This window comes from Rutilus rutilus (genome assembly GCF_951802725.1).
Source record: "Rutilus rutilus genome assembly, chromosome: 20".
NCBI lineage: Eukaryota > Metazoa > Chordata > Actinopteri > Cypriniformes > Leuciscidae > Rutilus > Rutilus rutilus.
This window is the reverse complement of record NC_140225.1, coordinates 30202891-30272598: the sequence shown is the minus strand read 5'-3', so window position 1 is coordinate 30272598 and position 69708 is coordinate 30202891. Positions and strand designations below refer to the sequence as shown.

At 40.3% G+C, this 69708-nt stretch overlaps 3 protein-coding genes across 6 annotated transcripts in view; all 3 read right to left on the bottom strand.

Annotated features, from left to right (window-relative positions):
- The window catches only part of LOC311279731 (protein YIPF3-like), a 4148-nt gene extending 1166 nt beyond the window's left edge, over window positions 1-2982 (bottom strand). Inside the window, exon 1 of the mRNA XM_084391427.1 lies at window positions 2600-2982. Within this exon, the coding sequence (XP_084247553.1) occupies window positions 2600-2752 (153 nt within the window). The 5' untranslated portion in view covers window positions 2753-2982. The remainder of the gene's footprint in view (window positions 1-2599) is intronic.
- A 5992-nt stretch (window positions 2983-8974) lies between these two features.
- On the bottom strand, window positions 8975-20619 carry LOC311279728 (uncharacterized protein). The gene is made up of 4 exons (XM_084391421.1): window positions 20393-20619; window positions 11656-12006; window positions 10659-10990; window positions 8975-9501 (listed from the first exon to the last, which is right to left on the bottom strand). Exons 1-4 carry the CDS (start codon window positions 20448-20450, stop codon window positions 9439-9441), a joined length of 804 nt encoding a protein of 267 aa, XP_084247547.1. The 5' UTR covers window positions 20451-20619; the 3' UTR covers window positions 8975-9438.
- Window positions 20620-69036: 48417 nt separating this feature from the next.
- LOC311279727 (serine/threonine-protein kinase pim-2-like) overlaps window positions 69037-69708 on the bottom strand; it is a 6088-nt gene continuing 5416 nt past the window's right edge. For all 4 annotated transcript variants that reach the window (XM_084391417.1, XM_084391418.1, XM_084391419.1 and 1 more), the window contains one exon: window positions 69037-69674. The gene's annotated coding sequence lies outside the window, so the exon portion shown is untranslated. The remainder of the gene's footprint in view (window positions 69675-69708) is intronic.

Genomic DNA, 69708 nt, shown 5'->3' with positions numbered 1-69708 from the left:
CATGAAAACCAAAAATGACATTTCTATATGTAAATTCAAAGTTAGGATTCACATAACATTTGATAAAATCACACAAATGTCACTGGACTCACCTCAGCTTACCCTGATCATCGCAATCACAATGAAACCGCAACCAGGCACAGAAAGAGTGTACATTTAAAAATTAAAATGATTTTTGTGTGTGTGTGTGTGTGTGTGTGTGTGTGGAAGATTTAAGTTCTGAGTGACAGTGGTTTGTGTTGTTCCCCTCTGCTACTGACCTTAAAAACATTTTCCATCCTGCACACCAATGGCATTGTAGTGTCAACAACATTTTGCTGCTGCATTTTCAGACATTTCATAACTTCAGTCAATGGAAATGGTATCAGTGAGTAAAAACAAGTGTTTAACATCCAAAGCTACTCCAGAAGTCTTGAATTTATCGCACATATGGCCATATGGACTACTTATGTTACTGTTATGCCATTTTTGGCCTTTTTGGAGCTTTCATGATGACTATGAAAAGACATTGTATGGAAAACAGCTGCATAAAGATTCTTCAAAATTGTCCTTTTGTGTTCCACTGTAAAAATAGCAGTTTATATGACTTTGTTTGGACCGAAATGAGGGTGAGTAATAGAATCTGTTTTAGTTAACTATTTCTAAGTATCTATACGTTTTAAGATTGACCTAAATCTTTCTAATAATACAAGAATAGCTTCTTTCACCTAAATATCCATGAATAGGGGTGTCATGCACCTAATTTTATTATTATTATTATTATTATTGTCCATATGCTGGCTCTAGTCTAGTCAACCATGTAGATAGAGATTTTAAACAGTTTATTTCAGGAAGCACAATAGTAGTGTCACCGTCATGTTCAGTTTTGGTTTTCACTCGTCACATGTGTTCCTTAGTTCTCTTTTAGTTAATTATCTTTGTGTATTTAAGTTCGTGCTTGAGTTCAGTTCTTGCTCCTGTATTGTTATGTATGGCAAGTTGGCTATTATCCTTGAAATATTTATCTAATAAACCTTGTATACCTTCATCCTCGTCTTCCTTGAACTTTACAAGTAGGCCCTTGCATTTTCACTTCTAAGTTTTGTCATAGATCAGGAATGTTTAAAAGCATTTATTCATTTCTATTCTTTGAAAGCATTTATTTAAAGGGGTCACATCATATTTTTTTAAATACCCCAATAGCCAACATGAGGGTGAGTAAATGATGATAGAATTTTTTAGATTATTGAATTTGTTTTTGGGTATCTTTCCCCGCCATTGACTGGCTCTACCGTCTCTCATAGAAAGACATGATAGAAAATGTGTTCGTATTTGGTGTAGGAAGGAGCATGTCATTTAAAAAAACTGTTTAACAGACGAAAAGTGTTTCTGAATGACTAACGTTACTAAGGGCGGTCCTCTCTCTACGCTACTCTGACCTTTTCACGTTTGTTTTGTTTTAAAGGGATAGTTCACTTTAAAATGAAAATTCTGTCATCCTTTACTCACCCTCAAGTTGTTTCAAACCTGTATGAATTTCTTTCTACTGCTGAACACATAGGAAGATATTTTGAAGAATGTCAGTAACCAAACAGTTAACTGGAACCATTGACTTCCATAGTATTTTTTTTTCTACTATGGAAGCCAATGGTTCCAGTTAACTGTTTGGTTACTGACATTCTTCAAAATATCTTCCTTTGTGTTCAGCAGAAGAAAGAAATTCATACAGGTTTGAAACAACTTGAGGGTGAGTAAAGGATGACAGAATTTTCATTTTAAAGTGAACTATCCCTTTAAAAGAGCCTGAAGAAACAGCTGCGATCAGTGATATGTATTGTGAAATGATTAAGCGATATATTGTGGGAGTGGTAGAGACAGACAATAATGTAGTATTCCGAAAAACACATTAAAAAGTCAGTAATTTGGTAGTTCAAAAAATAAAGCGTCGTACAGCTATCAAAATTGCATGGCTTTTAAAAACTCAATAAAAACTAAGAATAAAGTAATCATTCATCGACTGCCAATAATATATCCATTAAAATCTACATAGAGAAGAAGCTAGTCTAAGTTTCTAGGAAACATCAAGCATGTCTACTGGCTATTTTAAAAGTCACATTTCTACATCACCAATAATGTAATAAACCGAACCTCCAGCTGTCGGAAAATAGATTTGGCCCTCTCATTTTCTTTGTAGAGGTTTGCCATGCAGCTGACCGTGGCGTCACGCTACTTTCAAAAGGGGATCTGCTCTATTTTGATCACTACTGTAGACTGAACTATAAACTTTTATCCCAGTACTTCTGTGATAATCTGAATGATTGTAAATCAGAAATAACGATACTATGTAGTTGAAAAGACTGTTTGTGAAGCTGTTTTATACCTATACATCACAATTTCTCTCTCTGGGTCAGTGGCAACGCAGATTTGAATGTTCAAGTACCGGTATGATTTAGTCAAAGGTTCAATAGACATAACCAAATGGTTGTCATTTAGGAATAAGATTGTGTGGGTGTTTGAATCGAGATCGCAATCTTTAAACGATTAATCGTGCAGCTCGTGTCCAAACTTTGAACCGGTAGTGTACACAGCATAAAGTCAAGCTCAAAATTAGAGCACACACCTCTCTATGCACATGAGTAATGGCAGTGGCAAGCTCAAGTCCATCCAGCAGATTGTTGCCATCATAGTCGTGCATCTTGAAATAGTGAAGCTGCAGCTCTTGAGGTGTCATGTCCGACTCCGGCTTTTCAATCACCCCTTCTAAATGCTCCATGATGTGGCTACAACAGAACAGAAGAAAGGTTAGATTACAGACGGAATAATATTAGCCAGAGGTGGATTGGTATTTGGCCAATTTAAGATGATCAGAATCAGTCGATAACTGTCTGCAAACTTTGGTTGATCAAAGTCACGATAAAACTAAAGTTGCAACACATATTTTCTTTCGTATTGTGTTGTATATCCAAGTGAAATTGATTATCAAAAAAAAAACAAAAAAAAAAACCTTGGTTCTGTGCATTAGTTGTTGATTGGATTTTGAGATGTGGCTGTTACACTCAAAAGTGGAGGTTTGCAGGGCGGGTTTGATTTGACTAAATTATTGGAGAAGTTCTGCTGTCACTAGAGAAAAGTCTGTCATTTAATGAATGGTCCAGCTATGACAAGGTCAAAATCTTTTTTAAGAATATAACATAAGCGCGGATGAATTATTCACAATACGATCTATATGATGCATTAAGAAAAGTAGATAGGGTAAACTTTCATTCTATTGATACTGACATCCTTTATATACTGTTATATACCCAAGTAGGGCCAAAAAGTCTAATGGCCTATTTCTATTTTACCATAATATTTCTTTATTTCTAATGCTCACCAAGGCTGCATTTATTTGCATTTATAAAAAAAAATAATAATAAAAAAAAAGTTATATTGTGCAATATTATTACAATTTAAAATAATTTAAATTGTTTTCAGTTTTTATTTTTATTTTAAAGGGGTCATGAAGTGCAATTTCGTAAAATTTTATAATCTTCTTTGAGGTCCACTTACAATGTCAGCAATATTTTTACATTAAAAAAATGATAAAAAAAACAACATCTTAATTTAAAAGTAATAAGCCATTTTCTATCCTGTTTTTGACCCTCTTTCCAACACTTCATTTTGATCGGCATGTCACATTCAACACTTGGAAGTAAACGGCCACTGCTATGAGTTTTGTATATTAAAACAATTTTCAACGTCCCACCATTACACGTGCGGAATTGTTTTGAAAACTTCCGATGTTGAAATGGCAACCGGTGAAATTCAACCATACGAAGTTTGAGAAGTTTGTTGTTTCAATGAGAAGTTTCCAGGAGGGAGATGCAGTGATCACAAGGAATTTCAGTCATGGACCTAAGTGGATCCCTGGGTTCATTACCAAAATGACAGGTCCTGTCTCCTACAAGGTCATGCTAGGAGATGGCAACATTGTGCGCAGACACGTTGACCAGATTTTGGCAAGTTCGGAGGACAAGGACTTGGGGGAACCAAAGATCTTGGAATCCCTGGGGCTGTCGGAATCTCCAGCGGCAGTTTTTGCAGAGTCAGTGGGTTCAATTCCTGAGGAAAACTGCTGTGTTCCCGAAGCAGACACTCAGGGTGTGGCTAGGCCTGTTTCAGAAAAAGCCAAACCATCAGTGATAGACATTCAACCTCCAGGTACCCCAATGCAGTCACAATCTTTGACTGCCCCGGCACGGCACGTTGAGACCTGTGTCAAAGCCAAGTTATTTGAAGGACTATGAGTGTTAAAAAAAAAAAAAAAAGTTGTGGTTTTTTTTTTGTGATTGTTATACTGTGTCAGACGTAAATAGGAAGTACAGACACCTGGTTTTTTAATTTGGGTGCATGGAGATGTTTTTTATTTATTTTTATTTTTTCAAGCAGTGTATTTTGTGAGGCTAATATGTTTCAAGAAGAAAGCAATAGCTTTAGGGGGAGAGAATGTTGTATATGGGGAAAGTTATCTCTGTCATATTAGAATTGTTCCCTAGGTGGCAGTATTAGTTCACTTAAAACAGAATGTGGTAAATAGCAGAGCAAGAGTCTGAGCTAGCTGTGTCGAGTGACGGTCATGTTATGGATTGCATCCAAGTGTTCAGTAAAGCTTCAGATAAACCCCGCTGTGCGTGTCCTTCTTACTAGTATTTAGAATACTACAATTGTGATTGTCAAAACATTTGAGCAACTAAACTGAATTTTATTAGGTTTAACGTTAGTGACAACATGTTACAATGTTTACATGGTACAATTTTTGGTAAGCTACGCTTTTTTATTATTTCAATTCAATTATTGTGATTTGATTTAATATTGACTAAATAAATATTATGATCTAATATTAAATAATATTGATAAATATTAGGTCGGCTTCACAAGATAGGCATACATTTTTCTCAAGAAAAAAACAACTCACCTAATGCTGTAAACAGAGAGAGATATAATGCGTTTTTTTATTATAATAACTTTATTTAATGATATAAGTAAACATATAATAAATATATAATATAGTACACATATTTAGTAAAACAGTGTTCATTCGTGTTTATTTACTATTAGCTAGATGATCGGTTCACGTTCCGCTAGGGATCTGTCGCGTCACATTTACAACAAGCGCCAAAACGGTATTTATTGTTTGAATTTCGTAATAAAAGTGACAGAACCTGATAGCTGAGATTTTTTATATCATAAGTAACCTGCTCTGTAGTCTGTCTATCTCCGTGCCCTCTTTGCTTCGTGAGAAAATGAATGCGTGAGAGTTGGCAGCTCTGTAAAATTGTAATAAATATCCGGATAAGTTAGCTGGCAATAAGGACGAATCTTTACTTAAGGCTATTGGGTCTATTTGATATGGGTCTCCACACCAGTCAAGCTTATCTTCTCTTGATACAGACGAGATGAAGCCATTAAGCTACTGCTCCCCTCAACTCAAACCTGCGTGCGGCTAGGGGCAGGACAGATGTCATGTCAACAATATGGCCGCGGTTAGCTACTTCCGGTGTTTGCGAATAAGGCCTATATATTTACCGATATTTTTTGCATTTCTAATCCAAACAATGTCAAACTTGGCACTGCACTTACTCATGCCTGTAGCGAGACACCTGTCAAGTTTAAAATCCATAGGAATAATGGTTCTATTATATATAAAGGCCCAGGATGTGACTCAGGAGGGTTAAATACAACGAAGATGATCCGTAATGTTGTTTACTGCAACATCTGTTGTTTAGTACAAATGCACATATTGCCTGACCATATTAAAATGTTTAATATTTTTATATTACACTGTAAAAAAAAATTACATCCCCAAGTCAAGAATTTCTAGTGACTGGTCACATCTAAATTTTTCAATTAGTCTGACGTATTATTTATCATTGAGCCAATGTTAACAGACTATTGCAACAAGAATTGCACTTGGGCCAATTTAAAAATTTAGATGTGACCAGTCACTATACATTTTTGACTTGGAGAGGTTAGAATTTTTTTACACGAAAAGAGGCAGGTTTGTGTTTTATATTTCGTTTTGTTATTTGTTATATATACGTTTTATGCAGTGAATATAATCAATACGCGTTGCCTGAACCACATTTGTGTGGCTATAATGTTTCAAGATTTCTTTAAATGAAAACGAAAAGAGTTAGTGCATGGTGTTTTATAACATATTTATTTTTATTGTTGCCTAAATATTACAGAGATAACCGGAGTAGCAGAGCGAGCAGAGTGACGTGCGCTGTTCCATTTGCAGAATAACCGGACTCGTGTCCTTTACCCATATTTGGATTGGCCAGAACAGAAGGTGGGCGGGGTTAAGATTTCCCAAGAGGCTTGTTCGACTTCATGCAGCTCTGCGCAGACCGATCGGCGGCTGACTTGAAGCAGTGCATGCCGGTTAGAAATTTTGTCCGACTTGATCCAGCGCAGACGCCACGTGACTGTGACGTATGCCACCGAAGTACCGCGAAGGCGATTCGAGAGTAGCCGGAGAACTCAGCCAGCGCAGCCAGCTTCTCAAGAGCGGCTGCACAAGGGCTGATGACGACACAGCTGTTCTACGATTGGCCAGATCCATTGCATGACAATAGGCTTGTTTGAGATGCGCCAGAGAATGTCTAATATGGCGAGAAGTTTCACTCTCACTACACTTCCGGCTTCTGAACTGGTTGCAGTTCCACTCTGATTCCATATGAGGGCGCTCACAGGACGAGTGCAGAATGAATTGAGGTCAATGGCGGTATACCCCTCAAAATCCACTTTTCTCAGGATATAATTTTTTGTCTAGTAATTTGAATGTTGTATTCGAAAGGAGATGCAAAGAAATTACACATTGCTGGGTGTTAGATTTTTTAGAGTCACTTATTTGCTTTAAAAAAGTCTTTCAAAATGTCAATGACGTCAGAATGCTGACGTCATTAGCAGAATGCTAGCGTGTTATGGGCAACAACAACTCAACCTGTAAGAAATCAAAACGACATAAGTACTCGTTCATTCAACTTTCGACCTAAAACCCATGTTGAACTTGCAAAATCTACAATCACATCTGAGATTTCTCAACGGCAATCGGGTGAAAGAGACTAATTTAGCCGTCTAGCCCCATTGACTCCCATTCATTTTGCACTCATGGCGAGCGCCCCCAGTGGAACTCTGGTGGTACTACAACCAAAATTCGGTACAATAGGGCTTAATAGGGAGTGGACAGGCTCTCCGTAGACGGGCTCTGGATGCGCCTTGCCTCGCCTGAAATGTAGTCGAGAGTAGGCGGCTGCAGTGAGAGGAGGAGTGAAAAAAGCGCAGGCAAGCCGGACAGATCTCTCTTCTCGCAGTGGATCTGACACCTGCGAGATCAAAGATGGATATCGCGGGATTCACGGGATTCACGCTCGTGCACAGTGTTGCTAATAAACTGGATGTAATTCAAGTTCTGTTGCTTTTATATGAAAATAAATTAAATGAACAAGACACCCAAAGTAGCCTACTTGTTATTTAATTCCATTCCAAATACATGTTTATCAATATTTTTTTCTTTAATACAGATGTGTTTTTATTTATTTATTTATTTTTTTTATAAAAATTAAATTGCATAACCCAAAGAGATCGCACTGTCAGATAGTTTGGGAATATTCACACATAACATTTTACAAAACGTTACATAAAGTTTTACAATCAAACATTTTAAAAGAGAACAATACATCACGGTTGTTTAAACCAATGAGCATTAAGCTGTGTCGTCAGCAAGTCGTTTCCCATCATGCTTTTGATCAGCGCAGTCGGTGGAGAGCAACTGCTCTCGACTGCAGAATCCGACACGTGCGGCTTGCGCTCGCGAGAGATTTTTGACATACGTCAGCATGACCCCCACCTGCTGTTAGCATCCCATTGACTCCCATTCATTTTGGCGTCACTTTGACAGCGAATAATTTCACATCTGAGGCGTTTAAAGACTCCATTTGTCCATTATTTTTTTCTAAAGAAACACGAAAATGTATAAAAGGCTTCATTACCTTGTAGCTTCCGTTATGGCCCCGTAGAAGCAGTTTTTGTAAAAATAGGCTAAAGATTGCGTCATAACCACGCGATCTCTGTCGCACAGTAGGAAATTACCGTATGGACAGGAGGAGAAGCTCGCGGGCAATCAGGAGGACGTGGAGCCAAAATGACAAAGTAATTAATCAGAATACCTACTAAAAGTTACTCCTGCTCCTAGCTCATGGACAGCTCATACTCACACTCTCCGTCTCTGCAAGTTTCGGAAGGGAATGATTCAGATTTATCTTGGCACAGCTACTAAAAGACAGACGGTTTGCTCACGTCACATCTACGTCGTCAAGCTCAGTTTGAAGGCTTGTTCGACTTGAACCGGCGCTGCACAGACCGATCGGTTTATGACATCAAAGTACCGCGAGAGCAATTCAAAAGCATAAGGAGCCGTCAACTTTCTATTCGCTCTCGCGGTACTTTGATGTCATTCACCGATCGGTCTGTGCCGCGCCGGTTCAAGTCGAACAAGCCTTGAGTCTGCACAGTATGCTCAACCCCCAGGAAGTGAAAGCTTCTAATTGGCTTCACTTGTCTCCGTTGAATCCAGTGGGGTTGCTGTGTCCAGTTTATATACTGTCTATGCCATAAACGGCCTCAAAACCGTTCTTCAGAAAGTCTATGGGTGACGTCACAGACGCTTTGTCCATATTTTTTACAGTCTATGGTTACTACAAATGATGGCCGTGAATAAAATATAATATTCAGAAGTAAACAGTGTAGCTGACAGAGTGTTTATTTTTAAACCACAACCTTCTAAGTGCTTCTTTTACTGGTATTTTTAACGATATCTTTTGCATTTCTCATCCAAACAATGTCAAACTTGGCACTGCACTTACTCGTGCCCGTAGCAAGACACCTGTCGAGTTTGAAATCCATCGGACTAACAGTTCGAGAGATATGCGAATAACAGACACACACACAGACAGACAGATAGACGTTCCTGTAGTTTATAGATAGATATCACAAAGCATTTGTTCTATGGATGTATCAAGATAATAAGTATGTTATTACTGAATTGAATAATAATGAAGTAACTACAGTGAATAAGCGCCGCCGAGTGTTTCCATTATAATGAGTCTCTATCAGAATCTTCACTTCAGAAACACTGAACTCCTTCTCAACCTTCAACAAACACCTAATCCATCGTCTGAAACAAGGCACTTATTATAATAAGCATGATAAATGATAAATGTTAATCTATTCCAGGTTTATAAGCTGAAACTGTCAGATAATGTAAGTAAAGTTCATCTAAATGTCCTAAATTATATGTGCTTCCAGTAGGTTAATATTTCCATAACATGTAAATAGTGTTTTATGATGAATATGTAAAGTATTTCAGGTTAAAGGTTAACAGCTGAAGTGTGTTTTTGCTGATTCTCCTCAATGGGACTAATGTTGCAGATTCACAATGATCCTGTTGGGATTCTCTCGGATCACGTGATCTTTGTCCGTCTGGAAACAATAAATTGCAGGATATTAAAGAGAGAGAAATGAACAGCAGTAACTGTCAGAAACTCATGAAATCAACAAATCAGCCACCAATCAGTGAATAATATTCAGTCTGGAATGTTTATTTCCGGATCATTTTGATGGAAACGTCATTCATTCATGTGAAAGTTTACAGCAGAAGAGCAGAAATGCTTTTATACAGTATATTCAAATATTGAAGTATTTGAGAGCGCATGGAGATTCATGAAAGTGGGCGGAGCTAAAGAGATATTTTGGCACGTTTGGCTTGTTTCGACTCCCTGATTGGTGGAATATTTTCTGTACAGCATCATGGGTAATGTAGTTTTATCATAACAAATTCCGCTGTTAAACATGATTATTTTTGAAAATAAGTTGAAATAATGCAGAATGAAGGCTTCAACAAAAGCAAATATTAACGATTAATACCCATAGCTCACAGTAGGGCTGTATTTTAAAGGTTTATAAGTTATCATTAAAAATCAATTTCACAACAGATAAAATGAATGGAGTTTTGTTGCACTCTCCTGAGAATCCCATACGATTTCTATAAAGACATAGTGAAGTATTTTACCTCATCTGTGTTTTTCACCTGGTCTCCTATGAAATAATGAATTAATCTCTCTCTCTCTCACTCACACACACACACACACACACACACACACACACACACACACACACGTCTGGTTCGCTATCTTTTGTGGGTACTCTCCATAGACGTAATGATTTTTATACTGTCCAAACTGTATTCTCTCCCCTTACACTAACCCTATTCCTAAAACCACACACACACACACACACACACACACACACACACACACACACACACACACACACACACACACACACACACACACACACACACACACACACTTCTTCTCTTCAGTGATTCTGCATGTTAACAGGCTTGTTAATGCTGAGATAAATAATATAGAAAGATTTTGTGGCTCAGATAAGGTCCAGTAGTTTTATGTCTTTGCTCTTGGCTGACATGTGGCATTGCTATGGCCTACTTGTGGCCCAGATCTGGCAAACAGGAGGTCCACCCAAGTACCATCATTCCACTCAGATCTTCTTTCCACATGTGCCAGATCTGGGCCGGCACAAAGTTGCTATAATTCTAAAGAGCAGATGCTACTCACCGTGCAGTGACACAAAACACAGAAGCTCCTAATGATCCTGAATCCGCAGCTGCTCATCTGTAGTTTATAGAGTCCAGAGTCTGTGTTTCTGGTGTTTGTGATGGTCAGAGATCCAGTCTGATGATCCAGCTCCAGTCTGCCTCTGAATCTCTCTTTACACTGAACATCTGTACAGTTCTGACTCTGATCTCCAGTGATTTCAGCGATGGGAATGTCTTTAAAATACCATTTCATCAAATCATCAGGGTTTCTTACACCAGGATCTAAAGTGAAAGATTCTCCCGCTTTCACTGTCTTTCTCCTCATTTGATCTCGTTCAGCAGCAGAAACACCTGAAACACAAACCAACAGATGCTGGAGGATCTTTTGAGGAAAAAACTCCACAAGTGCGAAAATAGTTGTGCGTATTCAATTCCTGGATCTTGACAAATTCAGTAGAAACAAAATGAACTGCAAAATTGCTTAATATCAAGTTTGTTTTTATTCGTTTTTTTTTTATCAAGTTTGTTTTTAAGGATGTTTTTATTCGTATAGATTTACTGTTTATATGTCAACTCTGCTGGATTTTCTTTTTACAGACCCGCACATATATTACACACATACATGTTTATACAATTAATGCATTACTACATTAAAATATACATTTCTACATTATAATATTGCAAAATAAGCACATTATAAATCTAAAATATGTATAATGATTTGCAAACACTTCTGATCATTTTATGATTTTTACACATTTACAATTTCTTTGCACTTTATTGTGAACTAAAAACAAGTATGAAAACGAGTATGATATAATAAATGCATTTAAACAGATGGAAAGAACTGGAACGAAGAGAACAAAACAAACTGTTAAAAACTAATGGATCGTCAGTGGAAAAACTAAACAGTTGAAAGTGATTCAGTTCAGTTCAATGATGCAGATAAAGAGAAAAACCTCTGAATGTCACTGATATAATAAACATGATGATATGATTTAAACATAATGACTCACCATGAACAGTAACATTGAAGATCTTTTCACTGTCGCTGTCGCTGTCGCTGATGATCAGTAGTGTATATTCTTCAGAGTGTCTGTTTCTGATGTTCATGATGGTCAGAGATCCAGTCTGATGATCCAGCTTCAGTCTGCCTCTGAATCTCTCAGTAACTTTATTAACTTTACTATCTTCATTACACTGAACATCTGTACAGACAACACTGAGATTTCCAGTGATTCGAGCGATGCAAGTGTTATTAAAAAACCATCTAATCTTCTCTTGTTGGTTTGTTTTAATACCAGTGTTTATAGTGACTGAATCTCCCTCCATCACTGACACTCTGTCTGTATCAACACCACACACACCTGGAGAAAAAATGAACAGAAAATGATGTAATGTCTATGACAAACATCCAAAATAATAAAAGAGGAAGTGCTATAAAAATGTTTCTCTTCAGATCAAACAAGCAGCGTAAAAACACAAATAACACACACGCACAATGCCACCAAACCAGTAACTATATATACAGGATAAATAACTCATCAAACGTAAGCGGGATGAGTAAGCATTGTACATGCTACTTTTAGATAGATACTTGCAGCTTTTAAATATGTTTGCAAGCATCATCACACACAGTGAAATGGCCTTTGTCTGATACTTATTACAAGAAGCATTCTCTGCTCCTAAAAGTCCAATGCAAGACTGAGGCTCCAGATCAATAGAATGCGCTTCAGAAAGTGAAATATACATTACCAAAATTACTGAATTTTACTACATGACCATAAAGAATAAAACAAGGGGCCTTTTGACATTTTACAGATAAATCGTGGGATACATTTAATAAGGTTTTGACCTGAACTGAATTGTGTCTGGCCTTCACAATTTCTCAAGCACTCATCCCACATGTTTTTCATGAATATTAAAACCAATTTCCTCTTCTCAGTCATGTTTTATTTTCTCTGTTTTGTCCACCTTTTCTAGTGTTCAATTTTGACACACTACCACTCATGGGACATGAGCAATTCTCTCTGAGTTGGGATTCAAATTCAAAACGTCAAAGTCTGGAATGTGCTTTCTAACAAAGTCTCTAACTCACAAATAACGGAAAAAATGTGGAGAAACAAGAGCAGAGTTTTGTTTTAGCTGTTCAAAAGAGCTACATATATAAATATCCGGAACTGTTTCCATGTGTTTCCACTGACAAAAAAGCTTATGTAACCCTGGAGGAAAAGCATGATTACTACAAATTGGAGTATCCACAAATATGTCAGGAATTTTCAAATAAGCTATACCTTAATTTGTTTCCACACTTCAATTAAAGGTAGGAATTGTCTAAAAAACTTATTTTCCAAATTTGTTTAAACTTTATTTATATATCAATACATAATTAAAATGTAAGTACTCTGGGGGATCACGTGATGCTTGCAACTAGATAGACGCACTTTCTTCGCCTCCCCACTGGGTTGACGTAAAATAACTATTTGAAGAAACAATTTCGCCGTGTGATTCACCACAACAGCTCTAATAAGTGTCAAAATGTCCCTGGATAATTTTTTTGCACCGCCCGCATCGAGTAAGAAGAGAGACGGACGAAAGAAAACGGCTAACAAGGCTAATGCTAATAGCACTGCTAACGTGACATCTGTTGCTAGCCAAATTGACACTGAACACGAAGAGGATGCGCGTGATACGGAGCAGGCGGCTATAGAATGTGAAGCGGAGCCGGAGGACGTCAATCTCCAAAGAGATGATATATTAGTCGAGAGAGTGACCACCAACATCGCTGAGATGCTAGACACCAAACTTGCTGCTGTTGTTAAACCAGTTACGGAACTGTCTCAGAAGTTGGACGGCATTTTGGAAAGAGTGACGGCTGTAGAACAGCGCGTATCTGATCTTGAGGACGCGTCAACGGTTACTGAGCCGAGACTGGAATCTTTGGAAAATGCTCTCAAAAAAGCACTGGAACGCCTTGATAATTATGAGAATCAAAGTCGTCGCCAAAATATTAAGATCACAGGGCTTAAGGCTGGCTTTGAGGGTGAAGATCCAGTTACGCTTTTTGAGAAATGGATTCCTGAAGTTTTGGATATGCAGCAGGACAGGGTCAAGATTGAGAGAGCCCATCGCACGGGACCCGCGCTTGGAGGAGGAGAGAAAAGCGGCTCTCGAGCGGTCCTAGTGAGATTACACAATTATACCGATAAACAGAAGATCCTTAATGCAGCGAGGAACAAAGGCAGGCTGACAGTGGACGGTCAGGATGTGTCCTTCTACCAAGACTTTTCGGCTGAAGTGATCAAGAAGAGGCAAGAGTCGGCAAACGCTCGGCGGAGGTTACGGGAAGTGGGCATCAGATACGCTTTTGTGTACCCGGCCGTAATACGGATCTTTCAGCAGGATGGGACTACAAAAACACTTTCTAACATGAAAGACGTCAACAACTACATTAAAGGACTGACTGAGAGATAAGACACAGGTAAATAACTTTGCCTGTGTTCCGGTAAAGCAACGTCTGGCTATTAAGAAGCTCCGATGACAAATGACAGAACTTAAAAAGCGTTTAAACGAGTGCTTTGACAAATACTGGACCTCATTCTCTGTTATTTTATGTTGTGGGTTAAGACACTCAAACCATCGCTGTTTAAATGTACGTTTTAATTAGTGTTATCACATGGCTTGTTACATTGACCAACGACCCAGTTGGGAAGGTTTTTTGTTTTATTTTTTTTCTTTGCAATCCTTTTTCTGGCTCGCTAAGACCCCAGTTGGATACTCCTTAATAAGAGTATGACGAAGTTTGTTCTTGGTTTTTGTATCTTCTACCTTTTAGTAGGTTGGTGGACATTTAGGTTATTGTTCCTTACTCCAAGCTGTGTGTTTTGTTTTTGCTTGGGTTTTTTTTTTTTTTTTTTTTTTACGTTTTCTTTATCAGCACAGGCAGAGTTAAACGTTGGGATTGGACTAAACTTACTTATTTTTACCTTTCTGAATACAGCATTAAGTACATAAAGTATATTATATTTAGTAATGAGTATTAGAATTCGTACTTGGAATGTTAAGGGATCCAACAATCCAGTGAAAAGGAAAGCTATCCTAAACAGTCTAAAAAAGGACAAAATCCAAATAGCCTTTTTACAGGAAACACATCTCAGTGACAATGAACATAAGAAATATCTCCGGGAGTGGGTTGGTCAGGTTTATTTTTCATCTTACTCAACAAGTAAGAGGGGGGTAATAATATTGATACATAAAAACTTGCCGTTTGTTGTTATAGACACATATAAAGATACAGAGGGGAGAATCGTTTTAACCAAAGGAATGCTTTATGGTGAAATTATTTTGCTGGGTAGCATTTATAGTCCTAACGTAAATGATGATGTTTTTTCTGCCTTGCTTTTTGATCGGCTTGTTGAGATGGACTCATCAAACATTTTGATAGGAGGCGATTTTAATTGCTCTCTTTGTCCTTTTTTGGACAGGAGCCCAGCTCAGAACAGTCAGTCTAAAACAGCAAGGTCGCTTAAAAATGTATTAGAGGAAATCGGCCTGCTAGATATTTGGAGGCATTTAAACCCTTCAACACAAAGCTTTACCTTTCACTCCTTACCTCATTCATCAATGTCCCGCATTGACTATATATTCATCTCAAGGCATTTGGCCCATCTAGTGGAGAAGTCAGATATAGGAGTTATTGCCATTTCTGACCACGCTCCTGTTAGCTTAGAGATGCAACCGCCCAGACCACTAAAGCAAACTATTTATTGGAAGTTAAACAGGCTATTACTTTTTGATGACAATTTTATTAAACTTTTAGAAGAACAGACAGATTTGTATCTAAACTTCAATGACAAAGAGGACGCTGACCCTAGAATGGTATGGGATGCTTATAAAGCCTACATGAGAGGGGTTATAATCTCATACACAAGCTGTAAAAAGAAGGAACGAATAATATTACAAAATAACCTTGAAATAAAAATTAAAAAACTGGAAGAAGAATATTATGCATCAAAATCAGATGAAGTCCTTAAGGAATTAAAGACATCCAGGTATATGTTAAGTGACTTAGTGACAAGGAAAGCTGAGAAGGATATGTTATTTGCACAACAAAGACTATTCGAATTTGGCAATAAACCAAACAAATTCTTGGCGAGGTTGGCAAACAATGCTCCCCCTAAATTCTTTATCTCGGCAGTTAAGGATGAGAATGGTCAGCGCCATATGGATAATAAGCACATTAATGAGTGTTTTAGACAATTTTATGAGGAATTGTATAGTTCTGAGACTGACTGTGACAAATTAAAAGATTGCTACTTTTTAAACAGCTTGAATATACCACGACTAACCGAAGACCAGGCTAACTTACTGGAAGGTCCCATTACATTGTTAGAAATTGATACAGCCATTTCATCACTCCAATCGGGCAAATGCCCTGGAGCTGACGGATATCCTGTTGAGTTTTTTAAGGTTTTGAAAGGCAAGATTAATAAATTATTACAGAGAGTATTTAATGCATCTTTTGAACACTCAAATCTTCCGGGGACTATGTATATTGCCAATATAACAGTAATACCAAAAAAAGATAAAGACCCAGAACTGCCTTCTTCCTATCGGCCGATAAGCTTGCTAGGAGTAGACATGAAAATATTGTCAAAGGTGTTGGCCAATAGATTAGAGCGGGTTGTATCAGACATAGTAAGCACAGACCAGACTGGATTTATTAAGGGTCGTTTGTCCTCAAACAATACAAGACGCTTGATTAATATTATCAGTCATCTCAATCATCATCAAATACCCGGCGCCATTGTTTCAATGGACGCCGAAAAAGCTTTCGACCGTGTTGAACTGGACTACATGTTCGAAGTGTTAAGAAGATTTGGTTTTAAATCCACTTTTATAGATTGGGTGAAGATCTTGTATAAGATGCCTGTAGGCTCTGTCCTGACAAATGGTCTTTTATCCACACCATTTAAACTCACACGTGGTACTGCTCAGGGCAGTCCTTTATCACCTTTGCTGTTTTCCTTGGCTATAGAGCCGCTTGCGATAGCCGTCAGACAGAATATAAATATAGAAGGAACTTTAATAGGAACAAAACAGCACAAAATTTTATTATATGCCGATGATATTCTTTTAACTTTAACAGATCCCGATAAATCAATTCCAGCATTGATTGACTGTATTAAAGAATTTGGACAAATATCAGGGTATAAGGTCAATTTTGAAAAGTCAGAAATAATGCCTTTAACAAACAGTGGTCAGGTTGAGCCTGCTTATGTTAAACCCTTCCGCTGGTCGCCTAAAGGATTTAAGTATCTAGGAATAAAAATCACACCCAAAGTTGGTCAGCTGTATGCGGAAAATATCAATCCTTTAATTAGTCACATAAAAGAAAAAGTTACAAGTTGGAAAAAGCTTCCTTTATCAATGCTTGGTAGGATTAACCTTACTAAAATGGTACTACTTCCAAAAATTTCTTATCCAGTGTCAATGCTTTTTGTGTTTTTGAACCCAAATTATCTTAAGGACATTAATAAATTGATATCAGACTTTATCTGGGCAGGCAGAAAACCTAAGATTAAAATGGATATTTTACAACTTCCAAAACAACAGGGTGGGTGGGGCTTACCAAAGATTGAGAATTATGTACTGTCTATTCATGCTAGAATTGTTTCAGTGTGGGCAACTGAACATGATGTGACACCTTGGCTTGAGATTGAAAAAGTAATTAGCCAACCCTTCTGTCTTATAAACTTATTAGATAAACGGGCAAGAGAACTGCCACCCGCTGTTAAAGACAATTACCTAATTAATAATGTTATCAAGACATGGAGTATTTTAAAGAAATTATTTGGGAAGTCTCAGGCTCTTAACTTTCTTACAATTCTGGTAGATATCCCAGATTTAACAGCAGAGGGCGCTGGTCTCAATCTCAAGTCTTGGCAAGAAGCTGGTATTAGGAGAATGTATGATCTGTGGGACAAAGGTAAATTCAAAACATTTGAAGATATAAGATCTCAATATAATATACCTGCCAAAGATTTCTACAAGTATCTCCAGATCAGGCACTACGTAAAATCAAAGACTGGATCCCTGGAGCTACCAACGAACTGTTACTTGCTTGAAAAAACTCTATTGGACTGTCAGAAACGTGGACGTTTTGTGTCTAGATTCTACTCTGAGCTACAGTCTCTAACAGTAGACAAACTGAAACACTTACGAACAACTTGGAATATGTTGCTTAAAATGTCAATTGACTCTGAGTCGTGGGAGGAAATAGTAAAACTGCCCTCCAGAATATCAATCTGTAATAGATACAAAGAAATGCAGTTCAATATTCTGCATAATGTTTACATATCACCTTATATATACAGCAAGTACACTCCAGGTGTTTCTCCGAACTGTCCTAAATGTAACGCAGCTAAGGGCACTAGATATCACTGTCTTTGGGAGTGCAAGAACATCAAGGTATTTTGGCAGGCAATATGCAGGGAAATCAGTTTGGTGATTGGACAGACAGCCCCACTCAGCCCACTCATGTGCCTACTGGGGCTTATACCTGACCCTCTGAGAGCTCACAAAGAGACTGTTCAGTTTCTCTTAATGCTGGCTCGAAAGGCTATAATGATCAAATGGGTTAGTAGCGATGCCCCCTCTAATCAGATGTGGAAATCTCTGATATCAGAAGTTGTAACTCTAGAAAGATTGAGGTATTGTCTCAATGGTAAATCGCACATGTTTAAAAAATGGGAGAATATTCTAAAATGTTTGAAGATTAAAAGGTCATAAACACAAACTGGATAAAATGTAGGTACAATCATATGATGAGATGCTGTATGTAATTTAATTTTTTTTTTTTTTTTTTTTTTTTTTTTTTTTTTGGGTTCTAATATGTTTTGTTTGAAATAACGAAAATGTTTAATAAAAAGAATATAAAAAAAAAAAAAAAAAAAAAAAAAAAAAAATGTAAGTACTCTGAAAAAGAAAGTATAAAAATCGAGTGTCTGTAGACCTCTCACGACTGTTTTAAAGACAGCTCATTATTTCCATTCACTCCACCCCCTCCCTTCTGGGCTCCTTCCAAAGCCACGCCCCCAAAACACATGAACGCGCGACTCCGACCGCTGAGCTGGAAGACGCATTATTTACCTGAGACGAGCGGAGAGGAAGGAGCGCAGTGCATGCAGTGACATCATGTCAGAATCACATGTAATAAAAAAATCTAACTTTATCATTATGAATATAAACAAATAAGATGTATTTTGGTTCTCACTATCAAGCTAGCATATTGATATTGGTAAAGTTTAAAATATATATTTTTTGATTCGCTAACGAGCTAGTTATATCTATAAGGCAAAGCTAAAAACAGGTTGTATTGATACACGTTTTTCCATTACCATCAGTTACACTGTGATGAAGATGAATTTCGTGTAAGATTCATAACATATATGGTGTTCTGCATGTAAGAGTTTCCATGATGAAAGCATTGTTGACTCTGATGAGGACTACACTCCAGAGAAAAGTACCGCATCGTCAGCTCGAGGACAGGTCCGGGGTTGAGGGCGAAGCAGAGGAGGTCGTGCAAGAGGCCGTGCAACTATAGGGTCCGAGGATATTGACACGCGTTTTATTTCTTTGTTTCATTGTACTGTCTTCCTTTTTTTGCCTTGTTTGCCTTCGCTAACTGCATATGCCGGTATTGTGAATTTTGATTGCTCTTTCTCGCCATTGTTTTGCTATTCCTAGGTTCCGTGCCACTTGAATTCCTCAAATCAAACGGGTTCGCGCGAGTGGGCAGATCCTGTGGCAAAAGGGTGGTTGCCATGGTTGCGAGAGAGTGACAGTCGCCTAAGCCAATCCTTTGTTTCGTCCCGAATGGAAATAATGAGCTGTTTAATGCAGATTAAACGGTCTAGAGTCACTCGATTTTTATACTCTTTTTTTTCAGAGTACTTACATTTTAATTATGTATTGATATATATAGAAAGTTTAAACAAATTTGGAAAAAAGTTTTTTATAAAATTCCTACCTACCCTACCTTTAAGTTAGACATAAATAACTGTTTCCCGTTGATACTTTAAAGATAAAGAAGTCTTATTACAAGAAGCTTTTTCAATTGTTAACCATTCTGGCTTATCACCTAACTCCACCGAACCCAACTTTCTCCAGCATGCTAAAGTATTTAAATTAGCTATAATAATATTATAATTTTATATAATATTAAATAATAATATTTAAAATTGGGAAGCCCAAATCCTCCTAATCCTTACATTTATTTAGATGTTTCTTGTAAATACTAGATGTCTTGATGGCTCAAATTAAGATGGTTATAATAGATTATAGCTGTTTAAAATGATAAAGGGGGATAAAGAAAGGAATACAGTGAAATACAAACAAAAATCTTATTTTAAAAAAAAAATGATAGCGTTTATCCTGCCAACCGGTGTTAAGACAAAGACACTCAAAGTGTGTTTAATTTGATTTGCATTGACATAACAACTTGACAAATTTACAAAAAAAAAAAAAAAAAAAAAAAAATTAAATATTAAAAAGAAAGTATTAAATAGTATTAAATATCATTTTGGTTCATTAATATTTAGGATACCTGGTTCTTGGACTGACAGGTCTTTGTCTGGATCTTTGAATAAATCTCTGGTTTGAGCAGGGAACTCTATAAACTCAATCTTTTTTTTTCTTTTTTTTTTCGTTGACCTATTGATAGATAGATAAATAAATAAATAAATGTCTTACCCTGCAAGAGGAATGCCGAAACTGTCAACAAATAAACGAAAAGCTTCGTTGTCTCCATGCTTCCTCTCAATCGTGCTTTGATACTTAGAATGAGTGGAATGGAGCAGCACTGCTTAAATACAGCGGTATTTATGTCTCTGGTGTGTCATTGTCAGAGACCACGTGATCATTTGAGATGCCAAACGCCGGCAGCTTGAAAGTACACGAGAGAAAGAGGTTGCGGTGAGGAGAGAAAAAAAAAGTGCAGTAAAGACAGTTCTCTCTTCAGCGCTGAGTTTAACTCCACTGATTGGTCAAATGTACATCATGTGGGCGTGGTCACTACTCAAGAGCTGGAATGTCTGAGAAACACATGTTCTGTGGCTGTACATGGTTTAAGTCTAATCAAATGGCTAAAGTTTAAATTCTAATATAAACTATTTCAATCTACAATTCAATTACACCTGTTTACAATTCAATTACACCTACAATTACAATAAAATCTACAATTTTATTACACCTGTTCATGTGATAATTCCGTTTCATGCAATTACGTGCAAGTTTCTTTGTTCGGTTTTTTAAAAAAGTAGCCTATAAAGTTTTGTTACAGTCCTAATTTATGTTAACAGATAAACAGGACAGTAAATTCAGTAAAAGTGGGACATCCTATTAAATAAAATATAATACATTTAAAAAGGAACACAGAGCTGAGCATGAAACATCATCATCATCATCATCATGATCACCATCATCATTAATCCAAGAATGTGTTTGTTTTGATAAATGTAAAATTTTTATATATATACATATTTACAATACCCTGTTGTAAGCAATGGTATTATCCAAGCACAAACTACATGAAAATGTGTGTCCCACTTCACAAATTACACTTTACCCAATTTACCTGAAAATGGCTGTATGAATCCATTGAATTTGAATATGAATGAAAGAAAAAAACACTTATATTCCTTCAAACCCGTAGTTGGAGATAAAAAAAGACCTTGAACATTTGTTTAAAACGTGTAAAATCGATTTATTTGCATTTAATACACAGTTTACCAAAACATGTCCCATTTAGCTGACTTTACTCCTGAGTCATTTCCTGGTCTTCACTGTAAACCCAGATTTTGATTCAACTCAAAGAGATTGAGTTCATACTTAAATGTGTCTAATTTATTGACATTACTTGTTAATTCTGATTAAACTGAACTTTTTCTTGTCCTTTCTTATTGTAATTGAGTTTTTAAGTCCAATCAGTAGTTTCTACTCAAACAAACTGAGTTTGTATTACTTAAACATGTGTCATTTCTTTACATTAATTATGAATTCTGAGTAAACTGTACTTTTTAATGGCCTATCTTATTGTAATTATGTGTTTGAGCTCAAACAACTTAATATCACCAAGTTTTGCCTGTCCAACGGTAAGTTCAGAGGGTCAAAAACAAAATACGAAATCGCAAATTATTTTCCAGATGGAGTCACGGGTAAGTTCATGATTTCTGGACGTTATTGTTGTGTCCACTGTAACCCATACTGTAAATTTACAGCGAATTTCCTACATAATTGTAGTGTATTTCCATAATACAGTATTAGGCTGTATCTTTTACAGAACAGCTGTAAATATACAGTACATTTCTGTTTTTAACCCGATAAATTCGTAATAGGCTACAGTATCATACTGAAAAGGTATTGCATTGTGGGATTGATTTCTTTCACGCTCAATTCAGTTCAAATGTGACGCGAGCAGACAGTAGCTACAGGCAAACTTGATTTGTCAGCGAGATTCATTCAATAACTGCCAAACTGACGCCCATGTATAACTGCCAGTTTAAATGTTCTTGGAACATGACCTAAAGATAAAGATGAGTTAATAATATTGAGGAGAGGCTCTTCCACTACAGGTAACACTTCTTTCAGTAGTTTAGTTGGTATAGGATCTAATAAACATGTTGTTGTTTTAGATGAAGTGATAAGTTTATTTAACTCTTTTTGTTCTATAGTTGTAAAGCACTGTAATTGTTCTTGCGGGGGGATAATTGAGGCTGAATTATAAGGCGCGATTGAGGATTGAACGTTTACAATTGTGGTTCTGATGTTTTCTATTTTCTCAGTGAAGAAGTTCATGAAATCATCACTACTAAACTGTAACGGTATATTTTGTTCGGGTGACGTCTGTTTATTTGTTAGTCTAGCCACGGTGTTAAATAAAAACCTTGGATTGTTTTGGTTATTTTCTATTAGTTTGCGGAGATGCTCAGCCCTGGCCGCTTTTAGGGCCTTTTTATAACGTGACATACTGTCTTTCCACACGATTCTAAATACCTCTAAATTAGTTTGTTTCCATTTACGCTCTAAATTACGGGTTTCTCTCTTTAGAACATGCGTAGTATTATTGTACCATTTTAATTTAATGGGTGCAACAACATCCAATGTTCTAGAGAGAATAGTGCTCATAGTGCTAGTTAGTTCTTCTAGTTCATCTGTTTGTTTGGGTTCAGGCAGCAGCTGAGACAGATTAGATAAGCAATGTTAGAAATTATCTATGGTGGATGGAAGGATTGATCTGCCTGGTCGATAACGCGGCGCAGCATGACATATTACAGCAGTACGTAATGTGCAAGTTACCAAGTAATGGTCAGTGACATCATCACTTTGTGGAATGATATCTATATCGGTTGGATCGGTTCCATATGATATAATTAAATCGAGTGTATGATTAAGACGATGAGTTGGTCCGGTGACGTTTTGCTTGACCCCAAAGGAATTTAATAAATCTATAAACGCAGCCCCTAACGCATCATTTGAATTATCTACGTGTATGTTAAAATCTCCAACAATTAATGCTTTATCGACATTGACCAATAGATCTGAGAGAAAATCTGCAAACTCTTTTAGGAAATCAGCGTAAGGCCCAGGCGGTCTATATATGGTAGCCAAGGCTAGAGATAATATGGATTTTTTTCTAACATCTAAGAGCGTAACATTTAGTACAAGTACTTCAAACGAAATAAACTTATAACCCGTTTTCTGAGTAACATTGAGAATATCTCTATAGATTGTTGCAACACCGCCACCACGACCAATCAGACGGGGCTCATGCTTATAGGAGTATCCAGATGGAGTAGACTCATTTAGACCGAAATAATCATTTGGTTTAAGCCAGGTTTCAGTAAGGCAAAGTACATCGAAGCTATTATCTGTGACTATTTCATTTACAATAACTGCCTTAGGTGTGAGTGATCTAATGTTTAGAAGACCTAGCTTTAAAAATGGTTTTTGTTTACTAATAGCAACATTTTCTGTTTTAATAACAATTAGATTTTTCCTAGATCCTGCAGTAGAATTATTATTTGATCTCACTAAACGAGGAATAGACACAGTTTCTATGCAATGTTCTACACTAGTATTTATATCATTTAAATTGGTGCAGGAGAGACTATGATTTGGACTTTTGGTTACTAGTCATCTAATGGTATTTAACATTTTGGAGATGTTGTCCGACAGAAGATCCACTCCGAATCTGCTTGGGTGTAAGCCATCGCCACGGAAAAGCCTAGGACGCTCCCAAAACAGATTCCAATTATTTACAAAGAGCAGTTTCTGCTCATTGCACCATGACATTAACCATTCATTTAGCGCGAATAGTCTACTAAACTTTTCATGTCCTAGTCGGTACGTGGGAAGCGGTCCTGACACAATAATCGTTGTTTCGGGCGATGTGCTGCGTACCGTATCGATCAGATTCCTGAAGTCTTTCTTCAGAACCTCCGTCTGGCGCAGCCTGATGTCGTTCACTCCCGCGTGCAGGACTGACTCGCGTCTTCCGCTGCGGAACCATCCAGGCTTCGTGGTGGCGTGTTGGAGCCGGAGTGAACGAGATCATGGCTGATCGCGACCGATGCTGAGTAACGCACGGAGTAGACGAGGTCAGAGTCAGCGGGTTAGTAACGTTAATCACTGATTTGTGTGCATCGGCGCGTGATGTTTCAAGAGCTAACCGCCGGTCTATCAGTTCGGCTTGTCTCACTAAAAGGTCGTGGATCTGTTTCTCAACAGCTTCCAGCTCAGACTGCAATGCGTGCAGCTCAAATGTGTCTTCACCTGCACCAAAAGGTAAACTACTTACATCTGATATATTCGCCATGTTTGTTTGTAAGTGAGTGTGGAGAAGACGCGTTCAGCCGTGATCCACGGATGTAACCTATAAGAGTATCCGGCGTTGGATCACTAATAGGCTTGAGACGCGTCTACTCAACAGTCCACGTTGTAACTATGAGGTTTGAGCAGTAGTGCTTCTCAGTGAGGAAAAGTAGAAAATGTTCGTTGTAAGTGAGTTTAAAGGGAAAAATCAAGAATTATAAATCAAATCGATAGAGCTCCAAAGACAACAACGTGTTCAGACGCGACGCATGCACATTCGAATTCGAACAGGAACAGGAATGTGTAGAGGGGCTAATGTAGCCTGTAAGACAGTGAAATGGATAGTGGATACTAGACAATAGACAAAGTGATGTGATGGTTGGCGCAGGGTGAGACTCATGCTGAAAAGTCCATTTCTCCCCTAACCTTTTCTGTGACATTGAGTTGCTGGTTTGCCCTGGGGACAAATGACCTCCTCGTTGTTGAGCATGACAGAAGACTGCTACTGCAAATTATCCTCAGTTTGTTAAATGATTAACCTCAGCTCCATGCCAAACACAGAGCCAGCTTTCCTTACCAACCCGACTTCATCGTCAAGCTCTGTAGACCTCGGATACCATCTTGAAGCAGGCCCCACGTCCTTTGCATCCGTCACTGTCCTTATAAAGACGCTGGGACCTCTTCTTAACACTTGCCACCAGCTCCTCTATTCGGCTGGCAACAGCGGCAACATCAGCATCATTTGGGGATGTTGTTGCTGAGAGGAAGAAATGAAGAGATAAGAAATATGCTTCTTGATTCCATGAAAAACCATTTTTGGTGTATGAGCAAAATAAAGCCTCAACAATCTTTTCATATTTCTCTGTAACTGAGAGGCTACACTTGTAGCTAAGTTTGAGTATAGTTAGGTTAGTTAGGTTCTTTATTGTCCCCATGGGGATAATCTTGTCCAGACGTCATCAGCAATCAGAGTATGTGCTCTTTGACTACGATTACAATGAGCCTCTTTGGAATTGCAGCCAAGCTTGGTCAGAAGTGATACATCAAGCACCATATCAAACAGTATATCCTACCTTCTGCCCACTCATTGACATCAAAGATCCACCTCTCCAGTTGACTGTCTGAGATGTCCATTACAGTTTTCATGGCCTCCAGGTTATGCAACTGGCATTGCAGGGCTATTTTGGCCTTCAAACATAAATGACAATGAGGGAAACGCCTACAACTTTGACAATTGTTGATAAGGATTGTGAAGTACCTTCACTATTAGAAAACCACATACAACACTAATTAAATATACAGTATATTCGTATATACGTGGACTATCAATATGGCATGATGAACATTTAATATTTTATTTTACAATATCGCTATGCATTTTGCATAAGGGAAAACTGGTGTCTTTACCTTCCGATATCGGCGGGCAAGGGTAGAAGCCAAGTTGTCAAACTTTTGTTGGTTCCAGCGCATGGCCATGATCGTCAGTATGTCTAGCGTCCTGCAAAAATAAAAAAAATATGAGATTATCACCTTTCTTTCCAGTAGCAGTAGGAGAAGAAACTGTGCAGACTTGAATCACAAACTTTTCAGAGATAATAACTTACAGTACAGTACTATGGAACTATTAATCTGCTGTCTTGTGCCATTTGATTACTGTCCCATGAAAGGGTTAGGTAAATAGCACAGGATAGTGAAGAAATAGCATGAAACAGTGGCGCAGGACAGTAGTCAAATGGCATAGAGCACTATGGCAGGACAGTAGGTGAATGGTACTCTGATGTGTATTTTTTATATTGCACTACCCTTCCTTATTATCCTCACATCAAATAAAATAGGATGATGGTATTGTAATCGATCCATCCATTTATGTTGAATATTCTGAGCTTTATATTTTCAGAGTCAGCATATATGCATGAGCTCAAAGTGGCTCACCATTGTCATCAGGATCAAAATTGACTGGTTACCTTACCTGCTTTTGACATGTGCTTTGTCGTAACAGCAATCCTCGAGAGGAAGGCGTTGCACTGCTCCACCTCTTCCCCAAGAGTCGAACCAGCCCCCTCCTGATATGCTCCACTCCATTTTACCTTTAGAAAAGAAAACAAAAAAAGAAAACCTAAGTGGCAACAATCTTATGCAGGATTTCAGGGAAAGAAAATCATTTTTCTTACCTCACATTTGAAATCATGAGCTTTGGCATGAAAAACAGAAAGAAATGGCCTCATGGTGAGGAGATCCTGAAGCTCAGGGCATTTCTCTGTCACTCTCTGGAGGTAAGGCCAGTACTTGCATGCCACATCCATTGCAAAAAATGTAACTGGCTTACAGGCCATTTGCTTTTGGAGGTACAGGGGGTAGGCAAAAATCTCCCCCCTGAACATATTGAGGGCACGAAGCAGAACCCCATGACGACATACAGTGAGTTCCAGGCCCTCCTCGTCTGTTTTTCCTGAGGACTTCTGAGAGGTTTCACGCGCCGCTGACCATTGCCCTCCACAGACACCTCTTCCAGAGACCTAAAACATGGAAGATGGTTAACAGTCCAAACTTGTTCAAACAAAGTCCTCTGTAGGACGTGTTGTTTTATAGGTAAATATAGTGAAGTTGTGCAAGTTTACATGACTGGTTGTGGTATGGACATTGTCCACGAATTTTGTGACGTCATCATCATTCGCGATGAACACGCCATCAAAGATGGCTTTTTCCTCCGATCTAAATAAAAGAGATACATATTAACTTTAAATATTCATATGATTTTGAATTCACATCAGTTACTTTCAAAGTAATGGACCGTCAATGCACACACAGTACCTTGCTGCACTCTTGAATCTGTAGTGCTTACGGTTTCCATCAACGGATACTGCAAGCATGTTTGGGCTGCACGCTGGGCAGTCAAAGTGGCCCTCCTGGCATAATTTGTCCACTTTGAATCGGACAGCTTCCCACTCCAAGAAGCTTTTCCGGAAGCTGTCTGCTGTGATGTTTCCGCTCTGTTTCAAAGAAGAGTTCAGTAAAAGAGAACAAAAGAGAACAGTAAAACGGATCAAATTAAACAATATACTACACTGAAGTAAAATGTCCTAAATGGATAAATTTTGGGATGTTTGTACAAACTTTGTTACCACTCCTTAGAAAACATATCAAAGGAAATAAACAATGTGTAAACTTCACTCATACACTATACACTGGTGTATTTGGGGGACCTGGCCATTAAACATACAGGATATTGTTTGCCATTCAGTCTAAATCTATACGCAAAGAGGGCTACAACGGCTTCCATACTGTTTAGAAGTAAGCCTGTGCAATGTTTGGCCCATTAATCCAAGGGAACACTTCTGGGATCAGGAAATGATATTGGGGAGAAGATGTCAAAGTCGGTAGCCAATGGAGTTGAATTTGAGATCTTCAGAATGACCTGTTTTTTCATAAATGTCTCAGTGCAAACTGCTGATGAGAGAACATGAGTTTATGGTTGTCTATAAAGGGTCTAATTTTAACACAACTTTTTTCCTAAACAGTGCAAATGTTCATGTGTACTATCATCATCATCATGCCCTCATAGTATTATATATGGAGTTACGCAATTATTACCACAAATACTTACACGGCCAAAGCGAGCAGTGCGTTGATCCAGCATTCTAAGAAATGCTTGGCTAGACATCCCTGGTGCAGCCATCTTCAGCTCTTCAAAAGAAAAAAGGACATCTGTTGCGTACACAGTTGAATAGTGAGAAGTGGCAGGCCAGTAGTCATTGTGGATCAGGTCATCCACTCCAGGACTCCAAGTGGCTTCACATGCTTTGCATATAATCTGAGGCAATCTGAGATCATATCGCCCTGGAAAAAGAAGGAAATATATACACAAAGTTAATTCTGACAGACCAAACTTTTGTAAGGCACTCTATTGGAAGTCACACTTTTGTCAGGCAAATTAACTATCCCCATTCAAACAAAGGTTTATGTCATGATCCTGTTCTCTTTTCCTCTTTCTTTGTCTCCCTCTTGTGGTCACACACTCACTCGCAGACACAGTCACGCACACACATCCACTCCTCCGCTCATTATCTCTTACAGCTGTTTCCCACTCGCACACACAGTCACGCACACACATCCACTCCTCCGCTCATTATCTCTTACAGCTGTTCCCTTTTACCTCTTGATTGTTTCTGCTTCTTATTCTCTCTTCCTAGCCCTGTCCTGTTGTCGGATTATTCAATGACCTCACGTGAGACACGTCAGCCTTCTGGTCTTGTCCTGTCCTGTCCTGTCCTGTCCTGTCTTGTCTGTGAGAAGTTACACGATAATTGCTGCTGTGAGTAATACTGCCATCAGACTGTGAATTATCTAGCTGTGCCTGTTTGCAGAGTACCTGTATTGTGCCTGCGCTCAGCTGCTCGTCCTTTCTGCTGTCTCACACTCCCATACTGGTCGTATGCATCTCTGGTCCTCTGCCTCAGTCCTCGTGGAAGTTGATGTTGGTTTTCTAAGGATCCAGTCGTCTGGCAGTTTCAGTTCGGGCTGTGTTTAATGCCTGTGATTTATGTTCTGATTAATCTTTGAGGACTATTTCCTTTATTCATTAAAGACTGTTAACTGCATCCCGCCCTGGTCTTCCATCATTCTTACCCTAACAGAATAATCCGACCAGAAGATGGACCAGGCGAGTGGTAATCCCCTTCACAGTGCTGTAGAGCTCCAGGGTGCTCTGCTGGGTAAACATGAGGAGGATCTATCTGCCGCGAGACGTGCCGTTGATTCCCTGACCGCTCAGCTCTCGGATCTAATCCAGCAGTTCCATCACTACCGTCATGAGACCACTGCTTCAGCTGGACAGCGCGACTCTTCTGAGCCACGAATAAACAACCCGCCGTGCTACTCTGGTGAGCCTTTGCAGTGTCGAGCCTTCCTCACCCAATGCGAGGTTGTTTTTTCCCTCCAGCCGTCCACTTATGCCAAGGATCGGTCTAAGGTGGCTTATGTGATTTCTCTTCTCAATGGACGAGCTCGAGAGTGGGCGGCAGCGAACTGGGAGGCAGAGGTAGACTGCATCTTCAAGTTTTCTCTTTTTAAGGAGGAGATGATCCGAGTCTTTGACCGGTCTGCACACGGTGACGAAGCATCCCGCCTCCTATCCACCATGCGCCAGGGGAAGAGGTCAGTCACTGATTTTTCAATAGAGTTCCGAACCCTGGCCACAACGAGTGGATGGAACGGTCCGGCACTCATTGCCCGCTTTCTCGAGGGTCTGAACTCTGAGATTAAGGATGAGGTCTTTGTCCGAGAGGTTCCTGACAATTTTGATTCCCTTGTCGAGCTGGCTCTCCGCATCGAGAGACGTTTTGACATGCGATGAAGGGCTCGCAGAATGGAGGCTTCATTATTCCCCGCTTCCACGGCGACCCAGCCGCCACTACCATCTGCCGTTGATCCCGAGCCGATGCAGCTAGGGGGGCTTCGTATTTCCACACGGGAACGTCAACGCAGGATTATGAATCGCCTTTGCATATACTGTGCTGCGACTGATCATTTTGTTTCTAGGTGCCCAGTAAAAGCCAGCGCTCGTCAGTAGGCGGAGGGTTGCTGACGAGCGCAACATCATGGGTCTCTCCGTCTAAGTCCTGCACTTCCCTTCCTGTACACCTCCGCTGGCTGGGATCGTCAGTTTCCTGCTCTGCATTGCTTGACTCGGGGGCGGAGGGGAACTTCGTTGACGAGGCTTGGGCTTTGAAACAAGGTATTCCCCTCTTAGACTTACAAGACCCCACCCCCCTGTTCGCCCTAGACGGCAGTTCCCTTCCTAGGGTGCAGAGAAGGACTTCTCCATTGACTCTTACTGTTTCAGGAAATCATAGAGAGACTATTTCTTTTTTTCTTTTTCATTCTCCTTTTTCTCCTGTGGTCTTAGGCCACCCGTGGTTGGTTCTCCATAACCCTCAGATTAACTGGGCGGAGGGCTCTATTTTATCTTGGAAGTTGTCATGTCATGTTGATTGTCTGTCTTCTGCTGTACCCTCTGTCTCGTCTGTAACTGTTTTTCAGGAGGAGCCAGGTGATTTGTCTGGAGTACCGAAGGAGTATCACGATTTGCGGGAGGTGTTCAGCTGTTCCCGGGCCACTTCTCTCCCCCCTCATCGCCCCTATGACTGCAGTATAGATCTTCTCCCGGGTACCACGCCCCCCCAGGGAAGACTATACTCGTTATCCGTTCCTGAACGAGAGGCGCTCGAGAAATACCTTTCTGACTCGCTCAACGCCGGTACCATCGTTCCTTCCTCGTCACCAGCGGGAGCCAGTTTCTTCTTTGTTAAGAAGAAGGACGGCTCCCTGCGTCCCTGCATAGACTATCGGGGTTTAAATGATATCACTGTCAAGAATCGTTATCCATTACCTCTGATGTCATCTGCTTTCGAAGTCTTGCAGGGAGCAAAGTTTTTCACTAAGCTCGATTTATGCAACGCCTATCACCTAGTGCGTATAAAGGAGGGGGATGAATGGAAGACCACGTTTAACACGCCCCTCGGGCATTTTGAATACCGGGTTCTTCCTTTCGGGTTAGTAAACGCTCCCGCGGTCTTTCAAACCTTAGTCAATGACGTCCTATGGGACATGCTCAACGTCTTCGTGTTCGTCTACCTCGACGACATTTTGATCTATTCGCCATCACTCCAGGTGCACGTCCAACATGTTCGTCGTGTCCTTCAGCGTTTATTGGAGAATCGACTTTACGTTAAGGCCGAGAAATGTTCTTTCCACGCCCCCTCAGTCACGTTTCTAGGTTCAGTCATCTCGGCAGAGGGGATCAGTATGGACCCGGCTAAGGTGCAGGCGGTCACTGACTGGCCCGTGCCCGACTCGCGCCTTGCGCTACAACGTTTTCTCGGTTTCGCAAATTTTTATCGTCGTTTTATACAAAATTTCAGTCAAGTGGCCGCTCCCCTTACAGCTCTGACCTCAGTCAAGTCCCAGTTTAAGTGGACAGAATCTACGCAGACTGCGTTTGACGTTCTTAAGTCTCTTTTTACTACCGCGCCTATCCTCCTTACTCCTGACTTCACTAAACAGTTTATAGTCGAGGTCGACGCCTCTGAAGTGGGAGTCGGGGCTGTTCTTTCCCAGCGTTCCACCGCTGATGGAAAGATACACCCCTGCGCTTTTTTTTCTCACCGTCTTTCACCTGCTGAGCGCAATTACGACGTGGGCAACCGTGAACTGCTCGCCATCCGTCTTGCGTTAGGCGAATGGCGACAGTGGCTGGAGGGAGCACCCCTTTCCTTTTATTGTCTGGACAGATCATAGAAACCTAGAATATATCCGTAAGGCCAAGAGACTTAATGCTCGTCAAGCCCGTTGGGCTCTATTCTTTACCCGTTTCGATTTTACCATCTCGTATCGTCCGGGTGCCAAGAATGTCAAGCCTGACGCGCTATCTCGTCTGTTTGACTCCTCTTCTTCTACTGAGCCAGAGGAGATTATTCCCCCGCGTTGTGTTGTTGGCACGGCTGTCTGGGGAATAGAGAGGCTAGTTAAGCGTTCTCTCTCTCGAGTCATAGTCCCGCGCAACTGTCCGAAGGGGCTTCTTTTTGTGCCTGTATCCGCGCGTCGCGCTGTCCTTCAATGGGGACACGGCTCTAAATTAACTGCCCATGCCGGCGTCCGGGGCACTCTCGCTTTTATCCGTTAGCGCTTTTGGTGGTCTTCTTTGGAACGAGATGTGCGACGGTTTATTGCCTCCTGTGTTACGTGCGCGCAAACTAAGGCTGGCAATTCCCCGCCAGCCGGTCTGCTTCGTCCGTTACCAATTCCTACGCGACCGTGGTCTCACTTAGCTCTCGATTTTATCACCGGGCTCCCTCCCTCGGAGGGTAACACCGTAATTCTAACCGTGGTGGATCGTTTTTCTAAATCGGCCCATTTTATTCCGCTCGCTAAGCTCCCCTCTGCCAAGGAGACCGCCCAGATCATGGTTGATCATGTCTTTAAACTACATGGTTTACCTACTGATATTGTGTCTGATAGAGGCCCCCAATTTTCATCTCAATTCTGGAAGGAGTTTTGTCGCCTGATTGGGTCATCCGTCAGCCTCTCGTCCGGGTTTCATCCCCAGACAAACGGTCAAGCAGAACGGGCCAATCAGATTGTCGCGCGTATGCTTCGCAGTCTCACCCATCAGAATCCCGCGTCCTGGTCACAGCAACTTTCCTGGGCCGAATATGCCCATAATTCGCTGCCCTCTTCGGCTACGGGTCTTTCGCCCTTTCATTGCTGTCTTGGCTATCAACCTCCGTTATTTACGTCCCAAGACTCTGAGTCTAATGTTCCGTCAGTGCAAGCTTTTATTAGCCGTTGCAAACGCACCTGGAGGAGAGTGCGATCTGCTCTCTGTCGAGCTAGAAGACGCATGACTGTTGCGGCCAATAAGCGCAGAATTAAGAGTCCTCGCTACGTTTGCGGTCAAAGAGTGTGGCTATCCACTTCAAATTTACCTCTCCGTTCCGAATCACGTAAGTTGTCTCCCCGCTTTGTTGGACCATTCCGCATTGTGAAAGTCATAAGTCCAGTCGCAGTTAAGCTTCACCTTCCGCCTAATTTACGCCGAGTACATCCCGTGTTTCATGTCTCCTGCATCAAGCCAGTCATCCGTCCCCCCTCTCGTCCAGTTTGTGCCCCTTGTCTTGTCGATGATACCCCTATTTACAGGGTTCGCCGGATTCTCGACATGCGGCGTCGGGGACGCGGCCACCAGTATCTTGTCGACTGGGAGGGGTATGGTCCTGAGGAGAGAAGCTGGGTTCCCTCCCGGGACGTTCTGGATCCCTTGCTCATCGATGATTTCCTCCGGTCTCGCCAGTTGTCCTCAGCAGCGCCAGGTGGCACTCGTTGAGGAAGGGGTACTGTCATGATCCTGGTCTCTTTTCCTCTTTCTTTGTCTCCCTCTTGTGGTCACACACTCACTCGCAGACACAGTCACGCACACACATCCACTCCTCCGCTCATTTTCTCTTACAGCTGTTTCCCACTCGCACACACAGTCACGCACACACATCCACTCCTCCGCTCATTATCTCTTACAGCTGTTCCCTTTTACCTCTTGATTGTTTCTGCTTCTTATTCTCTCTTCCTAGCCCTGTCCTGTTGTCGGATTATTCAATGACCTCACGTGAGACACGTCAGCCTTCTGGTCTTGTCCTGTCCTGTCCTGTCCTGTCTTGTCTGTGAGAAGTTACACGATAATTGCTGCTGTGAGTAATACTGCCATTAGACTGTGAATTATCTAGCTGTGCCTGTTTGCAGAGTACCTGTATTGTGCCTGCGCTCAGCTGCTCGTCCTTTCTGCTGTCTCACACTCCCATACTGGTCGTATGCATCTCTGGTCCTCTGCCTCAGTCCTCGTGGAAGTTGATGCTGGTTTTCTAAGGATCCAGTCGTCTGGCAGTTTCAGTTCGGGCTGTGTTTAATGCCTGTGATTTATGTTCTGATTAATCTTTGAGGACTATTTCCTTTATTCATTAAAGACTGTTAACTGCATCCCGCCCTGGTCTTCCATCATTCTTACCCTAACAGTTAATTGTTTTCCTCCACATAGATGGGCCCAGCCAATCTAATCAACACACAACCTATTGACACCTCTGGATTTCCATCCAATCAGAGAAAATCAAAAAGAAAATTCTACAGAAGTGACCCCCACCCAAACCCATAAAGTTCTTCTTACCATTCATTGTAATCACAACTATGGACTGTCCTGCGATGACACTGGACGATACTTGTAGACAACCGCATATTTTCTCTGGCATCTCCAAAGGAACAAGACGCTCTTGAAAAAAAAAAAAAAAAACACATGGATGAGGATTAAAGACTATTTTAAACAAGATGCACTTGACGGCTTCATCGACCTATCAGAAAACAGTATTTCGTTTTTCAGTCAAGTCTAAGAATGTGACTTAAAAACTACAACTTACCACACTGGGTTAGAACCCTCTCCACAACACAAGTTGTGGGAGGCAATGGATGAAAAAATGCACGTGTCATCGAATCCCTGTTGTGGAACACTTGACCTTGGTGGACCCTGACATCACACTGGCCACAGAGGAATGGGTGTGGTCGACAGTCACAACAATGGATAACGGCTGGACCATTTCCACAATGTTGGCAGATCCGAGTTGCTGCATGTTGTCGAGCCACCATGGTGTTGACCAGTCGGGGTCTCTCTTTCTCCCACCACCCTGATATGAGGCTCTTTCGGGTCGACCAGTCTGCTGAGGCTTGAAGTGCCGTTTCATCTTCATGTATGTCCTCTCCCAATGAGCGTTTAAGCTCTTGAAGGAAGGACTCTGTTAAAACAATGCACAATATTTAAAAACAGTAGTTTATTATAACAAAAGAGAATAACATTGAACAATGGCGATTTTATAATAAATGAACATACTGTTTTGAACCAGTGAAGTCAAAATAAATAACACACCTGCAGTAACGGAAGGAAAGTCAATGGACATTTCCGCACTGGTTTCCGGAGCCCTGACATGAGAGACACCAGTCTTTCGACTCTGGCTGTGACTGGGACCTGCTGTAGCAAAAAAGCTGTTGCTTTATACACTCAATGACACAAACTTTACCTGATGCTAGGCACAGGTACGTAATAATAACCGATAGATATATTCTAATTCAGACCCATGACTTGTGATCATGTTGTATACCTTTCCAAGATGCAAAACTAGTTCTGGAGTCTACATTTTAATAAACATTAATGTAAAAAAAAACGTACCTGCTTGTTTCCAGGATGATCTGGGCCTGCCGTAAATAATGTTTCCATCACTGTCCCTCTTAATCCACCTAACATCTTGCTTGCTGTTTGATGGCCGGTTGGTGGACGGATTACTGGTGGAAGGCTGACTGGTGGATGGTTCTGCTTCCTGGTGCATGCCAACGAGCTGTTGGAGGTGAGCTTGATGTTCAGCCTGATCAACAAGGTCACTCATCTCATTCAGGAGAAGGTCCATCTCAGGATCAGACATGGCACAAAATATAAACACTATAAACACACAGGGACAAAAAAACAACAACAACAAACAATACCAAACAAACAAACAAACAACAAAAACTCGGGGGGTGGGGGGTGGAGGAAGACAGTAAGACAGCAAGAGAGAGAGAACACAATACAACAGTAGAGAGAGTAACAAGATACAAGACAAATGTGGCTCTTAAAAGTGCCTTTTTTTCGATGTAATGAGGTGCTGTTTTTTTAAAAAGGACAGGGATTAAGGAACCTGCAGAGAAAGAGAAGAACAAATCAAAAAAGAATAGATCACCAAACTACAAATTACAATATGAAAAACTACTAGACTAAGAAGTTAAGTAAATGCTGCTCGTGTTCATTCATGCAATCAAACTATCATAAAAAATGAATGACTTTAAAAAGAAGTGTCCCATACACAAAATAAATATATTTTCAGGATATATTTTGGAATATATGCAAATATTTGAAATTGGCCCAATAAATATATTTCATACTTATATTTCATATATTTTTGTTATATTTCAGAATATATTTCAATGTATTTTTTTCTGTATGGGTCCCCAAAAGTGTCAAAAATATATGTGGCATATATTCCAAATACATTGAAATATATTCTGAAATATAACAAAAATATATGAAATATAAGTATGAAATATATTTATTGGGCCAATTTCAAATATTTGCATATATTCCAAAATATATCCTGAAAATATATTTCAAATATATTTCTTTTGTGTATGGGGTGTGAGCTAGGGTTCATATTTTGAACACATCCTTGTTCTGCCTTAATTCAAATGGATAAACAAACAGTAATAACATGATCAGGATACTTGTATAAACGTACTCGGTTACTAACGTAACCTCGGTTCTCTCTAGAGAGGGAACGAGTACTGCGTAAGAACTTACGCTTGGGGGAAAGTCTCTTTCCGTGAGATACTGAAGCCAAAAATTATCCTTAATTTTTTATATAATGCAAAACGCGTTGCAGCAGCATACAGACATAGGCGAGGCAGCTTGCGCGCCTATTGGCTGCCCTGCGGCAACTGCAGCAGCCTATCGAGAAGGCCCTCTTGACGCCTTGACCAATGGGGGTGTATCGCGCCCGTTTGCATAGCGTCCCGCCGAAATAGGCGTGGCCTAGGGCTATAAATATAGCGTCGAGAGGCTGGTTCACTGGTTTTCATCGCCGGAGCGAACCAGAGCGAACTGCAGGCACGGCAAGGATACGCAGTACTCGTTCCCTCTCTAGAGAGAACCGAGGTTACGTTAGTAACCGAGTACGTTCTCTTACGAGAGGTTCTCTCGTACTGCGTAAGAACTTACGCTTGGGGAACACAATGTAAAACGCCGTGCGTGCTGAGATCCGATACCAAAGTCCCAAGGGCATGTGCCCGGGGCCCATATGATACATGATCATAAGGGACTCACAGAGAGCCCAGGAAGAGAGGCTAAAGCATCATTCCTGAATAAGTAGCATCCCACCAGGGTGCTTTAAGATAATAGTGTTCCACACAGTCAGGGCAAAATTTGGCCTGATCTGATGAAAATTATGGGTCTTACAATTGCCCTCAGGGCTGCATGATCGATCCGTGAGCATTGCTCAAACAGTTCCCAGTATTCTGAGCCGACATCGGGGCAGATAGTACTGGCTTATTAGACCGACAGCAGCTTAGCTTGCAAAGCGGGAACTTCCAGGTTATAAAACCTGATAAATGTAGACGGGGAGGCCTAGCCTGCCGCCATACAGATATCATGTAAAGAAATCCCACTAGACCAAGCCCACGAAGAGGCCATGCCTCTTGTGGAGTGCGCTCTGACACCTAATGGGCATCGTAGGCCCTTAGAGATGTATGCCAGCGCTATGGCATCCACTATCCACCTGGATAGGGTCTGTTTCGTCACAGCTAGCCCTTTAGAGCGCCCGTAGAACGAAACAAATAGCTGCTCTGTCTGTCTGAAAACAGACGAGCGAGACACATAAGCTCTTAATGCCCTGACCGGGCAGAGCAAAGTGGCGTCCTCCTCCTCGTCAGGGACCGGTAAGGCCGACAGGGAAATGACCTGGGACCTGAAGGGTGTGTTGAGGGATTTAGGAACATACCCGTGTCTCGGTTTGAGCCTGACAATAGAGTCATTTGGCCCAAACTCCATACATGTCGCGCTTACTGAAAGCACTTGCAAGTCCCCCACACGCTTTACTGAAGCGAGAGCCAAAAGAAACGCTGTCTTGAAGGACAAGTGTTTGATATCCACAGATTGGATTGGCTCAAATGGGGCACCTTTCATGGCCTCCAAGACCGTGGAAAGGTCCCATATGGGAACTGAAGAAGGTCTGGGAGGGTTTAACCTCTTCGCTCCTCTTAGGAAGCGAATGACCAGATCGTTCTTCCCAAGTGACTGGCCTAGCGTTGGTTTAACAAACGCCGCTATAGCTGCCACATAAACCTTGAGCGTGGAAGGGGTTCTGCCCTTTTCCAGAAGCTCTTGTAGGAAGGAAAGAACGTCCGTCACCCCACAGTCCTGGGGCGACGCGCCACGGGCTGTGCACCAGCTAGAAAACACAGACCATTTTGAGGAATAGAGCCGTCTCGTAGAGGGAGCTCTAGCCTGCGTGATCGTGTTTAGCACTCCCGTAGGGAGGTGAGCGGGTACCCATTGATGGCCCACACGTGTAGGGCCCAAAGCTCCGGGCGAGGATGCCAAATCGAGCCCTTGGCTTGGGTGAGGAGGTCTCTCCTCAGAGGTATCGGCCATGGGGCAGAGCTCGCTAGCTGCATCAGAACTGGGAACCAAACCTGGTTTTTCCAGAACGGAGCTACTAGTAGCACCGAGCATCCATTTTCCCTGATCCGCTCTATTACCTGAGGTATGAGCGCAATGGGGGGAAAAGCATAGAGCGGGCAGCGGGGCCATACGTGAGCCAGCGCATCCCTGCTCTTGGAGAAGTATATCGGGCAGTGAGCGTTTTCTTGAGACGCAAACAGGTCTACTTCCGCTTTGCCGAACTTCTTCCACAGCAATTGGACTGTCTGTGGATGTAGGGACCATTCTCCTGCTGGAACATTGTTCCTGGACAGTCTGTCTGGTCCCAAATTCAAGTGGCCGGGCACATGGGCTGCTTTCAGCGAGCGCAAATTGTGCTGGGCCCAGACCAGAAGGTGTTCCGTCAGCCTGTGAACGGTTCGGGATCTGACACCTCCCTGGTGATTTATAAAGGCCACCACCGCCATGTTGTCCGAACGGACTAAAACGTGGTGTCCTGCTATCTGGGGATAGAAGCGCCTGAGCGCTTTGTCGACTGCCATCATTTCCAGGCAGTTTATGTGTAGAAGCTTTTCCCGTTCTGACCATAGGCCAAAGAACGGTCTGCCCTCGAGCAGCGCTCCCCATCCCGAGGTGGAGGCGTCCGTGGACACCACCTTCACACTCGAGGAAGTCCCCTGGCTTACTCCTGACCGGTACCAGTCGGTCGCCGTCCAAGGTTTCAGAGCTGAAACGCATTTCTGATCGACCTTGAGGCGAATACGACCGGAGTCCACGCTCGGCGCGGCACACGCACTTGTAGCCAGAACTGTAGTGGGCGCATCCGAAGGAGGACCAGCTGAAGCACTGGCGATGCTGCGGCCATAAGGCCTAGCATCCTTTGAAACTGTTTGAGCGGGACCATAGCGCCGCAGCGGAAGCTTTCCGTCATGCGCTGAACGGTCAGTCTGCGTTGTGGCGATAACTGAGCTGTCATAGACAGCGAGTTCAGGTCTGTGCCCAGAAAGGATATTTTCTGACTGGGAGACAGCGAGCTCTTCGCCCAATTGACTTTGAGACCTAATTTCTCGAGGTGCTCGAGTAAACGGTCGTGTGTTCTATGAGCTCTGTACGAGACTGAGCCAGAACTAGCCAATCGTCCAAGTAGTTCAAAACTCGCATCCCCCGAATTTTCAGGGGAGCGAGGGCCGCGTCCAAGCACTTCGTGAATGTACGGGGTGCTGAAGACAGGCCAAACGGTTGGACTGTGTACTGATATGCCTGGCCCTCGAAGGCGAATCTCAAAAATCGCCTGTGACGTGACGCTATTTGTATTTGGAAATACGCGTCTTTCAGATCTATCGACGCAAACCAGTCCCCCTGGCGAATTTGCGAGAGGATTTGTCTGGTCGTGATCATTCTGAAAGGGCGCTTTGAAAGCGCTCTGTTCAGGCGTCTTAGATCTAGAATGGGTCTGAGACCCCTGTCTTTTTTCGGTACCAGGAAATATCTGCTGTACAAGCCCCCTTCGCTCTGAGCTTGAGATAAGGGTTCTATGGCCCCTTTGCTCAATAGTTTCGCTATTTCGGCTCGAAGTAGATGAGCTACTTCCTTCTTTACCGTAGTTTCGACTCGCGCCTCGCAACGGCGAGGGCGTCGAGCGAACTGTAGCGAATAGCCTCTCTTTTATAACGTTCAGCACCCATTCTGATACCCCGGGAAGCTGTGCCCATGCATTCACATGAATAGCTAGGGGTTGAATGAAATCTGCGCTCTGGCCGTGACATTGTGGCGGCTGAAGAGCTCTTATGTGCTGAACATAGGTGCCGTGCTTGCGGCAGTCGAGGCGGGGGGCGCGCTGATGACAGCAGGCAGCCTGCCCGCGCTTAACTCTGTTATAGCGAGTAGCTGAGAGAAGGCGGGCGGGCGAAACCCTTCGGGGTTCGACATGTCTGTGAGTGCATGTGGGCGCGACACAGCGGGCACATGAGAAGCACTGAATACATCTTTGGTCTGTGACCGTATGTGTTTTGGTTTCATTTTTACAGAAACCGGAAGACATGCAGTGTGCAGTGTATGTGAGCACTGAGTTGTGGGCACATTCACTACTTTTAATGCGCAATCGACCTGAGTCGATTTTATGAGCGCGAGCTCTGTGTGATGAGCTGTGTTTGTGTGTAGGAATGAGCACGTGATAGTGGGCATTTTTTTCTACACTCATAACACCATCGGCCGTGGCCGGAATACCAGGAAATACACTCTTTGAGGGATACATCTGGGTTGCCGTGGAAACGGCATTTGTAAGCAGGCAAGCGGGCTGTGTTACCAACTTGTTTACTGCTAAATAAGCTGGAACAGTCACATTTTCTGGAATTGAGCGAGCTGGTAGTTTTGGTGGAAGTCTGGCCGTAGCGAGACTTGAACACCGTTGTTTTCCTAGAAGGGCTAGGACGACTTTGAGGCCTCGGGCTTGATTTCGATCTTTGGCCGGGGTCCCGCTGAGGACGGCGGCCAGCAGACCGAGAGAGCGGTCTCGAGCTTCGGGCCTGTTGCCGCTGTGAGGCGGCGGCGGGCGGTGGCTGCGGCTGTGAGCTTCGAGCAGACGGCTGTTTAGAGCGACCTGTTGCGGAGCTAGTGCGCTATGGCAGGAAATGTTAACCACAGGTGTCTCTCAGCAACTGTGAGAGAGGCCATAATCCGCCCTATGGCCTGTGCAGCAGATTTAGTAGCGCGAAGAGCGAGGTCTGTAGCGCTTCTCAAATCTGAAATGCTTACAGCTTCCAGTCCTTCCTCATCGAGTTTACAGAGAAGGTTGGCTTGGAAAACTTGTAGCGTGGCCATTGTGTGCAACGCAGCTGCAGCCTGTCCAGCGGCGGTGTAAGCGCGGCCGTGCAGAACTGAAGTGGTGCGGCAGGCTTTAGAGGGGAGCGCAGTCTTAGCGCGCCGTCCAGTGGAGGGCGGGCAAAGATGAGCAGCTACAGCTTCCTCTACTGCAGGAAGAGAGTGGTATCCTCTGTTTTTAGCATCATCGACAACGGAGAATGCTGCAGAAACAGAAGTTTTCACTCTGGCTGAAAAGGGTGCAGACCAGGATTTCGCGAGTTCTTCGTGAAGCTTCAGGAAGAAACAGCGCGGGTCTAGACGGTGTTGCAACACGGTCCCCTTTAAGGAAACAGCCATCCAGTGTGCTGGCTCTACGGGCGCCGACCACTCGAGGCCAAGGCTATCAACGGCCTGAGAGAGCAGACGCGTCAGCTCTGACTCAATATTAGCCCGTTTCCCAGACGACTCACGAGCAGGGGATGCGAGATCCACAGAGCTCGACCAATCCTCACTGCCTGACGCTAGGATAGAGCAGCTGTCCTCCTCTGCAAATGCCACATCATCAGACTCATCCGCGACGGAAACGGAACGGCGGCAGACAGCGGCCGTTGTCCGGGGGTGATAGACTCGAGTGAAGCAGGCGGCGAAGCTGGCGGGCGAACCTGCGAGCTCGTCTCAGTAGGAGGAGGTTCAGAGCCTCGCTGAGCGCAGCGCTTTTTACGGCGCGGCAGCGCAGCGGGCTGGGGTGCAGACTCGTGAAAATGTGCCATGCGAGTCCTCAGAGTCGCCATAGGCATCAGCTCGCAATGAGGGCATCCGCCGTCAGCGAGCGCGAGAGCTGCGTGATCTTCTCCCAGGCAGGAAACGCAATAACATGGCGGTCCCCGTCGCTGAGAGGGGCTCTGCACGAGCCACAGAAGTACGAGGCATCTTAAAAAAGACGCTCGGCTCTTTTAGAGAGAAAAAGTGTGAGTCGCGGGGCGAACACACACTAGCAATGAAAGGATATAGTGCACCGGATAGCGCAGCAGGAATGTCAGCAGAAGGCGGCGCGGCCAGCGGCTTCGATGCAGACTCGTCCCGCTGAAAGGCTTCTTCAGACGGCGCGGCTTCTCTCAGGGTCCAGCGATGCGTGAGCTCCGCTGAAGAGATGAAAATCAGTGAACCAGCCTCTCGACGCTATATTTATAGCCCTAGGCCACGCCTATTTCGGCGGGACGCTATGCAAACGGGCGCGAAGCACCCCCATTGGTCAAGGCGTCAAGAGGGCCTTCTCGATAGGCTGCTGCAGTTGCCGCAGGGCAGCCAATAGGCGCGCAAGCTGCCTCGCCTATGTCTGTATGCTGCTGCAACGCGTTTTGCATTATATAAAAAATTAAGGATAATTTTTGGCTTCAGTATCTCACGGAAAGAGACTTTCCCCCAAGCGTAAGTTCTTACGCAGTACGAGAGAACCTCTCGTAAGAGAACTTTGCCTTGCCAGACTTAAACTGTTTTATTACAACATGTTTGTTTTTTTATAAACTCGTAATTTTATTAATTTTGGACGTGTAAATATTCATTTCTTTTGCTTATGAGACTGTTGTAAGCGACTTACCTTGGTGGAATCGCGCGCTGGGCAATGGTTTCTGTGCAATGGTTTCAAAAGTGACGTGTTGCGCAAAATTGCGCCAAAATAATTAAAATAATTATAATAATAATTAAAAAGTACAGTCTTAATATTTTTTTATAATATTTTTAAATATAATTTTAAAGGGGTCAGCATAAATGTCTAAGTGAAGGAAACACGGGTATATGTAGCCATTACATTTAAACACACCACTTCCCAGAATGCATCCATCTCTTTGCCAAAGGATATGTCCAATATAAACATTTCTGCAGTAGGCTATTTAATTTATTACAACTTCATAATCAGTATTGAGGTGAAAGTTCTATAAAAGTAGGCTATTTTTTTATTTATTTTTTTTATCGCAAAAAAAAACAAAGTTGTAGGCTCACTATAAGCAATTGCAAATTGAAATACCATCGGCAAAATATCCCACCTAAATTAAGGCAGATAGACAGCAAATATGCAGTCCTGCAATTATGTCATTTTAATGTAGCCCAAAATTATATATATAAAAAAAAAAAAAAAAGAGAGAAAAAAGTCGTGATACCGATTTAGACAAGGGTTTCTGCCCCACGAAAATTTATGATCACCGCGCCAATGATTGTAACAGTATATGCGCCGCACGCTACTGTAAAATACACATTTGCAGCATAATTAATCGCCTGAAACCATACTTTCCAGCTGGATGGTGTAATGGAAATTTTAGATTTTCATTGATTTACAGTATTGATTTTCATTTATTTCAGTAAGACATTGAAATGATCCTTGCTGGACTGTACGTGGTCTGCCAACATATGACTAATGTGTGTGTGTGTTAAACACTGGGAAACAGGTGAGACGTCAGGAGGAGGCAGATTGAAAAGGGTCAGAGGCCGTCCAATTTAGAACTTGTGAGTTTGTAAGAATAAACTCAGCAGGATTCGATGACTAGCAGAGAAACCTTCCCTTGTTTAGATAAGGGCCTGTAAGCAGAAGACCTTGAAAGCAGTATAAAGGCTCCTCTGCCCTCCCTCTCCTCGTCGCACTTGTTTCACAGACTGTACTCTTGACTTCTGTGTGGCAACTGGGCCTTCTTGCAAGAATAAAATACTTTTAATGATCATTTGAATTCCAGAGTGTCTCTTACGCAGTGATGATTGTTTAATGAGAATTTTTGCCACAACACTTTATACACTCAATGACACAAACTTTGCCTGATGCTAGGCACAGGTATGTAATAATAACCGATAGATATATTCTAATTCAGACCCATGACTTGTGATCATGTTGTATACCTTTCCAAGATGCAAAACTAGTTCTGGAGGCTACATTTTAATAAACATTAATGCAAAAAAAAAAAACGTACCTGCTTAATCTACCCTCCAAAAAATGTGTTAGTTTTTCATATATCATGCGTTCCATTCACTTACATATATGCAATGTTGATGGAACTGGTCTATATTATAAAGGATGACCAGCATCTATTCCCGACTTCCTTAAACCTGAGACCCTGTGTCCTCATATGAGGACATTACATTTTTGCCTCTTGACACAATGATAGTCAAATTTGTAAATCTTAGACATGTTGGCCACATTTAGGGACACTGCCCACACCATCTTGTGGTGATATAACAACATTACACCAATGTCAGTGAGAAGAAAATGGCTGGAAAATCAGCAAAATATCAGCAAAACACTTCCCGAAAGAAAAATGACCCAGGTAAAAAATCTATTCAAATTATATGAATGAAACAAATGTATTTATGTACAATACTGTCTCCATCATCATATGGGGATTAAAATTTGACATATTTTAGTAATAGTAGCACTCCAGGACATCAGTAAATGTGAAGCACTCGTTTGAGGACATTGGGACTATATTACGTTATTTATGCTACCATGTGGTTAGCTAAACTTGGGAATTTTTAGACGGATCGCAATAGCATTGAAAAAACAACATTTGTCTGTGTGTGTGTGTGTGTGTGTGTGTGTGTGTGTGTGTGTGTGTGTATGTGTGTGTGTATGTGTGTGTGTGTAAGCATGAATTATTGAGTTAACATGGAAAAACTGGTTTGCTTTAGTGCAGAAAACTGGTAAAAATCAAGAATTTCAAAATGAAAGTGAGCCAATAAGTGGCCTTCTACTGCTCCCCGCTGGCCATTACCAGTACTATTATAAAAATCTGATTTTGTCAAGTGTTTATCACTTCATTTGTACTGACACTTCACATAATTGCTAGTAAAATGGTAAATTATAGACCCACTGTCCTCGCATGAGGACATCATATGGTAAAACATAGACCCACTGTCCTCGCATGAGGACATCATTTTCTGCAAAAACTACATCCAGTACAAAAACAAATTTTAGTTATTATACTTATTAGGTCCAACTTATCCCAAATAGCAAGAACAATTATAAAATGCACACCAGGCAAGCTCTCGGGTCTCAGGAGGTTAACAAAATAATTACTGGCTCTTTCCAGCTTTGTGGAAGCCTTACCACCTTCCACAACTTGTTATATAACAGTATATGTTTATCCTGACTTTCCAGTCCTGGAAGGTGTTTTCTCATACTGCAATACATGCACGTCATCTTTTCCTGGAGCCGTTTCCCCGGAGTTATTCAATGCTCTCTGTAACTCTCCCATGTTTACAGTTTTTCTTGATTGCTTAAACACATTTCTTGAAACTATGCCTCATATTCTCAAAACTGTAAACACAAATCCATAACGTCTCACCCAATTCCCCAAACATCCTATTTTCAGGTCAAAATGAAGCTCTACAATCAAAACCATTCACTCTTGCTGAAAAACAAACTTTGCCCTCAGCCAGGACACACAAGCCCTCAAAACACACACACTACAACATAGTCTTACACACTGGTGCAATAAATTCAAAACAACATTTCCAAAACTGGTAAGTTATGTTGATTGTGGTTCCCTCCCTCACAAACCTTTCATGATGAACACAAATGACACAACCAATGGATACATTAGCACATTTTTATTACAGTTTTTCTCGATTGCTTAAACACTATAACCAGGCTTTTGAACTAAATTTTCAAAACCATAATGCCATTTATCAAAAAGCACACCCATTTCACTAAACTATAAACACTATTCCCTGTTTTGACACATGAGTCAAATTTGTTGAACTGTCACTGCAAAACTCTACACACAAATCCCTTCATTTCTCATTGCCTAGACCATGTTGTCAAGTATAAAGCACTAGCATTCAATATTGTTCACTCAAGTCAGCACAGCTTCAGCTCAGTTAGCACACAATTACCCAAGTGGAAACACTAGGAGTCAAAATTGAACACACATTTTCCACACAATGGATCCAGAAAGACATGAAGGAAGAGATCGAGGAGGGATAAGGAGGAGGAGGACGAAGGGCAAGGACAAGATCAAGCAGTCTCAGATGAAATTCAAGCCACTCTAGTTGCCCATGTCTTAGTCAGTGGTATGAGTATGAGGGAGGCTGGGCTACGAGTAAGGCCAAATTTTTGTCGCTTTACCGTCGCCTCGAGAGCCTTCAGGGAGGTGTGTTGATAAACAAAATTCTATCACTGAATAAAAGACAAACATTTCCAATAGTCTTTGATGAGATTTATTTTCTTGCAAGAAAAGGCCAGCAGTTGTACAGTCACACAGAGTGGCACAGAGTGTGACAGTGAAGGGAGGGCATCCTTTCTCCTTTATAGTCTTGACTCCCAGAATGTTATCTTTCTAGGCAAATTATGGTATTTCAACTATACGTGAAACTTTCTTAGACGTTTTCATCATATTGTCTTCTTGAGTGGAAGCCCTCCTGTCACGACCCAACACTCTTTACCATTCCAATACAATTCCATATTAGAATAAGGTTTGTGTGTGCTCTTTTACTGTCATATGATGGTCACACACATCTTACTGTAAGTAAATACAGTAAAAAAAAAATTAAAGGAGAGAGTAAAATATATATATATATATATACAGTACCAGTCAAAAGTTTGGAAACATTACTATTTTTAATGGTTTTGAAAGAAGTCTCTTATGCTCATCAAGCCTGCAGTTAAAAAAAAATATATATATATAAAAAAAACAGTAATATTATGAAATATTATTACAATTTAAAATAATGGTTCTCTTTTTTAATATATTTTAAAATGTAATTTATTTTTGTGATGCAAAGCTGAATTTTCATCAGCAAGTACTCCAGTCTTTGGTGTCTTATGATCCTTCAGAAATCATTCTAATATGATGATTTGATACTCAGTTATTATCAATGATGGAAACAGTTGTGCTGTTTAATATAATTTTTTGGAATACTTTTTTCAGGATTCATTGATGAGTAAAACGTTAACAGCATTTATTCATAAAAACAGCATTTATTCAAAATAAAAACATTTCTAACAATATAAATAGTTACCATCACCTTTTATCAATTTAACGCATCCTTGTTGAATTAAAGTACTAATTTCTTAAAAAAAAATAGTTATTGTTCCCAAACTTTTGAACGGTAGTGTATATTGTTACAAAATATTTCTATTCTAAATAAATACAGTTCTTTTTAACTTTTTATTCATCAAATAATCCTGAAAAAAGTATCTCAGGTTATAAAAAAATATTAAGCAGCACAACTGTTTCCAACATTGATCATAAATCAGCATATTAGAATGATTTCTGAAGGATCATAAGACACCAAAGACTGGAGTACTTGCTGATGAAAATTCAGCTTTGCATCACAAAAATAAATTACATTTTAAAGTATATTAAAAAAGAGAACCATTATTTTAAATTGTAATAATATTTCATAATATTACTGTTTTTTTTTTTTTTTTTTTTAACTGCAGGCTTGATGAGCATAAGAGACTTCTTTCAAAACCATTAAAAATAGTAATGTTTCCAAACTTTTGACTGGTACTGTATTTTTTTTATGTCTCTGTGTGTGTGTTGTACTGTGTAGTACATGAATTACAGTTTTTCTTGATTGCTTAAACACATTTCTTGAAACTATGCCTCATATTCTCAAAACTGTAAACACAAATCCATAACGTCTCACCCAATTCCCCAAACATCCTATTTTCAGGTCAAAATGAAGCTCTACACTCAAAACCATTCACTCTTGCTGAAAAACAAACTTTACCCTCAGCCAGGACACACAAGCCCTCAAAACACACACACTACAACATAGTCTTACACACTGGTGCAATAAATTCAAAACAACATTTCCAAAACTGGTAAGTTATGTTGATTGTGGTTCCCTCCCTCACAAACCTTTCATGATGAACACAAATTACACAACCAATGGATACATTGGCACATTTTTATTAATTCATGTACTACACAGTACAACACACACACAGAGACATAAAAAAAAATACAGTACCAGTCAAAAGTTTGGAAACACTACTATTTTTAATGTTTTTGAAAGAAGTCTCTTATGCTCATCAAGCTTGCAGTTAAAAAAACACACACAAAAAAAAACCAGTAATATTATGAAATATTATTACAATTTAAAATAATGGTTCTCTTTTTTAATATACTTTAAAATGTAATTTATTTTTGTGATGCAAAGCTGAATTTTCATCAGCAAGTACTCCAGTCTTTGGTGTCTTATGATCCTTCAGAAATCATTCTAATATGCTGATTTATGATCAATGTTGGAAACAGTTGTGCTGCTTAATATTTTTTTATAACCTGAGATACTTTTTTCAGGATTATTTGATGAATAAAAAGTTAAAAAGAACTGTATTTATTTAGAATAGAAATCTTTTGTAACAATATACACTACCGTTCAAAAGTTTGGGAACAATAACTATTTTTTTTTAAGAAATTAGTACTTTAATTCAACAAGAATGCGTTAAATTGATAAAAGGTGATGGTAACGATTTATATTGTTAGAAATGTTTTTATTTTGAATAAATGCTGTTTTTATGAATAAATGCTGTTACTGTAACGTTTTACTCATCAATGAATCCTGAAAAAAGTATTCCAAAAAAATATATTAAACAGCACAACTGTTTCCATCATTGATAATAACTGAGTATCAAATCATCATATTAGAATGATTTCTGAAGGATCATAAGACACCAAAGACTGGAGTACTTGCTGATGAAAATTCAGCTTTGCATCACAAAAATAAATTACATTTTAAAATATATTAAAAAAGAGAACCATTATTTTAAATTGTAATAATATTTCATAATATTACTGTTTTTTTTATTATTTTTTTTTAACTGCAGGCTTGATGAGCATAAGAGACTTCTTTCAAAAACATTAAAAATAGTAATGTTTCCAAACTTTTGACTGGTACTGTATATATATTTATTTTTTACTCTCTCCTTTAATTTTTTTTTACTGTATTTACTTACAGTAAGATGTGTGTGACCATCATATGACAGTAAAAGAGCACACACAAACCTTATTCTAATATGGAATTGTATTGGAATGGTAAAGAGTGTTGGGTCGTGACAGGAGGGCTTCCACTCAAGAAGACAATATGATGAAAACGTCTAAGAATGTTTCACGTATAGTTGAAATACCATAATTTGCCTAGAAAGATAACATTCTGGGAGTCAAGACTATAAAGGAGAAAGGATGCCCTCCCTTCACTGTCACACTCTGTGCCACTCTGTGTGACTGTATGACGGCTGGCCTTTTCTTGCAAGAAAATAAATCTCATTAAAGACTATTGGAAATGTTTGTCTTTTATTCAGTGATAGAATTTTGTTTATCAACACACCTCCCTGAAGGCTCTCGAGGCGACGGTAAAGCGACAAAAATTTGGCCTTACTCGTAGCCCAGCCTCCCTCATACTCATACCACTGACTAAGACATGGGCAACTAGAGTGGCTTGAATTTCATCTGAGACTGCTTGATCTTGTCCTTGCCCTTCGTCCTCCTCCTCCTTATCCCTCCTCGATCTCTTCCTTCATGTCTTTCTGGATCCATTGTGTGGAAAATGTGTGTTCAATTTTGACTCCTAGTGTTTCCACTTGGGTAATTGTGTGCTAACTGAGCTGAAGCTGTGCTGACTTGAGTGAACAATATTGAATGCTAGTGCTTTATACTTGACAACATGGTCTAGGCAATAAGAAATGAAGGGATTTGTTTGTAGAGTTTTGCAGTGACAGTTCAACAAATTTGACTCATGTGTCAAAACAGGGAATAGTGTTTATAGTTTAGTGAAATGGGAGTGCTTTTTGATAAATGGCATTATGGTTTTGAAAATTTAGTTCAAAAGCCTGGTTATAGTGTTTAAGCAATCAAGAAAAACTGTAAAAGAGCATCTTGCTCCTCATCTCCATTAACTTTTCTGCATATTACATCCTTATATTGTGCTTTTATTCTTTCTATTTACATTTTTTTCTTTCTATATTTCAATTTTCTTTTGTATCTATATATATGAACCTTTGCCATCATCTCAAACTTTTCATTATTTGTGGTTGCAATCACATTTCCTTCAGTCATAACTGGGTAATTCCATTCACCCAGCATGAATTTATCGAGTTAAATTAGCTTTGCACTCAGTGCTTTTAGCTACAGTATGTATACACTTTGGAATCTTTTTAATGCAATAAAAGACTAGTATTAAGTCATCGTGGGTACATGCATAATATGACATTTGTTCTTCATCTGCCCACTATAACTGTAAACTTTGCTATTAGTCAGAGCAACATGAAACTGATTGGCCAAAGTTACAGCAGCCTGGAACAGAGAGCGGGAAGCGGATAACGAGCACGGGCACCACAACCATGGCTTCGTCCTCTTTATCATAAAAATAACTTAGAGGCTGGACTCGAATTATAAGACGAAGAGCATTTGACATTCAAAAGTGACATTTAACTTTATATTTCAAATAAAAAATGTACAACACGTTACATCCACCCAACATGACATTAGCAAGTGTATATTAGGTATAATGATTCCTGTGTCATTATAGTCATCCATCTGCAAATATATTTTACAGCAATTGAGTTTGTTATGGGAATTTTTGATTTTCCATGATTTACAGTATTGATTTTCATTTACTTTCAGTAAGACATTGAAATGACTCTTTGCTGGACTGTATCTGGTCTGCCAACATATGACTAATGTGTGTGTGTGTGTGTGTGTGTGTTTTTAAACACTGGGAAACAGGTGAGACGTCAGGAGGAGGCAGATTGAAAAGGGACCTCTGACCCGCCCAATTTAGAACTTGTGAGTTTGTAAGATCAAACTTATAAGCAGTATCAGAAAACTAGCAGGGAAGCCTCTCCTTGTTTAGATAAGGGCCTGTAAGCAGAAGACCTTGAAAGTATAAAGGCTCCTCTGCCCTCCCTCTCGTCGTCGCACTTGTTTCACAGACTGTACTGGTGACTTCTGTGTGGCAACTGGGCCTTCTTGCAAGAATAAAATACTTTTTTAATGATCATTTGAATTTCAGAGTGTCTCTTACGCAGTTGATGATTGTTTAATGAATCTTTGCCACAACAAGTTTCTATAGTAACTATTGTAAATGAATGCTTAACCAGAGGTGGCATGTGGGTGTACTTTCTTGCCCCTTCATAAAATTAAGGTTAAACCATGGATTTCATTAAAAGATCTTCATTTGTGTATCTAAGATGAAACACGGTTTAACAAAGGTTTTCTTTTAGTACGTCAGCTATTTAACAACCGAGGTTTATTAATGACTTGCTCAGAATTTCTTTCAGAATACAAAATGCCAGTTAACCCTAAAGAGTTTGCCATAGTTATGGGAGCCATACATCAGGAATCAGATGCTTTTTAAAAATTGCATTTACCCTTCTAGTACAACTACTTTTCCTGAACAGGTAAAATGTTTTTCAGAAAACAAAGATAGAAATAATAAAGTTAGACACCTTTTTCTTGAAGATATTGTTTCTGTATCTCCTGCAATCTTTTACTGGAATAATTTGTTAACAAATTTAAATTGGAAAACAAATTGGTCATTACAGCAAAAATATTTTCTCACTAATAAAGTAAAGTCTTTCAAAATAATAAATGCATTTACCCTGTTAAATATTTTATGGTTAAATATAAAACTAATATTGACACAAGTTCACACAGAAACTGTTTTACATTTATTTTGGTCATGTTTCTATACTGCACAACTATGGAAAAATATTGACGCATTTATTAAAGAGAATATCCAGCAAGATTTATCCGTAACCTTTAAAGACATTATTTTTAAATACTTTGGTTTTGACCCCACTAAAAACAAAGTTTGCTTTGTGATCAATTAAAATAATTTTCTTGTCAAATTTTATATACACAAATGTAAATTCACAAACAACAAACCAGTTTTTCTTGTTTATTCCCCCAAAGAATTTAAAATGTACTTAAACGCATTTCTTCCTCAGTAAATAAGAAAGCAACTAAAACAACTTCAATTTGTAATGACTTTAATTTGCACACTCTAACGTTTGAGTTTAAAATAATATCTTATATCTTTTTTTTTCTTATCTTCTACTTTTTTTCCCTTGTTATTTTAATATAAGCCTGTAAAAGTTCTCATAATGTTTTTTTTTTGTAAAAAGCGCTATATAAATAAAGGTGACTTGACTTGAACCCTAGTGTGGTAGGAAAGTGGTTTCAACAGTATGAAGCCCTGCTGGAAGATCTCGCGATCAAAGATATTTCATCACATCTTTTGAATTGCGATGAATCTGGCCAGCATGACCGGTTTTGCTCTACCCGTGTGGTTGGGGAGGTGGGTAAGCCCTGTGGCAACTCTAAAGAAGAAACCATGACAGTTCTTGCAGCGGGAGAGTAACCATTTCTTTTTTTTTTTTATCACTTTTACTCATGACATGCTAGCTGGTAACAAAGGATTCCATTCATTATGCTAAGCTAAGCTAGCAGCGGTGCTGCCAAACTAAAACAATGCATGCACTGAGACAAAAATGCATTTGCCCACCTATCTAAATGTAGGAATGATGGTGAATAAGCCTTATTTCAAGAAACGGTGGAGTGTTCCTTTAAGTCATCGGGTGTTTTTGACCTACACTGTACATGCCGTGAGAACAGTTAGCTATTTAGTCTTGTACGTTAGCATTGACTCCATAACTTTAATTGTAACTTAATGATACTATGACAACCAATGAACGTTTTCGTCTTCATTGGGGTTGGGGTTGAATCCTTAGGTAACCAGGTAACTGTGCCCACATCAGTGATTTTATAAATATACCGGGCTTCAGTTAGCCTGACTACGTCAGACTTCATACTTCCGCTCAATTTCATTTCGCTTCTGTACTCAGTCTGAGACCGCGTCATAGCTTTCCGTTTTACTCCGGCCTGAAAACAACCGGCCAATCAACGTACAGAGGGCGGGCTGAGAGCCGTGACGTATACACTGATTGTACTGTGGATGCGTAGATTTACTTCACATAATCTGCAAAAGTCGTTCACAGCCATGTTCACTCCAGTATTTCGCTCGATTGTTTAGTTTTTGCATCATACATGCGTTTACAGTGGAAGTTAGATGCGGCTGAGCATGCGCATAACACACGCCATAACCAAACGTTATGTGATTGGCTTACGGGTAACCAATGATTTTAAACTTCAGACAAGCGAGAAAGAAAACACTTTTCAATTATGCCATGCCAGACTCTGTCTACGAAGCAAAGCGAAGTAGCAGAGTTTGGTATTACCAGGCTAGGCTTCAGTCATATTGCGCAGAAAATTGTTCCGTTCACGCAAATCATATCATGCTTTTGAAACGCGCAGGTGAACGCATGCACAGTACTGTGATTCAATACAATAATACCCATGCCCATCCTCTCAGTATTCCTGTGATCAGTGTTACAAGAACCCCAGGCATATTGTTTTACCATTTTTGTAACACAAACACCATAAAATCGAAGAACGAGATCCCATCCCGTGCAACTGATACTCATCTGCCATTGGCTCATCTGCGTTTGAGGGGAGGGGCTTACTGATAGGTCAATTGGTATGAGGAGGGCTGGAAGTGGATAAGGAGGATGGCAGGACAGAAGCTCCCCAAAACACAGTTCTTCTCTCTGTTTCACCAGGCCTGGCAGAAGACTGAGACAGTTGTATACGCCCAGCCTGGATTCAGGGGCTCAGGGATGTTAACCTGGGATGTCCTGTTAACAAGAACACAATCCCTGATGATGTATACGCACCAAGCATCACAACAGAGAGGGCTGTATTACCCACAGGAACAGAACTGCCCATGGTAGAGGATACACCGATCTTGATTCATCGTGACACTGTCAGTGAGGATTTGGTGTATGAAGAAGTAGTCATTACATCCCAGAAGGATATGGAGAGGTCCTATTCCATGTCTTCACTCCTGAGCAAGACACAGATCTTATCTTTCTTATCTTTAACAAAATATTTGACAAGCATACACACATACATGCACACAAAAGACAGAAACACACACCTATACAACATGACCAGTTAATTTTTAAGTGCATTTTTTTAATGAAATATTCGTTCGTTTTCTATTTAATGAAATGTTGTTGCTCTGGCACACTAATTTACACTAAATTGTTTGTCTTAAAGGTTTAAGTTGTAACAGTGCAAATTGAGTGTTAAATGCTGAATTGAGTGTTTCAATCTTCCTAAATATCACAAAGCATTTGTTCTATGGATTTATCAAGATAATAAGTAGGTTATTGTTGAATTGAATACATAATGAAGTAACTACAGTGAATATCAATGAGTTCTCTATCAGAGGCTTTCATAAGGAAACTCTGAATCACAGAAGATTACAGAGAGAGAAATGAAAAGTGGTTACAGTCACAGAAAATGAAAAAATGGCATTTTCCTACATAAACAATCTGTAGCTGCAGCTGTTTGCTTTTCGAGGGAAAAGCTGCTCAAAACGGCTGGTCTTAGCAGTGGCGGGTCCTGGCATAGGCACAATATAGTGCGCCAATGTGTGTACGCCGCCCACATATGACACACACAGCTTTCTTTCTTCATGCAAGAGTGAAAGGAATTCGCCTTTGAGTGGAGAGTTCTGCACTTTCCCATATTATATGGATGTGCTCTTGACATTTGTCATTAAAATAAAAAATGCCTAATGCACCAAAAATGCCAGAACGCCACTGGGTGTAGGAGTATTTTTCTCGTAATAATACCCAAACAATTTAGTGCGTATCTGTATTTGCGCTCTGTAGAACATCACAGGTTGCTATTTACAATGTGTTTTTGCAGAGCTCAGCATAGTAGCCAATCACAAACATATCTGTTGATTTCTTCAACGCAATGGCCAATCAGAGGTGTTTAAGTTGGCACTAAACAAAAACTTCCGGCGTTTTGATCGGTGACTCTGAGTTCTGCACGCTCGCAAATCCTCTCACTATAACAATTATGATATGATATTCATTGTGCAGCCAGCTTCATTTATTATAATGAAACTGTGTGAGATCGTGACGAACTAAGATAAGGGACAGCTTTTAGGTGATTATAAATGGAGTGCTCTTTCTGTCATGCCAAATCCTGCATAAAGTGATCCCAAACAACATCCATCCATCCATCTTCTACCGCTTATCCGGGGCCGGGTCGCGGGGGCAGCAGTCTAAGCAGAGATGCCCAGACTTCCCTCTCCCTGGACACTTCCTCCAGCTCTTCCGGGGGGACACCGAGGCGTTCCCAGGCCAGCCGGGAGACATAGTCTCTCCAGCGTGTCCTAGGTCTTCCCAGGGGTCTCCTCCCAGTGGGACGTGCCCGGAACACCTTCCCGGGAAGGCGTCCAGGAAGCATCCGGAAAAGATGCCCGAGCCACCTCAGCTGACCCCTCTCGATGTGGAGGAGCAGCGGCTCTACTTTGAGCTCCTCCCGAGTGACCGAGCTTCTCATCCTATCTCTAAGGGATCGCCCAGCCACCCTGCGGAGAAAGCTCATTTCGGCCGCCTGTATCCGGGATCTTGTCCTTTCGGTCATGACCCAAAGCTCATGACCATAGGTGAGAGTAGGAACGTAGATTGACCGGTAAATCTTTCTTCACCACGACAGACCGGTACATCGACCGCATTACTGCAGAAGCTGCACCGATCCGTCTGTCAATCTCCCGTTCCATCCTTCCCTCACTCGTGAACAAAACCCCAAGATACTTAAACTCCTCCACTTGAGGCAGGAACTCTCCACCAACCTGAAGTGAGCAAGACACCCTTTTCCGACTGAGGACCATGGCCTCGGATTTGGAGGTGCTGATTCTCATCCCAGCCGCTTCACACTCGGCTGCAAACCGTCCCAGTGCATGCTGAAGGTCCTGGTTTGATGAGGCCAGCACGACAACATCATCTGCAAAGAGCAGAGAAGAAATCGTGTTGTCACCAAACCTGACACCCTCCGGCCCCTGGCTGCGCCTAGAAATTCTGTCCATAAAAATTATGAAAAGAACCGGCGACAAAGGGCAGCCCTGCCGGAGTCCAACATGCACCGGGAACAAGTCTGACTTACTGCCGGCAATGCGAACCAAGCTCCTGCTTCGGTCGTACAGGGACCGGACAGCCCTTAGTAAAGGACCCCGGACCCCTTACTCCCGGAGCACCCTCCACAGGCCGCCGCGAGGGACACAGTCGAATGCCTTCTCCAAATCCACAAAGCACATGTGGACTGGTTGGGCAAACTCCCATGAACCCTCCAGCACCCTGTAGAGGGTATAGAGCTGGTCCAGTGTTCCACGGCCTGGACGAAAACCACACTGTTCCTCCTGAATCCGAGGTTCTACTATCGGCCGTATTCTCCTCTCCAGTACCCTGGCATAGACTTTCCCAGGGAGGCTGAGAAGTGTGATCCCCCTATAGTTGGAACACACCCTCCGGTCCCCCTTCTTAAAAAGAGGGACCACCACCCCGGTCTGCCATCCCAGAGGCACTGTCCCCGACCGCCACGCGATGCTGCAGAGGCGTGTCAGCCAAGACAGCCCCACAACATCCAGAGACTTGAGGTACTCAGGGCGGATCTCATCCACCCCCGGTGCCTTGCCACCGAGGAGTTTCTTGACTACCTCGGTGACTTCAGCTTGGGTGATGGACGAGTCCACCTCTGAGCCCTCAGCCTCTGCTTCCTCAATGGAAGACGTGACGGCGGGATTGAGGAGATCCTCAAAGTATTCCTTCCACCGTCCAACGACATCCCCAGTTGAGGTCAACAGCTCCCCACCTCTACTGTAGACAGCGTTGGTAGGGCACTGCTTCCCTCTCCTGAGGCGCCGGACGGTTTGCCAGAATCTCTTTGAGGCCAGCCGATAGTCCTTCTCCATGGCCTCACCGAACTCCTCCCAGGCCCGAGTTTTTGCCTCCACAACCACCCGGGCTGCAGTTTGCTTGGCCTGCCGGTACCCGTCAGCTGCCTCAGGAGTCCCACAAGCCAACCAGGCCCGATAGGACTCCTTCTTCAGCTTGACGGCATCCCTTACTTCCGGTGTCCACCACCGGGTTCGTTCACCGGGGTGAACTCCAACACATGGCGGCTGAGCTGGGGGGCTATAAGCAAACCCACACCAGCCCGCCGCCTCTCACCATGGGCAACTCCAGAGTGGTGAAGAGTCCATCCTCTCTCGAGGAGTGTGGTTCCAGAGCCCAAGCCGTGCGTAGAGGTGATCCCGACTATCTCTAGTCGGAACCTCTCAACCTCACGCACAATCTCAGGCTCCTTCCCTGCCAGCGAGGTGACGTTCCACATCCCTAGAGCTAGCTTCCGTGTCCAGGGATCGGGTTGTCGAGGCCCCCGCCTTCGACTGCCGCCCAATCCTCTCAGCACCGGCCCCTTACGGTCCCTCCTGCAGGTGGTGAGCCCACGGGAAGGTGGCCCCACGTCGCTCCTTCGGGCTGAGCCCGGCCGGACCCCGTGGGGGGAGGCCCAGCCACCAGGCGCTCGCATACGAGCCCCAACCCCGGGCCTGGCTCCAGGGTGGGGCCCCGGCTGCGCCATACCGGGCGACGTCACGGTCCTCGGTTTAATTTCTCTCATAAGGGGTTTCTGAACCGCTCTTAGTCTGCGGTTCAGAAACAACACCAATGATTTAAATTGATCACCAAACAACACCAATGATTTAAATTAATAATACAAATAAACACTAAATCATTCAAACCGATTAATCAAATAAGTTCTTATAAGTTCTATAAGTTCTATCTTTGTCCAGTGTCTGCACTATTTTTGAATCCGGAATCCCGACATCGAATCGGTTAGAAAAGATATGGGTAAAAACACACAGAGTCAGAACAGTCTGAAGGTTTGGTGGTCATACCTTGAAAACTGCATGGAGGAGTACCTTTTTTACATTACATTTTTAACAAGAAAATGCTCTTTTAGAGAAGCTGTCAATCAAACAACATGCAGGTCGGTTTGTGAGATTTCAGGTTATTAGGTTCAAATCCTGCAAGGATTGATCCATGAAAAATCTCCATTGTGTTCTTTATCAAACTAAATCTAAGGAACTGAACCTGTGAAAACTGCGCTGAAAGACAGCAGAAACAAACAGCCAAGAAAAGCAGAAACAAACAGCTGATAAATACATCACAATAATCCACAACACGACTCCAGTCCATCAATTAATGAAATTAATGAGACAAATCCATCAATCAAACATGAAAAACTTCAAGGGACTACAAACATGGTACAGGAAACAGGAAAACAACTTCAGCATAAAAGTCCAGAGACAGAAGCAGGGACATGTTAGAAACAATTATTGTGTTTAAACCGTGCCTTATCTATAATAACACATAATATTCTCCAGTGTAAAATGTTCTGATGAAGAAACAAACTCATCTACATCTTGAATGACCTGAGAGAGAGTTCATTTGCAACAAATTTTCATTTTTGGGTGAACTTTTCCTTGAACTTGTGTTTACTGGTAATATAATATCCATTTATTTTTTATAAAAAGGCCTATGCATGCATGAGTATCCTGCTACAGGATTCAGAAGTGTATGGTGCTTATTTTTGGAAATGTTCTCATAAAGACATTTCATTGTCAGAGCCAAAGTACTGTAATATGCCAATATTATATTTTTATATGTAATTTTATATTGCTTAATTGTTTTACACACACAGTATTAAGAATCAAGCTTTTAAACTGCTTAACATGTGTACATTTAGTTATGCTGTCTTGTTGACTTTATTAGTCAATAATATTATTTATAAAACAAATTAATGAAACAAGTTATACTATACATTCACTAAAGGAAACATAATTTATTTTGTTCCCAAACAACACCAATGATTTAAATTAATAATACAAATAAACACTAAATCATTCAAACCGATCAATCAAAACACTGAAATTCAAACTGTGAGTTGCGAATACGCAATCCAATGTAAAAATAAATCATTAACACAGCACTGCACAAACAGAACCCGGAAAAGACTTTTGTTTTGCATTTAGATAAAAACGTCACAAAACGTCACTACGTCATCGTTCCAAACAAATCCGCGTTGCCAATGATCAGCAGCAGCTATATTAATTTGCAGCAAATATCGGTAAATATTGACGCATAATGTACATTGATTATTACGTTGACACTTATATGACTTGCATATAATAATAATAATAATAATTTAAAAAAATTCTAGGGAGTAGGCTAGCAGAAACACAGCATTAATACGTTTTTGTGTTTAATTTTGGAGGGACATTGCTCCCATAACGTAGAATACATTTACAGCAGATTTCTGTAAATACATGATGGAGAGAGGGCATTAAAGTTAACAGTGTGGTCAGTTGAAATGAAACTGGAGATATGGTTAGTGGAATAACTATACACACATTTACATACACATAGGCTACTGTAGGCTACATCGTATGCATGCATTTGTGTGTTCTGATGAATGGTTTGAAAGGATGTAGTGTTGCATTAGCCATACTAAAATGAATCCTTTAACAGTAACGTTAATGATATGGATCATATTTAGGAACATAGTTATTTCACTGAGTAACCATCTCTCCAGTTACACACACACTGTTATGTCTAAGTCCTGGTAATCATGAAGACAAGAACGTTTCTTACTTAAAGGTTTATTCAAACCCACAAGCAATACAACAGTGCCAGGCGTTTACATGATTAGGCAGCAGGTGCAACAACTTCCATTACTCTACACCTTTTATAGGTAACAACATGTGGACTACAGCGCCATCTCCTGACAAGTACATAAACACAACACACACACACGTGTATATGTTTGTATATAACTAGTGGTGCGTTCATCTCGTATAGATCGTATTTACGAGTTGAACGCACTTGAACGCCACCACAATGTCGTAAATACCAGTGGGGAGCTCGGGATTTTCTCTAAGCTCCGATCTTTACGAGTTGGGGGCGTGTCAGTGATCAACATGGCAGAAAACACAATACGTAAAGGTATTTAGCTGTGATATTGTCAGGCTTTTCTATTTACAGCGCAGTTAGATAATCGCCAACACAGAATATGATAGTATTATAATATAACTATGCAACATGTAACGATGAGTTGGCAGTGGCTTCATAAATTAATTAAAAACATAAAAATACAAAGTAGGCTACACCTGATGCACATTTCTTTGTTCTTCATTTTCTAGAACAAGAGTTTAAGAACCTTACTGTATTTTTGTGGAATTAATTAAGAGAAAGTACTCCGCCATCTTGCTCCGACGAAAGTGACTTGAACGCACATGCCGTTATAAGCACCATAGATATCATATATAAACGCTAGATGTCTTATGGCGCAGTCACTTCCGGCATCACCGTTCGGCCATCTTACGGCAGTGCTCTGTGCATTAAGGTGAATGATCAGCACGTACACAAATCCTCATATCTCGATGAAATCTCGACGGATTTACAGACGGTTTGGTTTCTTACAAACGTTATTAACATGGCTATAATTCCGAATGCTTGAACATGCATGTTATAATTTTTCATATGTATGCAGTTTATGTATGCAGTGTCGTAACTACATCTCTGACGTTTATAACAAACCAAACCGTTTGAAAATCGGTAGAAAAATGAGCAAGTTATGGTTATTTAAAAGTACATGCACCATTGAAGTAGTGAGCGAGTACACTGTCGCAAGATGGCCGCCACGTGCGGACGTCGACCTCCATTGGCCAGCAGTGCGCACGAGACATCTAGCCTTTATATATGATATCTATGATAAGCACGACTTCCCACCTCGTACGTACAAACTTCCCAGGAGGACTTGAACGCACCAATAGAGAGCTTAAGTCCCTCCCCTTCCGGTCGACCACCATGGGACCTTATTTCGGAAAAATATTGTATGGTAGTCAATGGCGAGAGACAACAAATATTTTGATCTCGTTTGAATTGTGCCCTGATTTACACATATGATGTTTGTCAATTTAAAAGATACATTTTAAATTCAAGAAAGTCGCAGCTTGATGTAAAACTGCTGAGGTATAAGACTGTGAAAGTACGTAATTACAAAGACTACAAACCCAGAAGGCGCACATGCGACGTCATACCTTTTCTCTCAATGAATGAAGCTAACTTTACTGAAGCTAACGACTGTCATTTTTTCTATAGTCTTACATTATAATCGTAACGTAACGCCGTCATGCCTGAGTGTTTTGAGCCAGAATACACACATACGAGCAACGGATCTTGTGATGTACATAGTGCGAGACGAGAGATGTAGTTCATTGAGCGATTTTCACATAAAACTAAACGTTACTCTTCTGTTTTATGACAAACTGCGACTTTCTTGACTTTCATAATTACCTTTTAAATTGACAAACATCATATGTGTAGTTCAGGGCACAGTTCAGACGGAATAAAAAGATAAGTTATCTCTCGCCATTGACTTCCATACATATTTTTTCCGAAATAAGGTCCCATGAGCCGGAAGCGGAGGGGCGGGACTTAGGCTCTCTATTCACCTTATTCCGGAAGTAGCACTGGGTGGCGCCATCCGCGTAATCTCACTTCCTGGTTTAGCTACTTAGCGCTTTGTTTGCCCTGGTCCAATCTGTTATCTGTCTTGATATAAGTAGATAGACTATAATATTATAGCCAAATGCGTTGGCCTATGGTTATTAACAACTGCTGCAACGTACTAAAGTACATTTCACTTGAAGCTTTTGAAACAATGCCACAATCAAATTATTTAATAGCTGTGTCTTTCTAATAGCTATTACTTAGTTATGAAGATGTGCACAAACACTACTACATGTAAAGTTTGAAACATTATTACACCACAGTTTGTTTGCTTAATCACCAGATACATTTGCAGTGTATAGCCAACAGATGAGAAAAAAATAGCCACGAACTGGTGTAGAAAGAAAGTAGAGCCTCAACTAGATGAAGAACAAGAGGGTAACGTTAGCTTAGCTAACTGCAATTTCTTATGGTTTGATCTCTAACACAAGTAATGGCTGTAAAATAAATCCAGCGACTGAATTCTAGAGGACCATAGCTTTCAAACAAGGTATAGCATGTGTATGTGTCCTGTAGTGAGACCATTACAACATTAGATGTTTGTGGCTAATGTAGGCTAAACACTACACATCGGCCGGGCTGCGATCAGACAGGCAGACGGGTCATATAAACACCTAAAAGTCGTTTAAAAATTACCCCGAGAAACAGTGCATTGCTGTGCTGTTGGTACACACGTACATAGCCCATTTGGCACAAATTAGCTTATCTTATGTGACATTTTATCAGTGAGACTTCTCTGCAGTTCTCCTCGAAATTGAATGAGGGTCCGCTAAACCGGAAGGTGGTTTACAACGGAAGTACTGGACAGAAGTAAAAGTGGGCGGGGCGGAATAAGGTGAATAGTAAAGTGTAATTTATTCCTGTGATCAAAGCTGAATGTTCAGCATCATTACTTCAGTCTTCAGTGTCACGTGATCATTCAGAAATCATTCTAATATGATGATTTGATGCTCAAAAAACAGTCATTATTATTATCAATGTGTACAATTCTTTTTCAGAATTCTTTGATGAATAGAAAGTTCAAAACAAGTGTTTATTGTTATATCATAAATATGATCTTTTGTAACATTAAAACTGTTTTTACTGTAACTTTTGATCAATTTAATTCATCCTTGATGAATAAAAGTATTCATTTATTTTATTTATTTCCCCCAAAAATAAAATAAAATTCCTACTGACCCAAAATTTTGAACGGTAGTGTTTAATGTTCGGAAAGCTTTCTGTTTCAGATAAATTGAACTTCCTATTCATTAAAGAATCCTGAAATAAAAAATTAAAATAACTTTTCTCAACATTGATAATAATTAGAAATGTATTTTTTTTTAGCATCAAATCATCATATTAGAATGAAAACAGCAGATTGAAATTGTAATAATATTTCACATTATTATTATTATTAATCAAATAAATGCAACTTTGGTGAGCAGAAGAGACTTCTTTTAAAAACAAAAAATCTGACCGATCAAAAACTTTTGACTGGTAGTGTACACACACACACACACACACATTGTTCTTGAAACTTTTATGTCTATAAAGCCCTTAGAATTGAATACAATTTTGTGTTTAATTTTGGAGGGAAGGGGGACTGCTCCCATAAGGTATAATACATTTACAGTATTTAGTGTATATATTTTATTTTTCTCGTGCTTCTATGGTCATAATTACTAACATCCTAATGAAATGTTATGTTAAAAGCCATTCACATAAACCTGCCCAACAAGTGAATATCAATTAAAGCTGCTCAGTTTCAGTCAAGAAAGAAGTTTGGTCAACAGTAAAAAATATACAAGGCAACCAATTGCATTCAACAAAACATTTAATTATATATTATATCTAGGGAGAGGGTAGGTAAGTTTTTCTTGAATGTTCTGTCTTCAAAGAAACTCGTTTGACTTCCTACAGGGAGAGAGAGATGGCAGAAAGCAGGCCAGAAAAGAAATACAAGTGTTCACAATAGCCATTACATTCTGCCACCGAAGCTGTAGGATGATCTGGAGACCTGCTGGTGAATCGAGAAGCAGTCAAATCCTTATCCATACACTGATAACAAAAGCATTCAAACTCTATAGTTACCTGGATTTTTGGGTGAGAGCATTCCCCTGCCAGAAGCAGAGAGTTTCAGAGGCCGGGTCTGGGAAAAAAAACCTGTTGCTTTTGGAGAGAACTAGGAGTGGTAAGGAAAGAGGAAACGGTGTTAAAGTTAATACATTAAAGGACAGATTAAATACACATTGAAAGCCTATGTTTCATGAACATTTTCATGAGGTTGAGATTACAGAAGTGAGAGTACACTCCTACAGTTAGGTCCATATCTATTTGGACATTTGTCATGATCTGTTATTTTGACACTGTGTATATATATATATATATATATATATATATATATAAACACACACACACACACAAACCACTATTGTTATTCAAATTGTTATTCTTACACAACAACATTATGGAAGAAGCTGGATGATTATTTTGCTCATCCAACAAATAATGCAAATTATATTTTTATTCCATTATCATACCGTATATAAACAGACAACAAAGCTCAGCCATAAATTCTGCTTTTCTATAATGTTCAGTTTTTTTTATACTTTCATAGAGGTGTAGGCTACATTCATTTACACGTTTTAGCATTGAGGTCTTATTTGTGGGGGTGCTGCTTGTACTTATTTGCTTTATATCCAGATGGATTTCTAATATGCTGACCACCTCATGTATGTAAATAGGGTTGACAAAAAAAAAAAAAAAAAAAAAACCCTGAAAACAATGTAGTGCAACATCACATTTAACTATGACCTCAGTAAATTAAATTGACACATTTCTGATTGGTTGCTAACCTTAGTGAAGTGTTGGTTATGTAAGCTTGCTGCAATTAACTATTATCTTCCAATAAACATTAACTAAAGTTGGATACATAAATTACAACTACTGACTATGTTCATGAGAGGACGGCTAATGCGTTCAAAAGTCAAAAATACAGTAATTTCATCAGGAACTATCAATGTTTGATTAGATTACCCTTTGACTTTATGAATACACATAAATGACAGCTTAATGATTTTTGTATTTTTTTGTGCATTTATTTAAAGACTGCATATACCTTTTTTTTTTTTTGCTACTGGTGTTACCTTACTACACTGTAAAAAAGAATACATTGATTTTATTAATATCTAATTATTTTATTATTAATTAAATTTAACAAATTAGAATTGAGTAATAATTAATCAAATGAATTCCTTAAAAGTTAACCATTTAAAATGAGTAAAATGTGGAACGAAACCGTATGTGGAAATGAGTAAAATGTGGAACGAAACCTTCATTGGAACGAAACCGTAGCCAAGCGACATCTAGTGTATACATCTATACCCGCCCGCGGGCGGGTATAGATGTATACACTAGATGTCGCCTTCGCTACTGCAGTTCATTGGAACGAAACCGTAGCCAAGGCGACATCTATTTATATATCTATACCCGCCCGCGCCGTCAGATCATTTGGACGTGTGCTGTGTTCAAGAGATAACAACGATATAAATACTGTTCGTTTTCTCACACAAACCGCTCGTTTCGTGTCTTAGGCCATCAATGTGTACTTACGATGGGGAATTGTTTAATTTGGACGATGGGGAATTGTTTTAATTTGGACTCTGTGCTTGTGTTTTGAGACAGTGACCATCGACCTGCATTATATGACTGACAGACAAGAACGGTTTGACCTAAAAATATCAAAATTGAAACTACTGCGGAAACAAAGACACCTACATCTTGGATGCCCTTGAGGTAAGCTAAAACATATCAAAAATTAATTTCAAAGTGAACTATCCCTTTAAGTAGTTTAATCCATTTGTATTCTAGATTTTTACAATTCCCTAACAATAAAGTAGGTCATACCAGTGAGTTCAACTAAAAGCTTCATGAAATCATGAGATAAATGAGAAGATTTCTGATAACTGAAAAGAGACAGTGGATCTACCATGGGCTTTTCTTCATAGATATTCAGGAAATTTGAAGAAGGAAATCAAGTGATGTCATCAGTGTGATTTTTATTTCAAAATAAGAGATTTTTGTTTAACGGTAACACCAGTGACACAACTCCAGGGGACCACTACATTCATTATATATATATATATTTTTTTTTATGTCATTTACATACTGTTTTTGATAGTTATGTATACATTATTGTATTTTAAATGGTGGAAAACCCTGTAATTGACATAAAAATAAAGCATTTTCCATCTGGACATGACTGTGGGGACGAGCACTTCTGTGGTGCTTGAGATTCTATATAATTAATTAAAAATCGAATATTGCCACATACTGATGGCTTAAGAAGGTGTAATTGTTCAAATAACATAATGTTTTAGTTTAAAATGTCAAGAAATTGTAACGCTAAAGTGCCTTTTAAGTGTAATATTTGACCCAGTAGATCACCCTGGAGTGGTCACTTTCCATTATTAAATGTAAATGGGTAAGATGTCCTAATAGATGTAAATGCATAGATGTCGCCTAACTTATTGTTTTCTATACCAGTTTACGACTGTGTCCTCTTTATTTTTTGTAAAGCTGTGGTCTTACTTTGCGGCGTCTTTTCGTCTTAAACGCCGTAAACACCGGAGAATGAAAGGCGTTTCGTTAGTGGCGAAATTTGACCCATTTGGCGTTCCATACATATTCACTCTGTCAACTTACCTAACACTCCTTGACAGTTTTTCAGCATCCCTCCACCACCCCGAATCCTCACTCTTGTCTTGGCTTGTTCTCTCACAACCAGGAATATCGGGGGAGTATGGCTACCGAGCCCACAGCCCTCTCCTCGGACAGCACGTCATATACGCATCTGACTTATTTGTGTGAACTCGTGAAATCTAAAATACGCATTTATTCTATCTGACTTATTTGCAAGTGTGAACTCGTGAAATCTCAATTCTCCAGCGGCAGTCTTCTTTGTTGTAAACTAATTCAAATCAAGCGCTCTTTGGTGACGTGGGTGATTACGTAACCGCAGATCATCTGTCCATCATCGATTAAAGCCCGCCCTGGCAATTTGATTGGCCCGGCCTTCTGGGAGCCGAGCATAATTACTCCTCAACGGATCGAGTCCAGACCGAACTTCCCGACCAAAAAATGTTGTGGGTGGGGTTCGGGCTGGCACCCAGGCTAGTTTATCACTGTAAAGCTGTTTTGAACAATCTGAATTGTATAAAGCGCTATAGAAATAACTTGACATGACTTTGAAAACAAAGCAAATGTGTCTGTGATGACTTGAGGACTTCTTTCCAGTTTTCAGTCTCTCATGTTCTTGCTCAGACGTGGACAGGTTTGAGTTTCCCGTCAGGATGATACCCATCCAATCCTGTGTTTAATCCAGTGTGTTTTTTGTAGACTGGATGGTGTGTGTCCAACCCTGGAGAAGAAAAGCAAAATAATTCTTAACTCTGACAGTCTATTACATCCCAGTCTTTGGGCTGGACTTCAGCAAGCCAAATCTGTGATTTCATATCCAATACAAAGATTTTATGAACATGTGAACTCATGAATGTCTCTTTTAGAGCTTCTTTAGCCGAACTGTATTCTGTTTTACTAAATGATTCTGTTATTTTCCTGTTTATTACTGTGAAGCTGCTTTGAAACAATAAGTATTGTATAAAACGCTATATAAATGAAGGTGACTCGACTACAACAAGAACATTAAAATGAACTCTGGCCACAACAGCCATTTTGACATAATTTTGTGTGTATTTGACAGACTATTCAAGCAATAAGTCTTGAAACTATTCAGGATCGTATACAGTCTGAGCTTTCTGTGCGCGTGTGTGTTTCAGGTGTGTGTCAGACAGTGCGAGTGTCCTGAGTTCATGGCTTATTGCACTTCCTTGCTAACAAAAATATAATGGTAACGGAGTGTAAAATGTTAAATTACTTCATAAATGGGGACAGCGCCATCTGTCTGATGCGTGATGGCATTTAGTGTCTGGAATAGGCCCCGCCCACAGCAGAGATAACGAGACATGAAGTAGCTATAGTTATACGTTTTGAGCAGTTGGAGTATTATCAGTTAAAACAAGTGTCTAAAACAAATAAATAACTGCTCTATTGTGGATTTATCCTGCAATGAACTTGTTAGGCAACTTTTGACGTGTTTGGCGTCGAGTGTGTTATTTTATAACGAGTTATTTTGACTTTGTATTGCCAGGCACAACCGTGATTAATTTGTGCATTGTCTTGTGTTTTATGTAGATCTGATTCATTCTCTATGAAGTGAAACCCCTATTTCCACGTTTTATATCTCCATTGTGCATGTAATATGTATAAAATATGTTGTTATTTAATGTGTTTAATGGATTAATTGTTTTATTCATGTAGTATTGTGCATATTCACCACTAGGTGGGGATGTTTCCCTTCACATTTAGTTTAATTGAGTTGTTCAGCATTTCATTGAGTTGATTTGTGATTTAATTCACTGAAAATGAATTATAATTGTCAATCTGCAAAATTGTACTCACTATATGATCACAACGCAAAAAGATTACATTGAATTAAAATATTAAAAAGAAGAGTAGTACTGTTTTAAATAAATATTTCTAATAAATGTATATTTTTGAACTTAAATACGCAAGCTTGATAAAAATGATCATTCTAGAAGAAAATTTCAGATGGCACTTAGAGGCTTTTGCATCTGAACTCTTCATACATATACATATACATATACACCGGTGCTCCACTTTTAAGTTTAGTTTGATAAACAGTGACCTGTGTTTCTTTCCATTTGTATTAGGATGCCATAAAACAGTCAGCTGTGTTTAGAAATAGGCCAAATGTTTTGCATGGTAGCTCATTTATAAAACAATAAGCTGGTCTGTCACAGGTTGAGGGACATTGCGATTTAAGAGACAGATTTTGAGATTGTCTGATTTGAATGTTTTTTTTTACCACTAATTGATTTTTAAGAAAGCCTCATGTGAGCAAGACTCTGAGATTGTAGCTGGTTTTCTACTCTCAGAATATGATGTTGATGATAATATTATAATAAAGCTAATAAAAGATTTTACAGGATCCACCTCTTAGTTTCTTCAGCTGTTTTAATTCAGTGATGTATAGAAGCTTGTTTCCGTCACAGAATAAAAGGTAATTGCGCCTTTTTATCTCACAATTCACATTTCTAAACTCCTTATATCCTGCAATTCTGACTTTTTTCTCATAATTTCTAGCCTTGATTAATTTGGACAAAAATCATCCCTGCATGGGATCGTCCATTGCATTGTGATGGTGGGAGTGGTCCTATGTGAGTATATACAATGCAGTTTTCTCTGTATATGTATATATATATATGATGTGCATGGATAAATCATTTATAATAAATTATTATTTCTTTATTGCAATATTCAATAAAAACAAGAATTGTCCAATTGTCCATTTCATGGTGACTTTAATATGTTGTTCAGGCAAGGTGTGCATACTATGATTATCTTCACTTTATGCATATTTATAATTAAACAAAATATGATATAAATCAAATAAAACCAAATCAGGAAATACATGCATACTCTGTTTATCTTTAATGTATATTTATAATACAGAGAATATAGTATATTTATACATGAAAAAAAATAGCTATTTTGGCTTTAAATGTAAACACCATTGTTAATTCATGTGTATCGTCCTAATAAATAAAGTTGAATTTTTTTATTCAGTTCATTTTACAAAGTACAGATGTTGGTGATGCTTCGTTCCCTTGTTCATTCGCTGGTATCCTTAGGCACGCTCCGCTTTTTACATGGACTTCGCTGACTTGCACCTACATTTTCCTTTTGAGGAAATGTAATGAAGTAAGACGGAAGCAATAGCAAGGAAAATGATGATTTATTGAACAGATGTTCACACAGGAAAAATCAGAACAGGCAGATGATCGCTTGATGCCGAAAGTCAGACCAGGAACACAGACTGCAGGAGAGCGGTGACGCAGGGACTGAGATGGGCGATCCAGGGGTGAGTGAAGCAGAGAAGATAATCCAGAGGTGAGAACGGGAGTGAAGCAATCCGGTATCCAGTGAGACGGGAAACATGAGGAATACAGGAAACAGGCACGAACACGGGAAGCTTCAACAACGATCTGACAAACACAAGACGAAAGACAAGGCATTAAG

Bases quoted from the DNA above. Each gene is read 5' to 3' on its own strand.
- LOC311279728 (XM_084391421.1), bottom strand. From the start codon at position 20,450: ATGGAGACAACGAAGCTTTTCGTTTATTTGTTGACAGTTTCGGCATTC. The intron at 10,991-11,655 runs GTGAGTCATTAT...TTTGTGTTTCAG, and splicing joins CTTCAATGTTACTGTTCATG to GTGTTTCTGCTGCTGAACGA. The intron at 9,502-10,658 runs GTGAGTAGCATC...TATTGTTTCCAG, and splicing joins GTGTTTTGTGTCACTGCACG to ACGGACAAAGATCACGTGAT.